Below are 72,089 nucleotides of genomic sequence, written 5' to 3' on the forward strand. Positions count from 1 at the left end.
TGTCATTTTGTTGGCTGGTATAGCATTATGGTACAGTGAAGACTTGATCTACAATGTAAACACTGTTGGACAGTACAGTATCTTGCTGTCCTGCTCAGTTAGATCATTTTACAAATGAATTTACATCCAGACTCTCCTTGTGCAGAAACATCTTCTTGTCTGCTTCATTTAGAACCAGTTCCAGGTAAACTTAATCTTGTTTTTTTCTTTTTTTCAAAGCCCAGCACAATAGCCAAGAGCTGTCTAAAACCATTTTCAGCCATATGGCACATTCATCTGCAAGAGGAGGTGCTCATGGCAGCTTGACATCCTCCTTAGAGCCAAAAACAACAGTCTTTTCCCCTTTGTTCACGTATTGCAGCTCTACTGTCTATGTTTTTATTGTCCAGTTTTGAGAATAAACGTATGGTTCCAGACATTGGATCTTTTTCAAAGAAAGTGTATTTAATGATCGCTGTGAACAAATGGGGGTCAACAGTTAGCAGAAATGAGGAGGCTTAATGGCTGTGTAGTGTTTGTGTTGTGCAACTGTGATCCATTATTCATACTTCCTGCTGGTGTGACTGTTGCTTTCTGCAGGTCAGAGCACTCACATAACTAGAAAGTTAGAAAGTCTCATTTTCAGGAGCAGGTCTCTTCCAAAATATTTGACATAAAGCCTGGGGAAAGCGTGTTCCATTCCAGCATGTGTGTCTCTATACATCTACACTGCTTACCCTTTTCACAAGGCCCCCTGCTGGTTAGGGTTACAAATTACAACTGAATAATGAATGACCATCTGTAAGGTGTGAAGCTTCAGGGTCATACCATGCAAAACATCAACAAATCATACCCAGATGCCTGCTTCACTCTTTCGGCTCAATGTAATAAATCACAATACAGATACTGGCAGCAACTGTGCATACGCAAATCTTCACTACTGGAGCCACATGTGCAAAATTAGATAAGACAGGAGAAGACAAAGGGTGAATTATTTGAAAATGTCCAACACATTTGTTGTTTGTATTATCAGTAATGCAATACAGCACAGACAGTGAGGAGGCAATGTTGTGCAGATGGCAGGGCATTTAATTTAATTGGAATATCATAAAATATTTTATTGACCACAAGGACTGTGGAAAATGGGCTTTTATTTGGAACAGGCTTGTATTAGAGATACACCCTTTAATACAATGATTCCTGAATAAATACAAATTCAAAATTGTTGTAAACCATGCTTACAAGTCAGGTTAAATTCAGTACAATGTAAATTTCCGGAATAGTAATTCCACGAGTACAATAACAGTCTTGTCATACTTGCCATGGGTCAATAAGAATTTGACAGCCACACCAAGAATGCAGCCTTCATTGTGGGATTGCATCTGTAGTGTTAATGACTTGAAAACGTTTCAGAGACTTAAACTCAGTTGAAGTTGCTGTGAACTAATTTTGGCATGTACATTCAAGTACATTCAAGTACTGCAGGATCAGTCACATCTTAAAATGGCACTGTGGTTCATCTAACTAGAAAGCAAGGTATCTGTCTCTCTTTGTGTGTTTGTATGTGTGTCTTTTGCATATCTGCAGAACCGTTCATACGTTTGCCTCCACACTTGGTGCATGTATGGCTGGGGATCCAAGGTCATGCAGTGTTGAAATTGGTGCAATTTGGATACATGATATGTTTAATATTAAACTTTCAATAACCAGCAATCAGTCAGCTGCTCTACTCTGTGCAGGGGCAGGAGAGACATGAGTCAGAGAAAGGTGCTTTAAAGAGAGAAAAGTGAACATGGAAAACTGAGCTTTTAAATCAAGAATGGATACTCTGACCTTGTGTTTATACAGAAAATGTAGTGTTAGCAGCACGATTAGCAGATCAGCAGCCATATGAATGATTACACAGGAGGCGTTCAGGTACATGGTTGAGTGTAGGTCACCAAAGTTTAAAAAGCGCTCAGAGCCCAAGACACAATGAACATACTTACGCACATAAAACAAAGGAAATACTTCAACAGGCAGCTCAAAACAAGTTTGTCTCATATGTTCTGAGACTGTGGCGATTTTGAAGCTCCACCACAGACAAAGCACAAATCTGTGGAGCAAACACACCCACTCAAATCTGAACTGAAGGCACAGAAAATAGAAATGAACCAAGAGCCCTATATCATCAATCCACTTTATTATAGGATGCAAATTATTTGATTTTAGGCTTCTTGAAATAGGAAAAGTACATTTTTTTAAGTGAGTACTTGCTATTTCTATTATCTGTGTATAACAGAATGTTGTTGGTGTATATAGCCTTTCACACCTCACATCAACTGTAATTAATTTTCTATGCACTGAAGTAGCAGCTGGAGGCCAAGCAATCCAGCAGGCACGTTTTGAATGGACATGGCACTAGTGTGCTAAATGTATCACCTCTGGCCCTAGAGAAATTACATGTCATCCCTACTGTGTACTTGTGTATATGAATGGATTGACAATACAGTCCTCTCGAGTCTTGCATCTCTGTGGTAGCTATGCCCATGCAAATATAATTTAGTACAGTCAAATTATGCAGTCTGTTGTTTAGGAGGGGAAAAGAAAAGGCAAGGAAATGATGTGATCAGTGATTTCTGACAACTGCTGTAAGACACATATGAAACTGAGGTTGATATCTTTGAACAGAGATTCATAAACTCAGATTGTGTCTCACTATATCAGTAGAGGAAGCATCATGAGATGGGAGGAACATGTGTTTACATTACCAGTTGATATACTGAAAGACTGATGCTTCCTGTGCTCTTATACAAAGAAATTATCCACTATGAGTGTTGCTGCTAAGCCTGTCTGATTATATTCAAACTCTCTGGGAGTAAAACATAAAACAAAACTCAGTAGTGTGTAGGCAGCCATCCTGCAACGCGAAACTAACAAGATGAGTTGAAACAACTTAATATTCCTGCTGCATTGCAGGAAAGAAATTGCATAATCTATCATACATTAGGTTGTAAACAATTTCCACTGTGAGCCATCGTCAGAATATGAAGAAAACAATGAGGGAAAAAGTCCCCATTGGCCACCCCAGGAGGTCTGTCTGCCACAAATATTTCACTGTCACCAGCTTCACTGCTCACAGACATCACAATCACAAAATGCTAACAGCAAGGAGGAGAGAGGGGATATGATGAAAAACAAGATTTGTCTAGATTTTGGGTGGATTTTTTGCAAGACCTGTTATAGGAGCTGTGAAAACATGAAACTAAGCCTGTCTCTGCTGCCTCTCATAGCAACGTCACACTGGGAGCAAATACTATGAACTCATTTGAATCAGGTTGCTATACTGCCAGATGGACTTGCCTTTGGTTGACCAGTTTGTTTTATTTCTGTCAAGGTGGTTGGCAAGATCAGACCACTAGTACTGCCAGCCAATCAGAGCTCGGTTCACCCACTTTACAAAAAAAAGAAGTCATGTTTTCCCATTACATACTTGTGCCATTTGGCCATGCATAGTTTTGGTTTTGTCTTTCCAGGATTCTGTCAGTTGAGTGTAAATATGTGTATTTTTGGGGTATTTGCATAAAAGATCCTGTCTCAAGCAAAACTACCTGTGTGGGTTGAAAACAGGATACAATGTTAGTAACTCTCTGCTTACTTAAGTGGATCCAGGGTCCAACAGGTGCTTCAACTTCAGCTTTATTTATATAGCACACATAACACAACATAGTGCATCATACAGAGAAAAAACATTTTGCAATTTTTGCATGTGGTGTAATAGGGTGTTGAAGAAGACTGTTTGCTAACAATTTTACAAGTGGATGATATGTCAGTTGTATTTACAGCTTGTTCTGTTGCCAAAAATGTTGTTTTCACAACAAAGAAATAGTTGTACCTTAATATCGAGTTGCACCTCATAGCCTCGTACATGTAGAGCTGCATCAGTCTCATCCACTTGTGCCATTTTTTGTGTTTGTATTTCTGTCAGCATTTGTTAGAGGACCACCTTGCCGTCAAAACTTCAATGCACTCAGTTGTTTTTCCAACTGGGAAGACAGCCGTTAATGAGCACAACACCAGAACAATGTAAGTCGCTGAAACAATCTGAGATGTTAGGAATAATTCACAGTTGTGGAACCAAGGTTGTAATGGCCCCCCAAACTTCTTGTTGTGTTAGAAGTAGATGTGGAGTGCTGGAAACCAATTGAATATATAGGCAGATGGGCTAAAAAATGGTGTCTAAGCCTCTACCTAGTTGAAATCTGCTGATAGCATGGGTTACCTACAGGTGTAACGATTGTGTGCTTGTTCTTGCACTTGAATTAAGGGTAAAACCATAGTAAAACCAGAAGCAGAGGTATGATATTTAACTGAGAATGCAAATTGGCTTCTTGTGCTTCATCCACTTTGGCAACACTGTAAAAAAGCAAGATTATTCAAGTCAGCCTGAGTACTAAAGTGTTCCCCATCTAAAACTCTGGCACCAACTGTCACAACAATACCTTCTGTTCTACTTACAGTTTAGTTATTCCCTGCACACCACTATGACACTTATGGCGTAAGTGGCTAGTTTAATCCCTTTCTTAAGTGACTGAGTGAGCCTGACTCACTTTGAATCTCCCCCAACATCACACTGACACATTCAGCTTGACCACAGACCAACAGCTCTGAGGTCGACCCACCTTTTAGTCAAAGTCTGGCCAACAACCATGAAAATGAGGGGCTTTCATGCAAAATTGGTTCTCAGCTATTCCTTGGCCCTGAAAGCCCTTTGATTTCAGTCATTAAAACTACTTAGTGAAACTATCTTTGGAAAGGAAGACTTTGTTATATTGAGGCCTGAGGCGTAATAAACACTTCACAAATCAGGCACCGAGTCAACGCCATGGGTTCTGTGTTTTATTAAAAGATCAGATTTCTGAGCGACTGGCAAGGTCAGCACATGTGGTTTGGAAAACAATAAGAAGAACTGACAACAGTATTGTGGATTTCCGGATGATGGATAAGCATAAACAGCACTTCTTTGAAACATTTTGCCAGTGAATACATTTCCCATACAGCCTTGGATTGGAAACAAATCCAAACCCTCACATTATGCAAAGTGTGCCAGTAATAGCCGACTTAGTTTAAACACCTGAGCAAACTCTAATATGACTGTCTGATCAGATTTCCGTCAAGATTATGTCGCCTCCCCGTTCTGGAGGTTTGCCCCATTTACTCTGACAGCGCAGCCAGGAGCCCATGGTGTCACATGTAGCTTGGTAATGGTCTTTTTAACGATGTTGCTCAGATCTTCACATGGGAGATTCTTTGTCTATTGATTTTCTTTGGGACTGTTATAAATAATATATAGTATGTGCGGCTGTAGTCTGTAACCACAGGAGATCTGATTATGCTGTTTTGAAAGGAAGCTTCTCCTTGATCACACACTGACTAGACTGAGACTACAGATAATCTCAGAAGATCAGTGTAGGGTCTGAATGATGGATCTATACACTGTGTTGTGGACATAAAAATCTGTTTTGTTGTGTATCTGTCTAAAAACAGCAAGAAAATATAGTGCACAAACCATTTATGCATCCTACCTATCTAAGTCTTAAAGGTGCACTCTAGCAATTGCACTTCCATAATGTTGAGGGGCTCATGAGAGAGTTTAAAACAAGTCTACAGCTGTTACAACAGCTCTGTGAGACTGTACTTGAGGTACAGCATGGTGTGAGACTGAAGCCAGTATGGAAGTAGCCTGCCTTAAAGTGCAATGCCACAACCTGCCACTAGATGCTGGCTCCAACAGACTCACATTCAAAAAGCATCAACCTCTAGAAATTCTAGAAAGTCTTTTTTTTCATTATGGTCTCACTCGTTACTTCAGGCTTTCTAATTAGTGTGCTGTTGTTCATTTTTGAAATGATTGCTCTGAAGACTTATTATTAGATTTGAAAACTTACAGTAGCTTTGATGTCTGTGTGGGCATTGATTGACAGCTGTGATTGACAATTGCCTCACCTCCTGCACTCCCCAGCTCCAGAACTTGCACTCAGTCAGATTTATTTCTTGATATCTGCCTTATTAGCTAAAGTAGTTAATGTTAGCCTAGTGCTCATTATTCCCAGTAAGCTAGCATTAGCTTCTGTCTGTAGTAAGCTCCAACTATGTGCTTCAAATCAGTGGGAGATGTAACACCTTGGAAGTCCATCTTTATATACAGACTATGGGTACAGCTTGACTTTGAGCTAAATACAAATATCAGTTTGCCAATTTGCTCACAATAACATCTATATACTGATGTTTAGCAGGTATATTGTTGACGATAGTGTCTGATGATGGTGCTAAATGTAAAGTTAGGGGACATGAATGTGTGAACCAAATTTCACAGCAATTCATCCAATAGTTGTTGATGCATTTCACTAACACAAATGGTGCTGGAAGAAAAGTTAGAGGATCACCAAAGTCATTCATTCTTCTGAAATTATGAATTACCTTACAAAATTAAATGGATTAGTCATCGCCAAAGAGGTGGACTGACCGACACTGCCATCGATAAACATATACCGCTAACGTGGCTAAAATGAGTCATGAAAATCAAAGCAGCAGCGTACCGACATAGCCTGACTTTTAGTGTATAGTACGGGTCAAGCTCCAAAAACATTCAACTCAGTTAGGTATTTCATCAAACCCTCCAAGCCTCCTATATTCCCACCTTTCTCAAACCCCACAAAATTGTCCTAATCTAAATTCTAAATTGTAATGCAGGCTTTCTGTTAGAAAACTTTGTCCAAGCTGAGATTTTTAATCGCTCCAGGGCCATAGACAACATTATACAACTGTAGTGACTCAGACTTAGTTGTTCTTCTCGTAACTGAACTTCATGTGTGAAATTGGTGGACTGCCCTTTTAATCCAGACAAAGAACATAAAACTCTCATAATCACTGTCCTCTGTGAAAACACAACACTGAATGACTGAGTGAGCAGAGCCTTCATTAACTGCTGAGCAGAGCCTTCATTAACTTGTAATGTTTTCACGCCCGCCTTGTTCAGGGCTGCTTATTGTCGACTGTTTATACCTCACTGGGGATGGTTTGTGTGGAGAGGTGAAAACATCCCAATCGAACCAGCCAGACAGTGAGCACTCGACAGTCTCGGCCTCCGTCCAACTGAACCCTGGTGCAGTTCATTCGAGGTAAGATGCCATGCAGGAGCCAGGCAAGCAGCCAGGGAAATGTTTAATGAAGCTTCCTGCAAGGTTTCTTTGTCCCACCACCACCACAGCACATCGCCTGCATGAAATTATGTTGTCATGATGGGTCCTGTCTGTCTGTGGGGAGACACATTTCTGGGAATACAATAACTGAGTAATAATCCAAGATAACAACTTCACACTCATGCTGCATACTCTCCGCCATTAGTTTTCAGTTTCTCCTTAATCACCTCCAGACTTCATATTAACACCCCTGATGTGTTATGTAAAGACAAGTATAATGTTTCTTAATATGCAGTAATTAATACGCTGGCTAATATTATTAATGAGACCATTAGGATCATTGGTTTTGTGTATTACATCACACATATGGGGCAGCTGTGGCTCAGGAGGCAGAAGGTTGGTGGTTCAATCCCCAGCTCCTCCAGCCTGCTTTTTGAAGGATTCCTCACACTGAACCACAAATTGCTCCTAAAGGCTGCGCCATTAGAGAGTAATTGTGTGTGAGTGTGTGAATGTGTGAGTGAGCATTAGAAACACTGTAAAACATTTTGGAATAAAAGCACTATATTGCTCCTGATGAGCAGGTTTGGTACCTTGCATGTCAAACTCTGCCATCAGTGTATGCAATGCATACATGTGAATGGGTGACTGTTGACATGGGCTATAAGCCATTTCAAGTGGAAAAAGTGCTATATAAGTGCAGTCCATTTACCATTACAGTGATTATAGCTGAGCATTAGGTGGCTAAAGTGACACACCTCAGTACACATGTATAATTTTTGTGTTACATAACTTCAAAACATCATAAAACTGCACTTCATACAGTACATCAGCCTGACAGAAAAAAGCTGCTTACCATGTTGTAAGTAGAAACTACATATTTGGTTAATAGAATATAGTCTTGACTTGAGTTCTGACAATTAGGAATATGGCTAAACCTGGTAATAATCTAAAATGAGCAGCAAGTATCAATATTCATCAGGATTTGCTTGGAGAAGCTAAGTTTATTAGCTGAAAGACTGGTTTTCCATCAGGTTATTTGGCAAATCTTAATTTTTCTAATTTTTTTCAGTGTTGACTTTGCAAACTTAATCTTGATTTGACATTTCACAGCTGTTTTAGTAGTCCACTCATCCAAAGACAGGCTGTTTGATTCCCAATTCCTCCAGTTTGCATGTCAATGTATCCTTGGGCAAGACACTTAACCCCTAATTGCTCCCGATGGCTGTGAGAATGTATGTTTGAATGTTAGTGAGTAGGTTGGCACCCTGAGTAGTAGCCCCTGTCATCAGTGTATGAATGTGAACAGGTGAATATAACATGGAGTGTAAAAGCACTTTGAGTGGTCAAAAAGACTGCAAAAATGCAATAGAAGTATAGTCCATTTACTATTGCAACCAGCAAACTAATTTAACATGCACATTCTTACACTAGTACTTGAGCAATGTACTTATCCTGCTATATATATCTAATGCAATTAAATCCAACACAATACTTTTACAAAGCTAATACAGTTTTTGTTCATTGTCAGAAAAGTAATAATTCTACTTTATCTTTTATCATTGAGGTTGTAGTGGGTGTTGGTGTTGGTGTACTGGAGTGCATTATATTAAAAAGTGTTTTAACATACACATGGGACATACACGTAAAGCAGAATTATCACCTTTCTGACAATGTCAACAAAAACTGAAAATGTATCATCTTTGTAAAAGTAGAATTTATGGGAGAGCTGTTTTGTTGGATTGCATCAGGCTGCACAGGTGTTCTTAATTAAGTGTGTGTGAGTGTATATCATCATGTAGTCTGCAGACAGGGGAGAAAAAAGGACATTTAGTCAGCTGCCAGATGAAAAGAATGACCTGAGAAGAGTCCAAAACAACTGTTTAAAGAATGCGCGGTTTATGGAGTAGTGAAAATCAAATACTTTACATTTTATTAGTTTGGTAACTTTATGTAATTATTCAGGCATAACTTAACAATTGAAACTGAGTAATCACACTAAATGAAAACATCTTTATCAATAGATTTTGACTTGTCATAGCAGCAGCATAGCATAGTTAGATAACTTTAAAATCTCTGTCCCATTCAAATGTTCAAGGAAGCCTCTCTGGTGAACCATCATACACTACACCAGGGTCATGAATTTTGGCAAAACTATATGGAATCCAGTTGTTATTAAATCACACCTGTGCTTTTATTTTTTTTACTGCTTTAAAATGTCAAAATGTCTGTGAAAAAGTACCAGCAGGATCCATCAGTTCAACTAAATGACAGGAGGGGCTTGACTTAGATGTTTACTTACTGAGTCACGGACGTGTGAGCGTGGGATATTCATGACATCATGTGGGGCAGGGCTTTGGGGAACACCCATGTGGGACAGGCAGTGCTCAACGGAAAAATTCAGACAAATACTTCACTGCATAGCAGCTGCATTATAAGCTAGAGTTTTCCAAACACTTGCATTGGCAGTGGAAGCAATTCAAGAAATGTAGAAGAGACTTTTGGGGTTGTTCTCACATTTATTCAGTGTCATTATGAATGCATAGTAGTTTTAATATGAACACAAACACACCTTAATATATATATATGTTTACTACAGCTTTGAAGACGTATGTGTTATTTTTGGCACACAGCATTCAATCAACTCAAATGTCTTCAAATTCTGTTTGACACATAAAGAAGCTGATGAGCTACAATCTAGGATGGCATCAGGTGTTAAGGACAGGGCTGCACACAATAAGTGATATATTTCGAGTCCTAATTAAAGGTAGACTCCACTAAACCTTTCAGCCGCATTCAAAAGCAGCATGCCAGATCAAAGGCTTTGGCTAATTAGCGCTGACACCACTAATATGGCCCTCCTCTCACTTTCATTATGAATGTGTCCAAACAGCTTCCTGGATAAGCACCCTGATGCTGCTGTTCATGCTGTTCAAAGATATGCCTTTTAATCCTTTAAATGATCTAAGGCTGTACTCGGCTCCTAACTTTTTACAACTTTGTTTAAGACAAAGCCAGAGCGGTGGAAGATAATGAATGTGAAAATACATTAGAAAATCATTACAGCGGCACCTGCCAGCTGCTGCTTCTCATCCACTCAGCCGCAAAACAGTCCACGGAGGATGAAGCTTTATTATTGTAAAAACTGCCCGTTCGCTACTGTACATCTGCAGCAACATTAACATCTCTTCTAATTTGGTCAACAGTTTCGTCTTGAACTTGAACTACTCCCTGAGCTTTCTTACTACTCCCAACAGTGGATCAGATCTGTTGTTTCTAGACAACCAGACATGGTAACCAAATCTTCTACAACTACTGTTCTCCCCCAAGTTCTTGCTGTACTTTTGGATGCTGTATTAGCATGGCTAAAGCTGTCTTAACTGTCTCCTAAACAGCAAGAATGTTCTTAATGTGATGACTGGAGAGTTTGAAAGATTGTTCCTTGGGCCTTTTGGTAGTTTTCATTGGTCGTGATAATGCAATTACTGAGATATGGAAATGTGGTACAACACATTGAGGTAAAACACACAAACAGTCAGAAGATCAGAAAAGTCATTAAGCTAACCACTTCATTTGGAAGTAAAACTGAAAAAGAGCACATCCCAAATGTTGTTAATAGTCCCTTATTGCACAGAAAAACTATGGCAGTACAATAGGTCAAAGTTGAGCCATTGAAGTCAGTCGAAACTGTCTCAGATGTGTATCTGATCAAATCTGACAACAAAGACCTACACAGAATAGGGAAAATGGCATTTTAGCTTCTGCTAGCTGATTAGCCAAGTTTAATGGCAATACACACATTGCAGTCAGCTACCAACATGGAACACAATAGCATCTCAAGCTAACTAATTCTGCCTCTTTCTTTTATTCCATGACCGACAACTAGCTCACAAGGCTAATGAAAGGCTTGCATACGTGGTTCCCTATGGGCATCTACCTGCAACTCATGACATGGCATCGATACAGACAATTGGCAGATTCAGAGTATAATGTTCATTAAGAGCAGTTTACTGTTCACACATAAGTCAGAGGTCTGCCTATTTAACAATTATTTCTGTACATTGACCTACAATAATCAGTACAGCTGTGTTAGCCATGTTTGTTGCTATTTTCGTGTGACTATTTTTCATGGATGGAGTTTGGTAGTTAGCTATGCAGCAAGATGATGCTCTCATTCTTAATCTTGCCTACAAAGCTCTGCTAAGTCGATTCCTTTCTTGAACTGCTGAGAACAAAGCACCAGACATAGTGTAGTTGAATTAGTGTTCAGAGGCCTGGATCCAGATTAACTTAGTTTACATGCTTTCTGATGACCTGACTGCTCGTGTTTCTTTCCCTACCTGTCTCCCTTTTTAGTGATGGCATCATGTTCCCTGTTTTCAAAGATTAACTTCATGAGTACAACTTTATAACTTATGGGGAAAATGACCAACACTCCCAAAGTTCTAACAGACTGGAGTTAAACATGAACTCCAGTATCAGCCACCAACGTGCTAAAGTTACAGTATGGATATCAGTATGTTATCTATGAGTAAAGGATGGGAGCACAAAACTTCTGTCACTTAAAACTTTTAAAAAACTTTTTAGATACAAATTCAAACTTAAATGTTTTACTTAAAAGTACACACACCTATAAAGACTGCAGTTTTCTACATATGTGTGATGAAAGTCTGTTGGAAACTGTGATATTCTTCCAGCAGCTGCATTATATCATATTGATCTAATATTTTGTCCCTTTCTTTAAACATCTCCTGTGTGTGTACATCATTAGGGGAGTTCTGTGTGTCTGACGGCACACCGATCAGAAGTGAAAACCCATGAAAAGCTGCAGCGTACCGGCTTGCTCATTAATCACACACATTTCAGTTTTTGGACCTTTGATGTCATGTCCAAAACGCACACTGCAACAACAACATCCATTTTCAAGAGCTTTGGGAACGTTGGTGAACTTTACTTTCACCACACAACAGTTAAAAGTGCTGAAAGTATTTTTAGTGCTTGTGATTTGTTCAAAGATAAGAGACAAAACACATTAAAGTCATATTGGGCTTCCTGTAAACATGACCTGCAGAAATCAGAGCAGATATAAAGCACCAACCGCATTAAAGTACAAAAACCAATCAATGGTCGAACTTGATTAATGACACACTGTTAGCTTCATTATGATTATTATATAATCTGGAGGGAAAAACACCAAAATGTAATACAAGAAATGATACATGAAAATTCTAATGAGGGATGAAAATATCTTCTGTATGATGGTTAAACATCACTTAATTCTTTCATGTGCAATTGTCTTGTGTTTCACCTCCATGACCACAAACTGCGATGGAGGATAATTAATACACTTACAGTGCATCTGTAAGAATATCAAACCTCTGTGTCATTTCACGGACTATTAATGTATCATATCTTTCACAAATTACATTATTACATTTCCTGAGATGAAAGAATACCTCTTTAAAATGCTGCCCCGAACATAAATTAAACATAAAACCCATCACTCCCTTACTGATTAAAGTTTAAACAGCTCTTTTTGTGGCATGTGAGAGCTTATGAAATTAGGAGAAAGCTATTGTTTCAGTATCATTTTTCTCTTTGAATGATTATTCCCTTTGAATAACTGCCGACTTGCGCATAAAAAATGTAAAAAATGTACCATATCTCATTTTTTGTTTGTTTTATATGTGCAAACACGCCTGGTGTAACCCTGCTGTCAGAAATTTCATATAAACACATTTCTGCGTGACAGCGATAACCTGACAATGCCATAGCTGCCTGTCACACGCTAACTGCATGATATAAAGTTACTTCAGTGCCCACAACACCTGTCACAACACCTGTGAGTGTTAAACCATCAGATAGCAGTGAATCTGGATCCAGCTGATCCAGAGGTGGCCATCATGCTGGACACCAGCGGTGATGATCCCTCCCCCTCCATCGCCTCCGCTCCTATCAGCCCCTGCTGCTGCAAGTTGAGGATGGAGTCCGCGATGATGCGTGCTGTTTTCTTCTGGTATCCCCCCGATGTCACCATGAGTATGGGGATGCCCCGTCGCCTCGCGGCCCTGAACACAATCTCGTCTCTCCTAATAATGCCCTGGCCGAGAGGGAGGAAAGAGAAAAGCTGTCAGTCTATCCACAGATGCAGAATCCTGTCAAACTGCTGATTAATGTTTGTGTGTCGTTGCTCCCTTCCTTCCCCTGAGGAGGGAGTGGAGGTGTGGAAGTGTCCCATATCTCTTCTCTCCACTGTGGGGCTCTAAATCTCTCGGGGCAGCATGTAAGGGAGGGACCGGAAAGAAACACATTTCCCTGTTTGTCTAGAGACTGAAAGTGTGAACAGTGTGCGTCAGAAATTTCATTTATAACACAAGGACTGATTTTAAACCAATAAGGCGTGTCTGCAACACAACCAGAACTTTAACAATTAGTAAAGCTGTGTTAAGAGGTTTTTCATGCCAAGCATCCCCACTGACACTTTCTGCAGATTCACCTTATTTGCTCCGATTAGTTTCTAGAATTTGGAGGATCACTGGCAGGAAATCTCTGTGCGCATAGGAAGTCATAAATCCGAATTTGGCTCAGTATGCTTTCAAATTTCCTGACAAATGAGCTACATGACGTAATCACGTGACCTGACCCAGCTGGGCCTGCCAATTTCTACATTCTGATATTTTTCCTGTGATAGCAACACAGCAACAGATGAAGATTTTTCACTTCTAGGAACGGTCTTTATTACTCTTAAAGGAGATTTCTTAAGAGTAGACAGGGATAAAGATTGATGTGCAGATGCTTTTACTAAACACCCAACTAATCAGTGCTTTGGAAGAGACAGATTGGTACAGATTACAGCCACTGCCATGGTGCAGTGATTTGGAACTGCTTCTACAGATTTATATCCTGTGTTTACAGCCAAGTAAAATAAAGACAAAGCAGGATATTTACAAGTTGTGTTGAGGCTTTACGGTATTATATTTATCTAACATCATTGTTGAGTTGTTCCCAAACTTCTGTCATGCCCCCCCCTTTGGTAAACGAATAAAAATTATATTCTCTGCATCTGTCTTTTGTAAATAAATTGAATTATTATCATCTGGTAACAATATTGAGAGCAGAGTTGAATTATACTGAAATGACATTATCAAAAACATGAATGCAAGTTTCTTTTTAAGCATTTTTCTCATTAGATTCTTCAAAGGTTACAACTGACTGACAAACAACAAAAGATTCTCCTACTTCATTTTCATTGAATCCAAAAGAAAGATAGACTGGTTGATATTTTAGATTTGAGTGACGTTTTGATCGAAGAGCAGTTTTTCTGTCTCTTTCTTATTCTTACATTTCACATAATTTCGCGCTGATCCGATAAATCTCACTAACGTGAATCTTGATCGCCTCGCCAGCAGCAGAGCATGCTTCATTTGTTTATTGTTCCCAAATGATTCGACTTTAGTTCCACTCCAAGTCCCCCCCCCCCCCCCCCCTCCGGTTATGTGCTCCTCTGCTGGAATGCATTGTATCCACTGTTACGCTTGATAAAGAAGATGGGAGAGATATTGTTATAGAGTTGTGAAGTGGGGGTGGTTATGTCAGCCATCTAGGGTTTCACAAAAGACTGTCTCGTTCATTTCCTTTGGAAAAACTTTGCAGTGACTATCAGCTGGAGCACTTCCAAGGGTTAGATGGATCTGAAACGCATGAGTTTGATTAATCAGTACAAAAGAAGTCTGGTTCATTCATGAAAAGTCAAAAGTACAAACCTGTTTATGTGAACGGTAAGAAAAAAAGTCAAAGATGCCCTCTAATAGAAAAAAATACACTATGAATAATAATTTGTGCAAAAGAAGTTCAATTACCTGCTTTAAAAGCCTTCAAATCACATTAAATAAGTCAAAATGGGAATTTACAGCCCCTTTTGCTTAATAACTCTTCACACTAGAGACAAGATTCACAACCCCATCCTGAATAATTTAGATGTTGAGTGTCTGACAGAGCAGATATTGTACCAGTGGTGAGACCGAGAGTCCTCCGAGTGGATCCCCGTCCAAGATGTCCGTCCCTGCGTTGTAGACGATGATGTCCGGTCGGACCTCGTTCAGCGCTCCCTCGGAGTGGATCCCTACTTTCTGAAGGTACTCTGAGTCTTCAGTGCCCCAGTCCAGCTCCACCTTCTTCTTTATGGCTCCTGGAGACACACACAAATATACACATAGACATAAAGATAAGAATGATGGATCCAAAATGTGCATCATCAATAATCCAGCCTTTATAAACTGTTAACAGCTATGGTTAGATCTACAGGACTTAGTGTACATGCATGCTGGTAATTACTGCACTATTTCTTTCAACAGAGGAAGCGCAAAGGCTGAAAAAAAAAAAAAATTCTGATAACTGAATTCTACAAAGCTCAGACCTCAGACAGGTAATTGTGCTTCTTTAACCGTACAGTTCATATAATGTAATTCTGCAGCAGTGATTTAATTAATAAGTATATATATTTACAATAATTAATGCAAATGATGTAAAAAGGTTAATTAAGAGACCTTTATGTTTCAAAGTTCAAACAGAATGAAGCGACAAAGGCAGGAAAGAACGCCGCAGTAGCATGTACGGCTAGTTTTTCAAGTCTAGTCTTGCTAGTTTGCTCGACCTGAAAGAAAAAACTGCAAAAATTGTGAGTGATTTTGTCTTTGATGGTAAAAAGGAAATAAATGTCTTGAAGGAAAAATAGGAAGCAGAATGAGACTGTGTGGGTTTTATCTTAAACAAGCCAGAATGTACATTTATTTCACTTATTTAAGAGGAAACACAATTATAAAATGTACATTCAATTAATTCACAGAAAACGAAGATAGCTGAAAGGGGAGGATTTCTTAAGGTGGGAACATTTTTGTCCGTACAACATTGTTTGAATCGGGGGTTAAATGGTAACATGTGGCTGCTGTCAGACCAGCTTTAATGTATTGACAGATTCATTTGTGTAAACGCCATGATTATTGTGCTCCAGCATGACAGATTTCCTGCTGAGTGCTAATAGAGTGAGAGGTAGTGCTGAGGGAAATCACAGCATAATTAAAGTGATACTGAGTGACATCTAGGGGCTGAGACTGGAGGAGGCAGGTCTCTCCACTCCAACCAGGGATCAGGGGAGGAAATGGAGAGCTTATTTCATCCACAAAATACTTCACTTTTAAGCACATAAACAAACATATGTAACTATTAAAACCATGCAGTGTAAATATATATATGTTAGATGGCAGATTTAAAGGTTAAAAAAAGCAAGTTGGAGATGCTTTCACTCACTTTTGGCATATCCATCCCCGGGGTAGATGTAGGGATTATACATATCCATGATGAACACTCGTCCGTCATCTAAGAAGTCACGCTCGTGTCCATTTCCCTAAAACAGAGCGGAACAACAAACTTTAAAAATATATATATATATTGATGCTGTCTCTGCCTCTTTAAAAATCATCCAACACTGGCAAACTGAATCATGTAATTGGATTTACACCCCTGATGGTGCTTTATTAATGTGTAGCACAAAGCAAGCAATTATTCACAGCATTCTGACAGTCCACTACATCATTTTACTGTGTCAAGGTCCACGCAGATGTCACTCAGGCCCGTTTGTTTACCTGAGACACACCGCGGTGACTGACGGGGCCAGATGAGGGATAAATAATCTTGTCGTCTGTAGGCGTTAAATGTTAAAAATACTAAAAAAGCCATTGCTACTCCATCTTTTTTCATTCCCATCCTTCCATTTGTCACCCAAACTGCCCGGCTGCTGTCAGGGAGAGATTAGGCTTCACGCCAAGTTTAGTATTACTGGATGAAAAGGAGGATGTATGCGACAAGCAGGACAACTCAGTGTCAGCTGAAACATCATGCCCGAGTGACTGTATAATCCATTGTTGAATGCTGTGTAAATAAAAAGTTAGCTTTTTTACATTTCTGCTTATGTACGGGTTACGTGAGCAAGACACAACATGCTAATTAGTGAGCTTAAGAGGTGTTGCTGGGGACATCTTTAAACTTTGTAAAAGAGCTTTGTTATGAGACTTTATACTAAACTAAGCCTCTTGGCTCTAGCTACAGTACACACTTTGTGTAAAGAATGAGAGATTGGTATTGATCCTATCCAACTTTCAGCAAGAAAGGGCATAAGCATATTTTCCAAAATGCTGAACTACTCTATCAACTATTTTAAAACTGTAGATAATGGGACTAACCTTTTAAAGCTCTGCATGTGGCTCTGGTATGACCTGTTAAAACTTAAAATGTCTTATAAACTTCCCTCATATGGATCTGAGAATATAAAAGAGTAGAAAACAATACATGACTACGCCAACCTTTATCAGGATTGGCTGAATTTTCTACGACCCAAAGAGTATGTTGTCAGAATAATATGAAAGACGTTATAATCACATACTCACACACACAGGAGCTTTGACGTCTTAATATTAGCCGTTAGCAAAAACCTATCTCAAGTCCACCTGTGGCTGATGAAGTACAGTTCACACTGAAAATGTATGACTAACTCTGTCAAGCTGAGTCTGAGGACCAACATTGGAGATGCTTATGCCATCTCAAGATGAATTCCTTTTTCTTTGCTTCATCAGTCCATGAAACAATGTCAGTCTTCATCGTTCAAGTCATCCGATAGTCACTGTTAAACTCATTAACCGAAGTGTTGGTTAAGGGTAAATTTTAACTTAATCTCTAATCCACTGGCCAAGGGGTTAAAATTCATTCAAACTCATCCCTGGTAGAACATAATAACTAATAAATAGGACCTTTGTTGTACAAAAACATTTTAGGACAAAGATGATCTTGGCCAATAGTTCTACTGTCAAATAATCCAAGATTTCAAGTCTTTCTAGATTGTTTTGGATGAGCATGCTGTTTTTTTGGTTTCATGGAATTTAAATGTAGTCTTCCATTTAAACAAATGTAACAATCCACACCAACTCTGATTTCTGACATAAAGCATAAGCTCGACAGACAGCCATTGAAATCACACCAATCCCTCATTGTCTGTATGTCATTACGTCATTTCAAAGTATCCTCTCATCCATCAGCCATCTACTCAACACAACTTCTCTATATGTAAATTAGAACAGCATGAAACATCAATGAAAAAGAAACCCTATCACTCTATATAAAGAGTATAGAACACTGTAAGTTTTGTGCTAAGTTTAACTTTGTACTGTATGGATAAACTATATTGAAGGCACGTATAGGGCTTACAGCAGGTAATGACTAAATCAACGTGTAAGTGAATGCTCTGCTCCACCTCTAAAACACAGCCTGAGACTATAAATCAGCTCATATGCTGCCAGTGACTGCCGGCTTATTAGTCTTATCCTCTCCCCCTACTGTACTATAAAAGATTGCTGTTTCACTGCCATTTGTTAGTGTCGGCCAGAAGCTTCACTGCTGGCTTCAAGCAGGCCTTTCCCTTCAGTTCTTTATAACAGATATCTTCCCTTACTCAGCTTAAACATCTGTATTAAATGTTAGACCCATCTATCACTAGTAACGTAATCAATACTGCAGCGTGACTGTAGCATCGCAATCTAGATTTTTTTTTTCTTTTTCATCTGAAAGGAAAAGAAGGGATGTTTTCTTCTGTAGTAGATGTCCATGACCAGATAACAGGATATTAATGGGGAGGAGAAAGTGACGATAATCAGCTACGGTTTCTTCTAGTCCTAAAGTATACAGTATTTATTAGCCGTGTCAATAATTTAGTGGTAATAACACATTTCTAAAGACATACTGGATGTGTTGAATAATGATACAGATGATGGATGGATTTTCTCGAAATAAATTTTCTAGGGCTGACAAAGGACAAAGACACTGTCAGACTACCAAATAATGATTGACGAGTAAGAATATACGGTTACATCTTAATACAGCGCAGTACAACAGTGCTGTGGTTCTTTGAAAGGTAACCTAATCTTGATTTGTTGTTGACACAGTGTCAACACTTGCAGATCCAATTCTGTGCTATTTTGAGATTGCAGTTTGTGGTTTTGTTCAACTGGATTCTCATATTTTGTAAGTCTTTAACATTTTGTTTCTCCATATACAGACGGGTGACAAACAGTAGATAGAACTGACATTAAGTAAGGTATTAATCCACTTCAAGCCTCCAGAGAAGCTTTACTAGATTCTGGAGGGAAATTCCCTCATTAAGTTTTATTATAGTGGCGATAATCAATGTCAGTGTTTAACCCGGGAGATATCTGGTAACCTTGAGGACTTTAGTATATTATTCACATAATTGAATACATGTCACTCAACCATATGTAAATGAAATTGGCAAAATACTAGAAACACCTTTTTAAGCAAAGCAGCGCGATACATCAACACCACCTCAGAAAGTAGCAATGGCGTTTGCATTGTTGTGGTCATTCAGTGTCAATAGAGAAGGTCAACTATCACTGTTGGTCTTTATTTAGTAAAGGGTTATAAACAGGTATTCTTCTCATAAAATCATTCTCAGGGTACCGTATCACACACAGACAGTCCACACTGGTATAAACAGTACATAAGAGGCAGATAGGACCGTGTTTCCACAGCAGGGCTCCAGTCAAGCTAGTTATAAAATGAACCTAAAATTGATCATTATTGTTTTGTTGTTGACTGGGTGAATGAGCACAGCTTTCGAGCCGTAAACTCAATTTATGTGGAGGACAAGAGCACTTTATGTGTCATGTTTCAGGGTTGTAATTAGGATTTTACTGCATATCCCCAATATTTCCCTCTTCCTAATTATCTGCTGAGAGGGGCACTTCAGGTCCATCTCCATGCCCTCATGCAGATTTGCTCTTTTGTTCTTCTTCAGCCTTCATGAATTATTTACTCGGCATCTGTATTGATCCCAAGCGGGTAGCTGCTGATTTGCAAAGTGAAGCCAATGCAGAGGTGCCTTAAATCTGCATTCTCGCTAACAGCCAGCAAGGGGCGACTCTACAGGCTACAAATGAAGTCTGATTGTATAGAAGTCAATGAGAAAATGACCCTACTTCTCACTTGATTTATTACCTCAGTTATTTTCCAATTTCCTAATAAGTTAATGGTCTCACTCAAGTCTTCTTCAATACAACATGTTGTTCATTTTGTAAGATGTGGTCCCATTTAGAGTAAAATGGATGATAAAGCAGGATCTACTTTAGGGTATTGATTGACAAGTTGTTACCATGGCGACAAAGTTGATTATGTAGCGTAACCATGGTGTAACCCCAGATTCACAGAGTGTAGATGTAGCTGCCATTATTTCACAGTCTGTTTCCAGTTCATGAAAGTTAATTGCAAGATTTTGGTGGCCTAAAAAAGTCTTGTTCAGTGTTTGATTGTGCTAAACAACCCTCTAAGGAGTCAGCTGGTCAGGACATTTTGTTTTAATGGTTTAGCGAAAATTAGCATTAGCATTTTCAAAGTTAACCATAGACTGTAAATGCACTGTGCTACCCAAGCTAGTACCTAACGCTATGGTCAGCTCCACACTCTTGGCCACTTGTGGCTCCAAAAATCCAACATGGCTATGTCAAATCACCCAACTCAAGGTTTCAAAATGGCTGTTAACAAATCAATGGGTGATTGTGTCCATATTTTTTTTACAGTCTACTGCTTGTGTCCACATGTAAAGTATAGCTACGTTGGACCTCAGGAACCTCAGGACATCATCAATCTTAACACAGTTCTCAGGGCTAATTGGTGGAGGACACAAGTCATTATGTTGAAACACAAAGTACGACTAAACTATGATGAGACACAAAAAAGATGAGTTATTGTTATCTACAGCCGAGATGAGTTCAGTCCACTAATGGTGATCTGATGAACAAGATATGTAAAAACAGGAAGAACATACTGTTCAATACAATTATAGAGAGTAAATGTAAAAGATGGAAATGGGCTACCTAGTTTCAGATGACTGCTTTACTGTAACATCATTTCTAACTACAAAAACAACAACATGTATACTTTTTCCCTTTGTGGTCTGAATTCCCAAACTAAACCAAAGTTACAACCCTCAGCTGAGTAAAGCCTTCCTTCAGAGCCGCTTGCAACTGAGAAAGTCAAAGAGAAAGAGCAAAGAGTTTCCCTAATCAATACAGGAAGAAAGAAATATTGATAACTTTATCAAAGTCAGAGAAAGGACAAAAAGACGTGTTAAGATAATCAACTGGAGTGGGGCTAAAAGTGAGGCTAAAACACTTTTTTTATACTTCCAGTTCAGACAGATTTCAGCTCAGATTTCTTTTTATGAAACCTTTCAGAGAAAAAGAACATGGTTGATATAAAGTATACTTGGTTGAGTCTGGCAGTTTTGTGTTATAGATTTGTCTATTACGACTGCGGGGTACTAAATAAATATATCTGCACATTAAATGAATAGTGACAGCTCGGTTATAAGAATAAAGCAGTTCAGTCTTTATATAAAAAATTCAATAATACTATTTTTTACAGCAAGTCTTGAATCTACAGGCCATATCAAATATGTACAATATAGCAATAAAACACTGAAACATCTATATGGAACTGTTATTAACAGTTATTTTTCAGGTGTTTGCCACTAATACACAGAATGATCATGTATTCCAAAGTCATAAAAAGATAAAATGATTTTTCAAAACATACATACCACAGTGTTAACACATACCAATATACAAGTAACTGAAATTAATGCAGATATCCTACAGATAGTCCAATATTACCCAAAGCTGCTCCACAGCTGGTTTGCACTCAGCTTTTTTTTTTATATGCATTCCACTGAATATGACAATATGGGCCAATTTGGCCCGCAGGGAGCTTCATTGATTGGTGTAATGGTAAAAGGAGGGGTTATGTCATCATCAATGTCATCTCCTAAGCAGCATTGCACATTGACACAGTGAGAGGTAATGGTATCGGCTCACCTGATGAGCATCCAGATCGATGATGGTAGCCCTGCTGATGCCTTCCACTCTCTCAAACAGAAACTGGGACATGAATGGGAATAAATGTCTTTTTAACTGAAGATGACACATTCACAGTTTATATTCATGTGCAACTTTTGCTTTTGAGACTAAACCACAGTATATTTGAGCTGAAGTGCAGAAATGTCCACAGTAATCTGGTTCATACTCCTCTCCTCTTATGAGAGAACTATAGATTTCTTCTTCACTTTTACTTATATTGAACAGTGTATAGCTACATGTAAACATTTTACCATGTGTATCATATTCATGTAAAGCTTTAAAGCAAGACTATGTAACTTTTAATTATGAGGGAGACTCCATTGCCTGTGTTGCATGGGCTTAAAACCACATAAGGAAGCCTTGAGATGCTTTTGGCATATGCACCAAGTAAAACATTTACATAGGAATGAATGTGATACCATATTGGAACATGATATCCAGTTCTCAAGAAATGACAAACATGCATCCTGGTGAGCTATAGTATTAATGTTCATATCTTGTTTTACTTTTTGTGATCAAACAAAAGATAGGGGTCAAAATCCATAGTCCTCATTTAGCTGAAGCTAATCACCATAAGCTACTAGCCATACCATAACAAGTAAGAGATGTAACTTCTCATTTGCACAAAGTAATTTTTTTCATTTAGTTACATAATTTTGCTTTAATCAAATAAGACTAACCTCGAATCTGACCATAAGTCTACTGTCTGCATGTGATAATGACCCATGTTCGAGTGAGTGTTTCCAATGAGCTAAAATTGTTTACATCAGTCTTACCTTGATGGCCAGAGTGATGTCAGCGTAGGCACAAAAGCCCCCTCCCTTGTCGCCGGAGCAGTGGTGGAAGCCTCCTCCTGGGATACAGAAAATCCATTGGCTCAATGTCAGGGCCATTACACAAGTCGAGCAGGTCACTGCACATCTGAGGAGTCTATTACTCAAAACGACCATAATTGCCTATTTTAAATGGGCCGTTATCTAGTTTATTGCTGCTTATAAAAATGGCTGCTGTTTCCCTGTGTTATACAACCATGTGTGTATTGACAGCAGAAGAAGACCGTTCAATGGCTGCTAAAATTCCTGAAGAGCAGCAGTGAGCAGAAATGGAGAGAGAGCTTTTTCTTTTTTTAATGTGGATGATAACCATTCATTCAGGTTAAGAGTTATGATGCCCTCTGCCCTGCTATGCTCATGTTCATTAAACTATCGTGTAGAGTAGAATATTAATAAAGGCAAGTAAGGCGACGGCTGAAATATGATCATCATTTACTGCCTGACTCCCAAAAAGTGTCTGTTATAAAGCCTTTATATCCTCATAGTGCTGAGACACGATATGCAGATGTGGGACGCATCTGAACAGCCTTTATATCTTTATTAAAAATTATGTTTATTTATGCAGAACAATCTTTCCCTGATTCATCAACAGAAGGTGTGAAGTCGCTGAATAAGCAGGAGGTACAAAGTAATGGTCTGATGTGGCTTTTTTTTTGGTTCCCTGCTTTGCTTCATAAAGCAGGGACGAAATAAAGAATAACCCTTAGCTGAAGACCTGGTACTCCCAGGCACCAATGGCAGCAAGCTAGAAAGGAAATGTACTCCACCCCACCTGAGCAAGGATGGTATCAAGAATTTGAACATACTTACTATAAACATGATTTCCCAAAGGGTGCACAACTTTCTATCAAAGTACCACTACTATGAAAGTAACAGATATAGTTGTGTATCGGTGATCAGTGACACTACCAAAGCTCTTCTGGAAAGACCCAGAGAGACATTAAGGTGGTGATATTTACATAAGATACATATTCTGTTTGTGAAGCACTAATAGTATGAAGATTTCAGGTCTGTTGTAAACAGATGAAGGTGGTGTTAGCATGATAGCTTTAGATTAAAGCCTCAGGTCTTTGCTTAGTGGCTTTAACCTCCTGTGACCCTGCGTCCTCATATGGTGACATTACATTTTGGGTTTGCTGGACCTTTTACTTCATTCTGCTGAACTTTTACCTGTTGTACTCGTTCGTACACGACTTTTTGTGCCACCTAGTGGTAACAAAAGCACATTACATTGTAAAAATCAGCGTAAAAACCAGATGGCAGCATCTTGGCCGAGTCAATCAACAGCTGATCCTCAGATAAAAGTGGAGCAGGTACAAAACTATGACTGACATTGACTGCTGTCAAAACTGTCCTGAAACTCAAGTGTGAAATTAAGTGTTATACTAAGATCTGATAAGCAGACTTTAAAATCAGTGTAATAGATTTTTCATCAATGCATGTCATTTAAAGCCCCCCTCTACTCAAAAATGTGTTGCTTTGCTTAATGTTTGTGCTTGTATGTGTAAAGTTTGACACTACAAAACTGTTTTCCCATTAATCTACTGAAAGTGGAAAGTTTCTCGGAACTCATTGAAGATCTGTTTTGAAGGAGTGGGCCTATGAACACGATTTGTGACATCACAGCTAGTTTGGAGCCAATAGTGGTCCAATACGTAACTTACACAAGCGTGATGTAGAAACTTGAAACCTCCAGTGCACAAACACTGAGAATGAACTTTTACAGTGAAGCAGGAGACATCTTGTGTCCAACAGTTAAACTTCTGCAATGAAATATATTTAAATATTTATAGAATTTGGAATTTAAAATGAGGGAGAAGGAATAGATGTAATTTTAAAGATTTTTTGAACTTTTTTTGTGGGGAAAACTCATATCAGAGACAAGTTATTATTCAAAGTAGAGTATTTTACATCTTTAAACATGCCTGGAGGGGATCTTTAATAACATTCAACATGAGATTCATATACAAGTAGATTACTAATTAGCAAACACATTTTGTAATAAATGTAATGTTGCCTGGAGGATACTCTTTACTCACTGGTGGTGAATGTGTGTTAACAGTGACTTTAACCCTGGCAGCAATTACATTTCCTTGAAAACGTACTGTATGTCATAAGGGACAGAGCTGATCACTGATAGTTAATTCACTCACATACTGGAGTCAGATATCATGTAACTGAAATGCATGCTGATTGTGCTGGAAACTCACTTACCTACATTTATAGCCCATCCTCTCTCAACAGCCAGTTTTCCTGCCTGTGGAAGATACGTATTTCAGTTGAACATTTAATATCAGCACAGACAGAAGTATGAATGTGACCTCATTCTGAGTGATACGCAATTTCAATTTATGAAAGAAAATGACCTTTTCCAAATGAATCAGAAAATGGAACAACAATCAAGTGACTTTTCACAATCACCATAAAGTGATTCATGTTTATTGAACCGAAAATAAATATATATATACGTATATATATATACATATATAGAGAGAGAATTTCTTTATGAAATTAAAAATATGTCCCAAGGCAGTTCATTCAAATGCTGATTTTCTGTGCAGAGATCTGGATAAAAAACTTCAAATAGTGTTATATGGTTACCAAACCTATTCTATTAGTTTTTTTCATTTATAAATCTGACACCCCCAAACATGAAGGAGCATTCTAAATGTACATACAGAGATGATACATTATATACAGTATCTCCTCCTGGAGGTCTTTGGGTGTTTCTATAGAGTGAGCTACTCGGTTCAAAGGAATTGTAATCAGACATTTTTTCATTTCCTTCTTGCCCTTTAGTGGCGTGACCTTTACCTCCCTGCTAATGCAACACTGGTGGTGTGCAATTAAATGTTTACAGGTTTTCACCTAACAGCTGACGTGTCCATCAATCCACTATGTCCTGTCAAAGGGAATAGAAACAAAGTTGTGCTTTCACTGTGAGTTTCATTCAGTTTGTTCATTTCTTGACGAACAACAGCCAGGTGCAGTGAGTGTGCAGCTTTCCAAAATGCTCGTCACGGTCAGGTTGCCAAGTTTTGTAGCATTGTGTCAGCACTGAGTTTACAATGATATACTCTCCAACTGCATCAGTGCAGAAGTGCTGGACCAACAAGCAAACTGTTGTTCATCGAGAAACAGTTCCAGCAAGTGATTCCCATAAATCACACATGCATTTCTGTTTTTATACACTGGCAGGAGATTAATATCAATCCTCTCACCTCACTTGTGGAAAGCAAATAAGCATGTTTCCCCCCGAATATTGAATTTTTCCTTTAAATGTAAATGAATGAAATGCTGGAGCGTTCATACACCTAAAGAAAAACAGTGGTAGACGGCATTTTCACTTTTCCTTTGGGACTTCTCTTACAGCCACACTATATGTTCAATCTATTCATAAGAGTACTTTTCCTGAGAAGAGAGAGCAGTGTTTGTCTCACATGCTAATCCTGATGTGCACATGAGGAAGGGGTTATTTAAGGCTGGTTGCTCCTCTGTCTCATCCTCTTAAGAAACCATTGAAGGCTTATCTAATACACCTCACAATAGCCAAAACAGTTGAGACGTGTGAGTTGCATTCAAGAAAAATCCCAAAGAAGCTACTCTGTTTTTCTTCTTTGTTACTAAGATGAATACACGCTTGAAATGAAGGATGTCCCGTTGTCCAGGAGACAATATGAGTACCTGGGACTGTATGGAGAGCCCTTTCATTCAAAACACCGTCCAAACTGCACACAGTCTATCCAGTCTGCCGCCAGACAAAGCATGCTACCAAACAGCATAGAATAGTGTGTAGTCCAGAGAGAGAGAGTGTGTGTGTGTGTGTGTGTGTGTGTGTGTGAGTGTGTGACGGTGAGGCTGCAGCTACCATCTGACAGCCAGGCTGAGCAGTTAGAATTCCTGCTGAAAACAAGCAGCGAGACCCGCAGAGACATGATAGCAGCTGCTTGCGAACAGCTTTGTGTGTTTACAGCAGAGAGCGGGAGAGAGGAAAGACATCTCACTCTAGCTACTCCGTGATGCGACCAAACAATCCCCCAACTTTTCTTGTGGAAAACCCTGTTCATTATTTGTCTATTACGCACGTTATTTAGCCATTTCTAGTAAGGCCTTATATGTACTTTCCAATTCATTTAATTTATCCTGAGTAAAAATATCCACTCACAGTAATACTAATTCATTTCCCGATTCAGAGAAGTGCTTCACACCTAAACAGCTGCTCTGTCCTTACATCTAGACAGTATATTCTACACTCAGACACAGAACAGAAGCTGCTTATTCATTCTGTTTGTTTATTCAAGTTGTATTATTATTATTATTATTATTATTATAATGTCCAAATTGCACCAAATTCGACACTGCACATCCTTCTGTCCCCGGCAGCACAACCACCAAGTGTGAAGTAGATTGGATGAACGGTTCTCAAGATATGCAGAAGACATACATACAGAGAGTCCTGGTTCTATAGTAGGGTTGGACGATTATGGCAAAAATCTAAATCATGATTAATTGAACTTTTAACCTTGATTACGATTAATGAACGATTATCTCCACCCTTGATGAACAATGATGTATTTTCACAGTTTGTTTAGTTTAGTATTTTACACTGCTGCCCTCACACATGAGGATCTATAGGGAGTGATAATAAAGATGTTTTAAGGTGTGACGCTGTGGTTAATGTCTAGTTGACTTGATTAGAACTATGTAAAGATCATGGTTTGGGTTCAAATGATCACTGGAGACAAGTTTTCAAATTCCTTAAAGATATACAACCTTTGCTGTCATGGCAACAGTGAACACCACCATTAATTGACATGAGCAAGATTAAGACAATTAGAGTTTCTAAATGTTGGTTTCGATTATTTTTCGATTAATTGCCCAGCCCTACTTTATAGGTATATATTTATCTTACGTGTCATCCAATACGCAGTGTATGAAAGTGTCTAAATAAAAATTGCACTGTTAAAATTGATTTAAATGTGTATAACCTTGTCTTTAGGAAAGATTTGTTAAAATGAAATAAAAAAAGAACTTCAGTTTGTGACAGTGGTTGTTAAGTGGAGACAGTTGTGACTACTCTTTTACAAGAGCAAAAACAGTTAATTTCGAGTCCTGATGCTATTACATGCACAGCGGCCGGCTGCTCTTTTCAAAAAGGCAGGTCAGGATTTCTCTCTTAAATGACAGAGGGAGCTTCTCTGCCATGTATTCCTGGAGCTCAGCGTGTAGGACGCCTGAGGGGAGGAGATATGAGCTGAGGAGATTGTGTGTAAATACCAATATGGCTCTCTGATGGATGGGTAATAACACACATTAGCATGTATGCACACACACTCTGGCCGTGGCTCTAACACTCCACTCAGTCTGGGGAAAACAAGCACTCAGGATAACAGAAAGTACCAGGCACGCTGCCCTCTAATTTCATCTGCACGAATCCATCAGCCATCAGACCAATAATGCATCTGTTTGGATGAAAAGACTTGTGGCATGACGCTGGGCCTGATGTAATTTGTAATTATATCAAGTTTATGCACTGAAAACCATATCATACATACGCTGATCAGCTCATGAACATTCATGTACGCAGCCATACTTAGCCTATATTTCGTATGAGCTTCCTGTTTCTCATTCCTCCTTTTTTGCATAACAGGACTAATAGAAGAGGCGCCTAGTTTCTCCTCATGCTCCACTGAAAACAAAGTAAGCAACTCCAAGAGGACAACATCAATCAACAGTTTCATTTTCAGTGGGAGGGGAGGAGAAGACTCACAAACAAACCCTCAAGAAATGCTCAACCCAGATAATTTAAAACATAACCTGGAAGAGAATTTATGGAAAGTTAGACAACACAATCACTTTCAGTTTGTTTTTGTTTTTTTAGGAGATCAACTCAAGCTATTTCACTTCATCCCAGACAAGAGCAGTTTGGGCATTTCTGCTCCTCTATAGATATTTGACAGTTTTTAATCAACTTACTGTCACATCACACAACACTCTGCTGGAGAGTGAAGCTGTCAGTATGCTGGTTGGTTTAACAGCTTTTAACGTTAATTGAACAACTTCTGTAACTTTTCAAATCTGACACTTTAAAGAACAAAATATTGAAACCTGTTTTTCTTGCTGTAATCATTCCTCCTGTTCATACTGAAGATCTCTTCATAATGCACTTACAATGGAAATGATGGAGGAATAAATCTACAGTCTGTGCAAAACTGTGTTTTAAAGTTGATCTGAAGCTAGTGTGAAGCTTCAGCTGTCCAAATGAGTCAAATCTTCATCTTCTATGTTTCAACGTTACAGTGTTTTTAGTGCCAAAGTTCCTCTTTTTGTTACTATACTTCCACCACAGCTCAACAGGGAAACACAGAGAGGGAATTTGATGCTAAAAAGACTGTAAATGTGTCAGATATCCAGTTGATATGACTGACACACTGCTGAAGATTCATAGAAGCTCTACTTTTATGACTGTGTGGACACACTGTGGATTTTGCCCTCCATCACCTCCACTGAAAGCACATTTGAATAATAATATCCAGTATGAACAGGAAGAATGATTACAGTGAGGAAAACCTCTTTCTCTGTTCATATAGACGCCTGACTGATGATTTAAAACAGACTTGAAACAGTGTGAACCTGTCCTTCAACATTCATATCCACTTCACACCGAGACTGTCCAGCTGTGCAGAAGCAAGAAAGGGACAAGAATCTCTCTACCTTTTTTATTTTTACTCTTGACACAACTATTTCTGTCTTGTGGTATTTTTCAGGAAAGACTAGGTGTAGGGTATACTTAAACTGATTTGAATTTTTTAGGTTGGCCTTTTTAGATGGCTAAAATGCTTTCTGCTGGCAATCTGACCACCATCTATTGTAGGTAATACACTGTGTATGGATAAGTACCTCATACAATCCCATTTCATTGTGAACTAACCCTTTAAGTCCTTGCAGCAGGAGATTGGGGGGCTACATGGCTACATAGTGTGAGACTCCTGGTTAATGTCTGTGTAGGAATGTCAGTACTGTTTATCCAGGTTAATGTTACAGTTCGTCAACCTCTAATATCTAGTGAAACTATCAATATAGTATCACAGAAGACAAATAAATGTCTTATTCATTTATAATGTTGCCTGTCCTCCATGACTCGGTAATATTATAGCCGCTCTGTGTGAGAGGCACAAACTGAAACCACAGTCAGCCAGTGTTCTGCTATTTATACTTGGCGTGGCAGCTGAAAACTAAATAGCCCTCGGTGCCTTGCCTATTAAATCACGATTAGGGAGGGGCCAAATAATTCTACTGATTGAGTTTCAAGGCTGTTGACTAATTCATCACACCTCACATGGCTGATTAATCTTGCATGTCGTCCCACCATCGCAAGATCAATCTGGATGCTTTCCTTCCTTGTGAATGCTGTATTTGAATGAAGATTTCTCCATCAGCACTTACAAAAACACCACACCAATACTGACCCCATTTGTCAAAAACCATGGGCTGATTCTTGCCAAACCAACTGCTTACAATTTCATATAATATCAGACCTATTAGGATAGGAGACTTGAGAAGATCCTGGTCCTGCTAGTCCAGTTTTAGTCACTATGTGGCGTTGTGGAGCACCAACAAAAATCATTTCTATCTCTTCTATGGAGCAGAATTTTCACAGAGGTAATTTCCCTCCAGCAGATGCCGAGCTGCTCCATCACAGGTGTTCTCTTCACTTGTGCCCCCTCAGGCTTTCTTCTATCAGCAAGGACTAAACAATTACACCATAAGCTGTCCATAACATTATTTCCCATAATGCAACAACAATTGCCTAAAATGTACAATGAAATCCTCTTGAACCATCATGCCTAGAAAACCTTGTTGTTAATGCTGCATCATCAAACACAAAGCTTGAAGGGGATGTAAAGTTTCTAAAGGTTATACAACATAATTGTCTTTGTTCATATTTAGCTGAAAATGTCATCCATAGATAAAAGTCACAGATAAATTGCCTGTCTAAGCCTATTTTTTATAGGGGATAAAGTAGTATACAGAGGACAGCAGCCCAGCAAATCTAAATTCTGTGTAGCTCAACACTTCACTACCAGCATAGTGATCCATGTGCTGGACTGATTGTAGATTTGCAGTGGTGCTATACACCTGTACTCCACAGATCCGGTGGGATGACATTAGGCAACAACAGCCTGATTATAATACTAGTCAGACACAGAGAGAAATGTGCCAAATGTCTGCTTATGTACTTTGAATTTATTTCAGCTATAAAGTTATAATCAATACTTTTTTCACACTATAAATGGGAATTTTATGCTTTCTGAAGAGGATTTCAGAGTCTTGTTCTGGATAATGGATGTTTGAGGGGAAGATATATTGAGTTATACTTCATATCTAATATGCAAGCTGTTTTCGTGGAATTACCTTCAAATTCTCTAATTGATGGTAAATTTAATCTAAAAAAATAATGAAAAGGTGCTGCATGTCTGAGCTGTAAAGCACCTGAAGATGTTGATGAATTTGATGGTGGATCACATCACTATTTGACAAAGCTACTTCACTTCAGAACATGATCTCCTTTTTTTTTTTATTTCTCTGGCAAATGAGAGTGGATAGTCAGCGAAAAAATGGGAGCACAACCAATTAAAAACATGATGAAGACACACGCACAGACAGAACCAGGCAGTCAGATTCCTACCATTATTGTTCCCCCCGTCTGTGTCCGCAGAGGTCTCAACACCTTTCGCTGCACCAGGAAATTAGGCAGAAACACCAGAGGAGGGATTTCTGTAATTGTTGCCACCACCAGAGACCACTGAAGTGAAAAAGAACACATTAGATAGACTGTAGTGTTTGACCTTTTTCCTTCTTTATGACCCTATCACTAAAACTAAAAACACAGATGGACTTCAAATGAAAAGCATAGAAAGCTCATTTTTCCTATTTGTGTCCACCAGGGTTTGGATATTAGGGTGTGTGGAAAAGTTACCAAAAGAAAGACATAACATTGCCAGTGCTTGAGCCTTGTGAAAACAGGACAGCACAAATAAATGCAAATGCGATGCAGAGTATTGAGGTATCTCTCTGGAGCCGTCCAACGTTTGGTTCTGCATGCAGTGACGAAGAGAGAGAGAGTAAATACAAAGTCTTTGATGTGATAGAATTACCGTTATCAGCTCTACTTTTCCTACAGCAGACACTCCTTTATGAGAGATTTACAACCACTTGTCAGTATTGTTGTAACACTGACTGTAGGAAACGACCACACACAATTCAAATGCAGCCTTCTACATCAACTCTGAAAGTCAGAAGGAATGTAGATCATAAGCAGCTGCTGGGGCTGATGAATTAAAAGTGATGAAACTGTTTTGATTGGAAGGACTCAGAGAGGTGCCATCTTCTGAACATGCTTGACATGATCGATGTGAGTGAGAACTATCTCCCCTATGAGATGATCCGCCGCATTTTAATGAGAACTCACTGCTCTCTTATGTCACCTGCATTATAATAAGTGATGGAAAACGACAAATGGTTTGGTGTGAATCACATTAATGAAATATTAAATGTGAACATGCAGTAATGTTTCATTTTAATGACAATTAAATCGATTAAAATGCTGGCTGGGTCTATCAGCTCCTCGGTACCTCTCTCTGCACAGAGAAGATAAAGATAGGAGAAGATGAAGAGCTGCGGTGAGCATGCCGTGCTGTCATAATGAGAGAGAGACACACTAAAAGGTTAGCGATGCTACCTTTAATCGGTTGAGGTAGCGTTTGGTGTGAACCACCAGCAGATCCTCTTCAGTGGCTTCACGGGCTTTCACAATGTTCCCATCAGTGATGAACTGCTCCTCTGTAACCAAGGTTCACAGTCACAGTCAAATGGGTCAAACAGGCAGCAGACTGAAAATATCAAGTGTTGTTACAATGAAAAACACGGACTTCAATACTCATTTTCTAAGTCAAACTTTCACAATGGAGCTAAATATATATATGTATATATATATTCATAGAGTATATACTGTAGATAATTGGTTAATTGATGAGTCAATATATGCATATAAGATAAAGATAGTTTATAATTATAAATACTATAATAAATAAAACTAGTTAATACATTGATATATTTTTTATATGATACAGATAACAGTCAATGTATATACGGGTGCATAGGAATTCATGTATGTACACATAATGCAAAATTGATGGAAAAAGGAAGTCAATACATAGAGAAATGTTATTAATTAATGAATAGTACAGTGCACATGTTCCATAGTAACATGGATTTTTTAAAAATTGTTTAATGTGTTAATTTTATATTTGTTTAATTTATCTATCTATTATTGAGCACTGCTTTTATTCTGTTTTGTGTATGATATTCTGTTGCTTAAATGGTGTATATTGTATTATGTGGAGCACCTTGTAACCTTGGTTTGGAAAGGTGCTATGGAGCTAAAGTTTATTACTACTACTACTACTACTACTACTATTGTTATCACTACTACTACTACTACTACTACTACTACTACTACTACTACTACTACTACTACTACTACTATTACTATTGTTATCATTACTACTACTACTACTACTACTACTAGTACTACTACTATTATTATTATTATCATAATAGTGGAGAAGGAGTAGGATTAAGAGTTGATTTATTGATTTCACTATGTATTATGCTTTCAATTTCATTTTTTTTGAGGGGGGGGGGGTTGTTTGTTTGGGGGGTTATTGTTTTGTCACCTTTGGGCTGCGTCCAACCAAAAGTTCAATCCTGCTAGACACTTAAGCCCCTTTCAGACATGGAATATGTAACTTTACTGGCTTGATCTAGAAGTTAAAGTGATGGCTGTTTGTCATTCAGCCTTTTATATTAATGTTCCTTCTGCTTTATTACAATGATCCTGATATTCATTTTGACCATACTGCCGCCCCCCTTACAAACAGTTTATATCTGACAGCTGCACATGTTACTATGAAACATGTGCAGCTGTCAGATAACATGATTAGGATAAGTTTTAGGTTCATACTATAGTCAATTATTACTACATCAAAACTCATATTTGTGGCTCATGTTTTACTTTAAGTCTCTGACTTTGACTATAACACAGAGGGCTCATTAAAATCTATTACAAAACAAGTTTCATATACATATTTGCAATATCATTCACTTCTTCTCCACATATGGCAAGAGTACATCATTTTTTAAAGGATCAGGTTTTTCACTGTCAGCACAGGCTCAGTTCTTTATTTGCACTCTTAACTTTTTTTGTGAATTCATTAAGCTGCATACGGCGCTTTCTGTAGCAAAGACGATCCAGGGTGAGTTGACAACAAATTCGTGTGAAGTCGTGCCAGTTAGCCAACAACTGTTTATCCTCGGCCTTGACAAACCCGCACTGGGTCTCATCTACTGTACCTGAGCAGGCTCCCACGGGGAGTGTCTTCCAATTATCTGTGCTCTATTGCTCTGCCTTTCCCCTTTCCAGCAACTACACCTCACCTCTCCCCTCTCCATCTCCTCTTTGTTCTCTCCCTCTCTCTCTCTCTGATGTCTTCTGAGTGATTCCATACACATGAGCTCAGGAAGATGTCTGTCACACTGTCTCCCACTCTTACCTTTCAAGAAGTGAATGACTTTCCCCCACTTCCCCGCATCAAACGGATGGAGCTTTTCAAGGCCCATGAAGGTGATGTTGTAGTCTGGGTGGTACACGATCGGCAGGCATTTTGGAGGGATGCTGCCGTACAATTCAGTGCGGTGAGAGCTGAAACAAGGTGCTGCTGCATTACATTTACATGAAGTGATTTCCCCAGTGGCCCAATAAGCACTGTCAGGATTGTCATGCTTGTTTGTGTGTGCTGCTTACCTTCTTTTCCCTTCATTATCTTCTTTGTGTGACATGTTTCTCAGGCATTGCTACCTTCATCTGTGAGGGGGGGGGATAGAATAATTATCAACTGACTGTGAAATTTACTCTACTTCTACTGTTTGGAGAAGTACAGTACCTCTCCAAACTACTAATTCAGGCAAATTAAGATTATACTTGTGTTGTTTTCTTTTTTTTAATGTGTTTATTCATCAATTTAGAGTGAAGAAAAATGTAGAATATTCAGGTTTCTGCATGAGAAACAAAGTGGGAAAATGAATTTATACTGTAGGGTGGATTAGGATAATGTGGGACAACTAGAGTCCAGTGCATTTCTCACTTTTTCTATTCAGTTATTTAAAGCTAACAAGTATATGCAAACTGTGTAAGTTATATTGTTTAACATTACACATGTGAACATACAGGCTACTAATTTTCTAACCTTTCTGATGAGAAAGCAAAAAAACAACATATAGGCCATAGGTTTTGGCAGATAAGGCTGCTTTGTATAAATCAAAGTATTTCTAAGCCTAAAAAATAGTACAATATTGTCTTCTGATTTAACAAGGAAACATCTCAGGGATTTCATAATGATATTATGTGTTGATATAATGTATTGGATTCATATGTAAATATGGTGAACAAGTCAGAATTGCAAAGTGTCCCACATTATCCTAATCCACCCTACATGAACTAAGAGCGTCATTTCTCGCGCATGCGCAGTAGCATGTATACATTTTCAAAGACGCAACGACATGAGGAAGCGTTTCAGCGGACACACACAGCCTCTAAAGTGCAACTACGTGCAGCCTTTTAATGATTTAACCCTGCTAATGCTTACCACTATATAGAAAGGCGTTACCACAGTCGCTGTATGTTATATAGCACAGTTCCAGACGACAGACACTTGCAACAGCCGATGCTGTGACTCACCTGCTGCTGTATGTGGAATAACGCAGGTCAACGTACAGCTGCTGGAAATAAACAGTCGCTAGAGACTGTCAGTGCGAGTCCTCCCCGCCTGGCTTTTTGCTGGGCTTGTTCGTTTGTAGCTCGCAGAAAGAAAACGTCTTTTGTGGACAGTGTTTAGCCTAGCAGTCCCTCTCCTGCTCCACCGCTGCGTAGAATACGTACGTAGAATGCGCGAGAGCTCCGTCACTTACGCTTGGAGCGCACGCGGAAGATTTAAAGCAGAACAAACACGATCAATCAATCAAACCTTATTTGTTTAACAGCTGGGCAATGCAGTACAAAGTGCTGGACATATGACTGACGGGATGATAAGTCAGTACAAATGACACAAGAAATATGGTGAAAATGTATGTTTACACCATTTTTTAGCTGGTGTAAGACCTTTGTTGTCTCTAAATAGAAGATATTGCTGTTTGATTATTTTATAGATACAACACCAGTCAGAAGTTTGGACTTTGGACACAGTGTGTGTGCAGCTGGTGCTTGCTGCATGTAAAATTATCCCTGTTTTCTTTTCATTTCTTTACCTGTCTTTGACTCTTCACCCATACAGAGTGATTTGTTCTGTTATTATGAATGTATTCCTCACTTTGAACTTGACATGTTCTCGATTTCCTGAAAGTTGATTTGCGTTTGTTGGTGATAGAAATATTCAGATAGTAATAAATAATAAAACAACAGTACACAAATACTCAACTACAACTGAATGTCTTGGATTTAATTTAAAGTAAAGATATATTAACAGATGTATTATCAGAGAAATGCACTCAAAAGTAATATTCATTAGGCAAATGGCCTGTTACAGAATCTATTACACTTGTATTATTTGATTATTAGTAATGATCAGGAGTGCCATAAGGGGGTGAGAAGTTAGGATGATTGTCATTGTCATTAATAGATAATAAATCATAACATTTTATTTATAATGTACTCATTATACTAATGCCATAATGTCCTTGTTTATAACAAATTGTCTGTCTCCTGTCTCCTATTTTCACAGCTCAGTCAGTAGATATTGTACAGTTAGTATTGGACTATAAGAGAGTTGCAAGCCTTCACAGGAAGAGGTGAGGTTGGCATTGCCTATGTGTGGTGTTGGAGCCCAATGTTATATCTTTTCATGAGGCCTAAAGTCCCTGGTGGCGCCCCTTGTAATGATGCTAAAAGGATGGGTTCATGGTTTTTACATCTGTCTTAAAACAGCCGTCAGGTGTCCATATGAACAGTGAAAGGTTTTCCTCACTGTAATCATTCCTCCTGTTCATACTGACTATTAAAAGATCTCCACAGTGTGCCCACACAGTCATTTAAAAGTAGATGTGAAGCTTATATGAGGCTTCAGCAGTCTGACTTAGTCATATCATGAGGATATCTTCCACAATTACAGTTTTTTAGCATTAAATTCCCTCTTTGGCACTAAAAAGACTGTAACATTGAAACATATCTACTTGATTTGACTCATTTGGACGACTGAAGCTTCATATATATCAACTTTTTAATACATTTTTTCACAGAAAGCGGACAGTGGATTTTCCCCCCCATCACTGAGCATAATGAAGGTATCTTGTAATGGTCATTATGAACAGAAGGAATTACTCTGTCCGTACATGACCATCCAACCAACAGCTCCTGTTTCTCAATTGTTTCTCCTGAGAAACAGGTGCACACAATCTCAACTTGGACTCCCTGTAAGTTTCAAAGGGGATCTCATCAAGATCTCAATAAAGTCTCAGATTTTCTCAACTTTTGTGTCTCTTTTTGATCTCAGACAGAGACATCAGAGAGGTCTCTTCATGAAACCAATCTACTCTCATCCCAGTCTCCTCAATTCATGTATCTCAGGTTGACCTTAGAGCAAATAAGAGCTCACTGAAGTCTCATCCAGACTTAAAATGTTATACATTTTCCTAACATGCATACCAGTGGATCCCCACTGTATGGCTGCATTATTCAGGTCTGCAATGTTCTCCTGCATGTGTAGCCTATTTTATATCATTGCAACTTTGTTTCATAGATCAAAAAACAAACCCTTTAAAACTGTCATGTATTAGGTCTATTGTACACTGCCAAATCAAACTATTGGTGGTTGGAGCAGAATAAAGACATTATCTCAACGCAGTAAAATATCAAAATAAAACCCTTATATATATTTTAATCATCTCCTGATGACTTTCACTTTGTTTCGTTTCTGACACTCATCATAACAAACATGGCGCAAAAAGATGTGACCTCTGAACCCTGGATGATAGGCGCACATCCATTGGACAGCAGCGTTGACCGTCACACACTCTGCATGGAGACTGCTTGATTAGACAGCTGGGAGCGAGACTACACAGGTGGACCTGGAAAAAGAAGGTGAACTACATTGTTACTTGTAATTTGAGTGAATTGAACATTTAGAGGGCCATTTTTTGGGGGGGTTAACTTAATCACTTGAAACCCGCTGGGAATCCAGTGACCTCAGCCGAAATATCATTAACTTATTTCAGACGGTGTGTAAAGGGCTCAGTTTTAAAGCTAATGCTGCTACCAATTAGCCTCTTAAAAGGAGGACACCAGCTAACTCGGCCTACAGCTAATGCGGTTTGAAGCTGTAGTTAAAACTCTTAATTAATGTAACTACCTGACCTAACCCTTAGCAGACGTGCTCACTTTATGTTAAAGTTATGCAATTTGGGGTAGAAATCATGTCTTTAGCATGCAGTTGTTACAGGGTTGTTATAGATTAATGTTAAATCGTCAAAGTGTATTATTATATTACTTCAGTATTTATTGTATTTTGTTATTTTGCATTCTCATTATGTTCTTGTTTATCCATGCAAGGCTCCTTTTATTTGTTGTAATTACTTATGGCAACATCATGGATTTTAACCGCAGCTGCTACTGTGACAACTCTGTGATTTAATCAGATATTAATCTATCAAACTGACTTTTTATACAAGTTATGTGAGTTGTCCTGTCACGTTTTTTTGACTATCACGTGTCACTGTGTTATTGTTTATTGTCTTTTCTTTCTTTGAGTGAAACTGCGCTAGCTTGCTGAGTCCGTTAGTCATGTCAGCTGTCTGAGATGTAAAATGTAACTCATGTAATATGGCGACCATTACAGCAGATCACCACAGGCCACGTTACTGCGCTGAACATAAGGATAAGTCATTGAGTGGTCTCTTCAGTCTGCTGAGGTTGAGCCCAATAGACAAGGTAACACAGTACTATTGTTACTTTCAACAGTTAGTGTGTTGCATACACTGGGTATGAACAGGAAGCTGTGCCTATTGTGGATCTAAAGAACATCATGTTATTGATCCATGGTGATCTTAGCTCTCAGTAGTAGTCATTTATAGTAAGAAATAACAACCCTGAATTAAAGACCTGTATGTGTTTCTTGGTGAAGTGGCTGTAGTCTCAGAAGTTTCTCTGTAACAAATGATATTAATGTAGGATTTGCTGCAATAACTTAAGAAATACAATGTAAAGTTAAAGTTTACTAAGAACCACATTTAAAAAAGAAAATAATTGTTTTTTAATGTTCTTTAATGTATTTCACAGAAAGAAATGTTCAGCAGGAACATTTAAAAAAGAAAAGGCCAAAGGACTGCGCTAGCCACTGAAGATGATATGAGGCAGACCCTGGCTCACCCAAGGATGACCAAAATGGTAATGCACAGTTTTTAATTTTCAAAACCAGTGTTTCCACTAGTTTGACTGTTTTGGGGTGGTGGTGGGTGGGTAGTGCTTTCACTGTCAACTTAGTATTATTTATACTGCTACTAATATAATTAAGGTGAGGGAGTATAGTTCAAAACACATTAATATATGATATATGCAGGATAGCTTTATAAGCCAGGTGTCACCTGTGTGAGAATGTGCACAAAGAGTGTAGGATTTAACAAGGGGAAAAGAAAAATGGAATCCTTTTAGTTTGACTTCAGTAACACAGACAATGTTCCCACAGGGATCAATAAAATCTCTTCTTATCTGATCTCTGTCTGCAATAATGTGCAGTTCCCCATAATAAATGTCACTGTTGTTACAGTGCAATGTGAATTCATAAGTAGCCATCTTCACTGCTGCAGTGAAGGCACTGATAGGAAAAATACATTATCTGTAATTCCTGTGAATTGGATGACTCTGAAATCCTGTCTATTGGCTGCTGAAGAGGCAGATTTTCTATAAATAGCATAATATGTTAATTTCTGTGTAATGTAATAGAGACGGCCTACCTCTGAAGTGAGAAAAGACGTGATCTCTCCGCTGGCCTGGCTAGGAAAACTCAGTCGTATTACGATCAGTAGTACTTTATTGTGAAATCATAGTCACCTTCATGTGTCCTTTGGTATATTTTTAGCTCTTGTTCATTTCCTACAATATTCCTGAAGGAGACTGCATATAATGTGTTGCTGTGATGCTGTGTGTGTTTGAAGAGACACTTGTTTTCATGAGCACATGCTTCCATTGTCACCAACATCAGAAGACCAAACGATTCACACGAGCTATAAATATCTATAGGGACAACTTATTGGTAATGGATGGATTCAAGAAAAAGCTAACAGACTTAAAACAACTAAACTGTTATATGGATCATTTATTGAGAATCACATGGTACGGTAACCAAAAGATATCTCACTGACGGCCCTTTATTTTATAGCTATGAATACTAAACACATTTATAGTATAAAAATGTATAATATACAATGAATAACAACTGTAGATCAACTTAATTTGCAGCCTTTGTAGTGACATGTATGCTGTAGTGCTGTAATACAGTCAGTGTCTTACTGTTTTACATTCTTTTTTTTAATCTATTCTTATTTATTGGATTTAACTGTTTTAATCAATCTACTATTCCTCATTATTTATACAACTGTTCATTTTACCAGTTGGTTGTTTTAGTTCTTTTTGCTTTTGGATGTTTCCATTTTTATGCTGCAAGTCACATTTCCTGGACTAAATATGCTTTACTTAAATTATTGAGAAATTCTGTGATACGGTTTAGTTAATTTTAGTATATTAGACACATGGACATTTCATAATGATAGGGACTGGGTGACATCATACTGCCAATAAAACCAACACAATAATACTCATTTCATTATCTATAAAACTACTCCAGTCCAACATCCAAAAAAGAACATTTTAAGTGGGATGGTACTGTCAGTCAACTTCCTTCAGCTTTAAATCCTGGCTGGTATATACAGTATCTGAATGGGTAACCACTGAACCTAAAGCGCCAGGTACCTATGTTGATATTAGACCTCTGTAAGCACACATTGGTAAAAATGGCTCTAGTGTGGTGGGCAACCATAGAACTGCTGTTGTATTCAGCTCATGGCTGGAGCTACCATATGGGCAATCTGGGTCCCAAGGGGCCGTTGACCCATTCTTTTGATGTTGATAATCATGGTCACTGTCAGAAACCTATTATGTCCAAACAAAATAAGCAGTTACAAGGTTTCCACCTGACAGCAGCATTATCCAATCAGAATAAAATAAAAGGTGTTTGGGGACATGAGCTTCAGTGCTCAGGGGCCCCTGGGGGTCCTAATGCTGCCTCTGCTCTGAGTGATTTATAGGTTGTTTTTAAATGTCTTTCCCAGAACTTCACTTTCTCCAATGCCATGTTCTCTCTGCCCAGATTAAACATTAAAGTATCTAATAGAAGGAAGTAAAATCTGGACAAGTTTGTATTATCTAGGCTTTGATACACTTACAGATAAATTCTGCATCAAAATCAAGGTTAAGAAAAAGACTAAACTCCATCTGTGAACCAAGGTCTAGAACAGTGGATGAGATTTGTATGAATGGTTTCAGTAGTTCCCTTGTGAATTTATCTTTTCAATTCTTTTCTCTTCCTTATTTTATTGTTTGGTATAAATTTAAAAGATGTCACTATTCTGACTTAACCAGTGGGCCTCAGTGGAGAATCACACTAAAATGGCAAAGATAGGAAGCTGTGTTTTTGATATATCAGTGGTTTAAATAAGAGTTTCCCTAAAACTACAATAAGAGATCAAATGAAATGTGATTTTTACATGACTGATCTCTGCTCAGCTGCATCAACACTTCTTCGGCCCTGCGAGTTGTAATTCTTGTTTTTCGTCTCCAGTAGATGTGATTGACACATCGAGGTCCAGATCTGACATGAATTAGATGGTCTGCTCCGGGCAATAAACACCTCGCCAACAATACTGAGTATCTGTTACCATAGCAACTGTCAAAGTAGATACGACAGCCTCCCATTGTCATCGAGATGAGCGAGAACAAATAATAATAAAAAAAAAAAGGATGCTGCTGCTGAAGCTGAGAGGCTGATGGTATGAATGGACCATCAGTGAGAGCTCAACAGAAATACTGACTAACAACTATCATACATCTTCATTCACTGTACTTTTTAGTGAGATTGTGGTGACTCCAAATGGACAAACCAATCACAAATCATAAAACAATGGCTTATTTCATTTTGAGATTATAAGACAGTTTCTCAGAAGTCTTCAGGGAGGTTTTTGGAGATCCAAATAAGCTGTTTTCCATCTGCATCACTAAAGCCAGGAGAAGCAATTATCTCATGCAGGGATTAAATATTTCACTGATTCATGGGATAATTGTTCAAGGCAATTGTTTAAAGCACATCACATCCACTGGAAAAAAATACCTCAGGCTCTAAATAACACATTCTAAATTATTAGCAGAGATGGGTAGATAGTGTAAATGACCTCAAAGCCTGTTTTGAATGAGCTCAGCTTTCCAATATTGAAGTTTATGCATTCAGATATTGTTGCTTAATGTGATAATGTTCATAAAAGTGCATAGTAGTGTCTCTTTTCCTGGGCACCAGCTGATGCAGGGCAAATCAGACTCACTGTCAATCTGATGAATCAGCATGTGAAACGCATGTGATGTATTGAAGAAATAGTGTCTATCCTAGCATCCTGATGTGCTTTTTAAAAATGTGTACTGTGATAATGCTCATGTCTGATTATCAGCAGTTAAACAGTTAAACTGATGGAGAGGTTATAACATCCGGTGCTGTTTATATTGAAACTGTGTTTTTCATTCCCTAATTTTTAGACCTAAACTGACTTTAAAATGACTTTATAATGAAATAGCTATACATCAAAATTCTCTTTGGGCTAAAGATCATAAAGGAGCATCCCATCGTTTGTCTTTATTGAGCTGTAATAAATAGCAAAACATTTGATATACAGGATGAGTCTTGAGTCTTATCATTTAGTTATGAGCTCATCTATATCCATGATGTATACCAGTCAGAACATAAAGGTTGTTCTATTGAGCCTGTACTCTATGGAGAACACTTACCTCACACCTAATGGCTCTAATTAATCATATTCCTCATCTGGCCACAGTCCCTCTGCTCACTGTTGTTAGGGAATTTCCCAAACTGACATATCATACATTGGCATACACTGGGTCAAAGTACACTTTGAGATCATTGTAACGCAGTACCGAATCTTAACTACTCTTGGGACAGTAGGTCTGCTCCTTTTGGGGAAAACAGGAGGCGCCCTGATAGTGTTGCTATGGCAGCCAAGGTCAGAGATCTGTTTGCCTGTCTCTCTCTGAACAGAGTCGAGGTAACTGTAGTCAGAGGTTGGATATTGTGGACCCTGAGGAATGGAGGACAAGGATGTTGAACTGCGTTTTCAGACATTGTTCTCATCTGTAGACCAATAGACTAAATTCTATATGCTGCAGATGTGTCGGGTCTGCCCATATGTGACCATGGTTCACTTATGGCATTATCTGTGTGGCTTACTATAAGACTATTCTTCAGAATTGAAGCGAGCATCAGGACAGAGTGTGTACTCAAGTCTCAATAAACTTTTTCAGTGTAAGTCATCTTGGACTCCTGACCATTTTCACTGATGTATGAGCTGTAGGTTTAAAATCTACAACTTCCTACAGTCATTTCAGTGCAGTTTGGACCTCTCCTGCTACTCCTCACCTGCACAGCAGAGGCCACATGACTGTATGTACGCAGAAAGCTAGAAATATTAATATGTATCCATCACCAGATTTCCAAAGCTGTGTGTATGCATGATTCTTTTTTATAAAGCTCAGTCATTGGGGAACTGGTTGCATGTGCACGACCCTCATTTCCACCCCGACAATTAGCCATAGATGGATGAAGACATGACTCTTTTTAAATGCTGCCTTCATCCTCTTGGATTTGTTTGCTGATTCTGACTGCATATCTGTCACTCACTGCCAGCACAGCTTGTTTTTCCTCACGCCAAAGATTGTGTTTTTATCCCCGTCTAGTTTATCTCTGCTAATAAGGTCGCCTGCGATCATAAATATTTGCGGAGGAACCTAAAAGCCAAAGGAGACTTACAGTGTTCTGACAAAAATGACAAACCAGCTGGCATCTCCCAGCCATCATTGCCCAGTCACGCTATTGCATGCGATAGCCTATTTAACTGGAATTTAATGTATTCAACATTTCATTTGACACAGGAGGAGATGCTGAGGGTAACTCAGTGTGTTATTATAACTAGACCACTACTTAAGCAAATTGAATGGAATAGGATGGTTTTTCCCTCACTGTAAAAAAGAAGCCTTGAATCCCAATGAGCTATTAGAAGACTACAATGCCATTCAGACCTCTTCTGTTGTTGCATGGGAGTAGTACAGTACATCAATCTCACAGTTTTCAAATCATAAAAAGCAGATATGCTGTTCGCTATGCTTGCATTATTTTGACTGACAATTGAGCTGTAGGGTGTCAGATTTTTGGACTGCTGGCAGGAAGACTCAAGAGAGACAGACTACAATTTATTTCCACTCAAACAATGCCTCTCAGTTTCCCATCTGCTCAGGCTGATGTAAACATCATCTGATTCCCAGAGTCAGGCAGTGATCTCATGAAACACTGCCTCTATAGTTGTTTTCCTTGCTATCCTGCCAGCCCTCTGCTGTGGGTCTTTTAGGTGCCAAACCCAACCTCATACAGTAATACAGATCATCAGAAGATAAGTGCTCTGATAATGAGTATTCTCTTTTATTCTTAAGCTATAAATGGAAAATGTAATGTGATGAAAAAGAAGCATAATGCAGTAGACTTAAGTTGAGCTCAGGGTGTTGCTGTTGTACTTTGGATGCACTGAAGCTGCAGATTAATCTGTGTCGACAGATTTCATAGGATAGCAGGATGAATCAGAAACTAAAAAGGGATTTTCTTTACTGTCTGGTTGGATTAAAGCCACTGTGTGTAGATTTTTTATGCCATCAGTATTTTTAAAATTATTCTGTTGAAATTTATATGTGTTTTTAGTAATCTGAGACAATTTAAGTGAAAATTGGTGCACTCTGTGTTGTTCTGAGACTATTCATCTCTGTGTCCCCAGGTCAGATCCTGGGTCTACCACTAGGGGGTTCCAAAGTCTAAAACTTTCAAAATTACACACAATGACTGTGACGGTAATATGATTTCATTGCAACCTTAAAGCAGCCTTAATAAATCTATTTATATAAAATCAACTCCACAGAGCATGTTAGCATATTTGAACTCAGTTTTACTGTTTGATTCAGTCTCACCATTCTAAACAACTAAACCGGCAACAGGCAGCTGTTTTTAGTGAAAAGGGAAAAACTCACCGTAAGCTCATTATAAACTCACTGTACAGACAAAACTAGCAACTACTGTGGCTGGTGAACATAGGAGTTTGTCCCCACAGGCTGTTTGGGCAATATATTTAGCATTAAGGCATAAATCCTTAAGGGCAACTACAGCAATTTTACACATCAAAGTATGTTGGAAAAAAAGTACCATAAAGCTGTTTGTGTCTCCAGGGGGAGCTGCCTGAAATCTGATGAATTGCCTCTAGTGATGTCATTGGAGCCAGCGTCTGTTGGGGCTGATTTTGAAAAAGAGGGGTGTTAAATTAGAAAGAAGTGAGGTTACCAGACCTCTGTAGCCACTACAAGGCTACATTAGCCAATACTAGCATAACATACCCGAATCTCCTACTGAAGACAACGTAGAATTTTAAAAAACTATCTCTCTGGAGTGCAATGCTAAATTGAGGGGGTACTTTTTCAGGAGTAAGGGTCTGCCAGTTATGAAGAAAAAGTTGCATTTGATTGTTTAGAAGGCTTACACCACTAAGGACACACAGTTTTCCAGGAAAGTCAAAAATAAAGAAATAACAATAGAATAAAACCGCGAGCAACAGTCTTGGTCAAACCAGTTATGGTCTTTGTTATTGTCTATGTTTCAAATTCTGGTAGCTAGCTACATTACCACACAGGTATGTTCTCTTAGACATACATATAATGTTACAAATGCTATTTGAGCTACACAATAGAGGCATTTAATTGGCTGAAACATATAAATTCTTCCTGCACTGTAAGTCACAGTCTTCTTCTGAGTGTCTGATTGGGTTGAGGTGTGACTTTTTGCAACAATTTATTTTTTTATCCTGGTTGATAAGACAGTGGTATTCCTATATGAAAATCTTACCTTGGGCTCTTCAAATAGAGATATGATTCTACAAGGTTCTATCATGAGTGAAAAATCTAAAAGAAAAGGAAGAATACAAAGTTCCATCATAAATAAGATTTTTGGCACAAGGTGCACACTTCCTTGGCTTACCAATGTGCTAATTTGCCTAGTGCAGCTGTAAAAACAACTGACTTTGAATTGTAATGTCTTTTATAGACTCACAACATTCTGTTCAGTATGGCACATTGTCAAAATCCTGGGGTTTAAATTGTGTGCCCAGCATGTTACTGTGACTCCCTTGGGAGCCTTGACCACTGCCACTCACATGGTCCTGACAAAGAATATGCTATAGAGCCATGGGAGAGGAGCAGTAGGCCCACAGCATGGACATCAATGGGCTGTCACAGCGTGCACCCAATTCCTCTTATCCAACCACACATCTGACAGCTGCTCCCGCGTCACCAGAACACTCACACTTGACAGGAGTGTGTAGAAGTGGAGGACAATAAAGAGAGACACCACTCCATAGCCTTTTCTTTGAAGAGGATCTTTAGGAAGTGTGTATCATTGTCCTGTTTCAGACCTGAAGCATTGAATGTAGTGCTGTTATCTTTCTGTGTGAAAGAGAAGAGAAATTCAGGTTCATTGTGTTTTAACAGACATGGAAATTAAGGGAAGATAACTCTTGTGGGTAGAGTGAAGATATTACCCTTTTTTTTACTATGGGGAAAACCCTTTCCTGACCATTTGAAAAAAATCTGTATTGGAGATTGTCATACAAAGACACATACTGTATCTAGTAATGGTGATATCCTTGTTAAATCACATATGAGATCTATATTTGCAATTCATCAGTTGTGTGAAGTTACAGCTGATGCAAACCCTATGTTTCCTGCTTTAATGCTTCAAAATAAAAGTCTTTAGCACCATGTTAAAAGCCATTTACAGGAAGTGAAAGCGGGTACTAATGAGACAGGCTGGTCTACAGAGGATTTCCTATTTGTGTCACCAGCTGTTCCAGCCCGTAACGCTGCATCACACAGCTGTCTCCTAGCAACGTTGACAACTGCAGTTGCCAATCAGGACACAGCTGAAAAAAATAGTACTAGAAATTTTAGCTTTTTATTCATTGTTCGATTGTTTTTTCATTGATTGACGTTGACCAGATGATCATCTCGGGATCACCCAGTCAGCAACTCCACACATCTCCAAAAAGAGATTGAGCGAATTCCCCAAACAGACATGATTTGGATAAACTAACCACATATTGGGAATCTAAACAGTTACTTTCTTGCCTATAACTATTAAAAATTATGAAGTAGAATGTGCAATGTACAAAATGTGTTCTGAGATAGATTACGCCATGTAGGATCCATCCATTGGGTCCTCCATATTTGGGAGATGAAGGCCACATTTATTGGCCACGTTGACACTTTGAAATTGGATAGCCTTGGTTATACCACTTTGGCGCATTTGATCTTCAGGATGCAGCCCCTGAAATGAAACACAGCTTTTGACTTAGATGACAAGGACTTTGCTAGTACTCAATCTTAACATTCTGGTTGCTTCACATAGGCTTGGTATGTATGGATGGGAATGTTGGTTGGTCAGATGTGAGAAGACTCTTGACTTATGAACTTCATTTCCACCAAAAACCTAGCCCTCTGCAGATGTTAGCATCTGTGAAAAAATTATTCACACAATGCCACCAGATGATTAACAAAGTCCACCAACACAAGATCCCTCCACTCCTGATCCACTTAGTCCATAACTTCCTCACCAACAGACCACAGACCACCCTAACACTAACCCTAACCCACCCATCACCACATACTACAAATACTCTGAAACATGCGATTACTAAATGAACAGCGTTGCAGAATGACGCATTAAAAAGTAACTAACTACATTACAAAATTACTGCCACTAAAAAGTAACTTATCATATTGCAGCATTACCTTCTGAGAAAAGTAACTGGTCAGAGTACTTTTGCGTTACCGAAAATGAGAAATCCCTTTGTGATTCCTCACGCATGTTGTTTTCGTTAAGAACTCCTTTTAAATATGAGTACCATCATCACACAGCAACAGGGCAACAGGCTCTTGTTACCTGAACAAACTTGCATCTTACTGTAATTCCCACAAATTCAAATGAATACAAATATTTCCATGAAGTAGAAGCCACGTGTCTGCCTGCCAAAAAAGTAGTAAAGGTGCAGTTGGTGGCAGATTTTCTTTTTCTTGTGGCAAAAAGGTAGCTACAGGAGTAGTTGGTTAAAAAATAATAACAGATTACCTTTTTGAAAATGTAACTAAACAACCGAGTAGTTGAATTGTAGACCGCAAATCAAAAAAGTAATCCAAGAACTCCCCCAACACTGTCAATGACAATAACTTCATCACCAGTTATCAATCACCATTTCTCATTTCACATGGCACACTACCTCCAACTGAACATGAACTGGTCAAGGTGAAAGAACACATTAACACATCAAACACACCCCATACTGGACTGAACCCTGAGACAGTAGAACGGGTCAACAACTTCAGATATCTTGGACTCACTTTAAACAGTAAACTCAGCTTTGATCAGCACATCGCCGATATCCATAAACGATCCCAGCAGAGACTCCACGTCATCCATACACTTAGAAACACTTTCGGTTGACCCCAAGTCTCCTGCTGTACTATTCCCCTATTTCTTTACCATGTAACCCATCTTCTACAGAAACAAACTTACCTCACACATCATTGACTACCCTACACCCAATCTGTCAGACATGAACAACAGATACTTCACATGCCTTGCAATCACAACAGACACTGATCACCTGGTCAATCCACACTTCACACTACTGCCATGAGGCCATAGATACAGGACCCCAACATGGAGAATCATTTACTTTGGCATACATTTTGTCTCTTGCCATAGCAGCACTGAACAAACCTGCCTCATTAACACAATGTACATATACAGACTCCTCTGTGGGTGTGTGTACAGTACACATACTTGTATACAGGTGGGGGATCATCACATGATATGTGATGTGTTTATGTATATCTGTGTGTTTGCGGTGCGGCAATTTGTATTTTTCCATGTGGAAAATGTTCATGCTGTGAAAACAAATTCCCTGAGAGACGATTAAGACTATATCTGTCTATATCCATGCTGTGTACAATATATTTGTCCAGCTTTTTTCATCTTCTGCAATAGATAAGCCTATCAGACAACAATATAGTACAGTACATCTACAGTATGACAGATGTGCCTTCAATCAACAGATGTATTTGTAATATTCGATATATCTTTCTACCAAGTCATCTGTTCATGATCAAATACCATATCACATGCTTATACACCAGTATTTTACATCTTAGTATTCTTTCATTTATTCTGAAATTACTTTGGATATATTCAGTTTAATCATAAGGCTAAATTTAATAAATCTGGATCCTCTCAAATCCCTTTTAAAGCACATTTGAGATGAAAACTGTTAAAGGCAAGTGGTTGGTCTGTGAGTCATGCTGCCAGGCCTGATGTTAGCGCAGTGGGTAGTGGCAATGAAAAGATATATTGTGTGTGTGTGTGTGTGTGTGTGTGTGTGTGTGTGTGTGTGAGAGAGAGAGAGAGACCCAAACAGGATCAGAGAGGATTTGTGTTGAGGAGTATGTATTGAGAATTTACCGAGCTACATAACCTCGGTATGACATACGCCTGAGGGACATTTCACAATGAAAATCGATCAAGCAAACAATAATCAACATGGTCGAAGCTTTCTACTGCAGCTAAGGTGTTCGTGTCGTTCCAAATAATCCATAATGTGGCTCAGCCCCCTGCTAAAAGCCCCCCCCAACCTTCCCTTCATTCATCACTCACTGACCATATTGCGCAGGACCATGCCGCGGTGATTGATTGTGTTTATGTTTTGATACCGCCGTGTGACTGATGAAGTGAAATGTGTGTGTACCATTCTGTGGATGGATGTCATGTTCGCTCTTTGCATGCTGCGTGCACACAGAACGAGCTGTGCCGGTGGAGCCGCACTCAGCCACAATTTCAGACAAATTCGAGGCTTAATCAGCCGCTATCACCGAAATGTCAGATCTACCATTGGCATATCATCTACCACACCCTCTACCTCAATTGCAGTGGCTCCCTGGCCTGCTGCTGCTCTCATAGGAGCTCTCTTTCCATGTGTGTGAATGGAGAGCCACACCAGCTGCACTTCATCTCTTTAAGTCATCCCTTCTCTACCAAGACTCTCTGCCACTTCCATGCTGCCATATAGTAGTGTTACACTTCTAGCCTTTTTGATTCTTGTTACTGTTCCGTCAGTGTTCTGCCTTTGCCTAATACCTGTTTCCCTGTACCTGCTGTTAACCTCAGCCTGTTTCCAGACCTCCTGCCTTGTCTATCTCATCAGCTCCCCAGAACCCCACTGTGTCTGGCTTTCCCCTGCCTTACTTCGCCCCAACTGTCTGCCCAAGCCCTCATCCCAGTTTTCCATCTCCCTGCTCAAGCCTCAGCTCCTGGTTCCCAGGTTGGAGCCCACACCCCAGGCCCAGCGTCTCAGCTTCCCCAGGCCTGTATTCCCTTCCCCCAGCCTTCAGAAATAAATACTTCCTATCATCTCCCTGTCTCCGTGAGTATCAGCACTTGGGTCCAGCTTCATTTTCAATGCTTTCATTGAAAGGCTATGGATTCATCGCATTCATCAGACTGAGTTTCTGTTGTCTGGTCACTGCTCAGCACACAGGAAGTAATTGTTCAAAACTTGAGAAGCCAAACAGTCTTTTGGGAAGCAGTGTGTGAGCTCTCTAGCCAAGAAAACCTCGACTCCATGAGAAAATGGCCAAATCTCTTCCTTGGTGTCTGGTAAATTCTCTGTACTATATTCATATTGAGCAGCTCTGGCAGTCAGAATGGGCAGTGCCAGTGCAGGAGGGAGTGTATCATTATGCAGTGAGGTGAGAAGTGAAAGTGGTGGTGTGGAGGACGGGGTGGCAGACAGACTTTTAAACACATCCAGGTTGTATGCTGGAGACCAGAGACTGTTCCATTACAGACCTGCCATTCATGTTTACTGTCTCTAATCTTTACTAGGTATTATAATCTACCTCTAATCTTAAAACTGCGCTGATCAATATTTTTTTTCAACGATCACTGTATAATGTCAAAGGGGTCGTCATAGTGACAAATACTCAAATAATTACCTCCCAACTTCCTTTGAAGTTCCTTTGAGCTCTTGGGAGTGTTTTAGCATCTTTCAGCTGATTGGTTTAGTTTTATGGTCCAATTTAACTGCTGGATTTAATAATCTGTCATCTCATTTCCAGCTGCAGTTATTTTTCCATGTCTTGTAACATTCCTGCCAATACTTTTATTCTCAGTGGGAAATGCAATATTTTAAGATGGTTTCAGCATTAAAATGCATTTTGATATAATTTCTATCAAGAAATGTCTAATATATTCTCATAATCTTTGTTCAACTAATGTATACAATGTTTAATCTGTCCATTATGATGCAGATGTTTTCAGGCTTGCTGTTGTGGTTGATATGGAAGCTGGTGTTGCTGCTGAAACCACATAGTCACATGTTGTTTGAATTATTGTCTTTGTATTGTGTAGCTATCTGAGCTGTTTGTGTAATTTAATGCAATGTTTGATGTTCTCTCAATAAAAACAGTAGATTTTAGAGCATACGGCACTGCAGCAACCTGTGGAGTTCTTCAAAGTAAATAACACATGATGTAGGTAGTTTATTGAAGCAGGTAGTAAGTCATTTTACACCCAAACTGTGCAGTGGAAGTTTATTGAGAGGATTTAAGGGATTGAGGTATAAAGACTGGTGTTTATACTACAAGTTACTGCATTGGCAGAATCTCTGTATGAAAGCATATTTAATCTTGGGCTCAGTATTTCACCAGACAGACCTTCTTACACCACTGTCACTGATGCAAGTCCAAGTAAACGCACAGAAAAACACAGACACCCAGGGGGAAGGCACTTTGATAGAGAATAGGCCAACAAATCATTTAGAATTTTGTTAAACATTTGTTTTAATTACGAGCACCAGACACTGCTTATGTGATTTATTGCATGAGCCCTGATAACTGCTGTTCTGTTGGTTTTCTACGCCTATTTCCTTCCTCAATGTGAGTGATTAGACTCGCTCAAATCATATAAGACATATACTATCACATATTGCTGTTTTTTTTTTAAATTATCTGTTAAAATAATGTGCAGTGTTACAGTGACAACAGCTTGTAAGTTTGGTAGCTGCAGAAGAAGACATTACTAACCCAAAATGCTGCTAAAAAAAGTGTCAAGCTTGATGTATAGAAATTGCATTTGATGATTTAAACTGTGGTTATAGTATGTGTGTCTTTAGTGTTATTTCCTCCTCAGTAGTGTCTTCTTATTGATTCATTCACCATTCATGCTATGCAAGTGCAAGCTGACTGTACTACTCCTGATTCAGTGGAAAAGACTGCAATCTGGTGGGGCGTGTTTCTCTAACGCCCTGTGGCTTGATGAAGTAGGCTACAACTCTACCTCCCTTAGTGGAATCCATTATACGGAGTGTCAGCTGCTGCCAGGCTAGCCAGTGAGAGTCTTAAAGTAGCTGTAGTCAACACTTTTATGACAGCAATGTATCAAATGATAATGTGTGTTGTGGGAGGCGACACTCATAGTGATGAACCTACAGAGAAGCATCAGCCAATGTCTTAAAACTCCACTGTACACTACCTGCTAAGCATCACATGGCAAGGGGAGCAGATGCAGAGTGAACATAGTAAAACATGTACTACAGCTCAGTGCTGGTTCTAGCTTGTATGGCGGCCTGGGCGAACTCTCCTTGAGTGCCCCCCCCCCCCCTCCAATTTATAACATATTGCTAGTAAAATAGAGGTAAATTGCACAAATGCTATATCACACAAATAGAACAACAAACTCATAAATCACTATTAATTAGGGCTGGGCTACAGGTATATGTCGATATTATATCTGTCATGATATGAGACTAGATATCGTCTTAGATTTTGGATATTGTAATATCATGATACTGTATGTCATCAGCATTGTCTTTTCCTGGTTTTAAATGCTGCATCACTGTAAATTATGTAATTTTCAGGCTGTGCGAGCTGTTCTCTTATTTACTTGGTACCCACTTTGTCACTATAGCCACATTACCGATGATTATTTATTAAAAATGTAATTGTGCAATATTGCAACATTGATATCGAGGTATTTGGTCAAAAATATTGTGATACTTGATTTTGTCCATATCGCCCAGCCCTACTGTCAACCCTCCTGTATGTAGTACATACACTATGAATAGTGGTTTAGTTTACTTTACTTTTTGCATCATTAGGCTACTGTACAAAATCAGGTGCGCTAGATTCCCCTGCTCCTCCTACCTCAGGCCGTCAGTGGAGAGACCTGAGATCAACCTACCCCTACCCCTGCTCCTCTCCTCATCTCCTACTGCTCACTGTGAGATCTCTACTCAGCTGGTAGAAGCTGATTTAATTATAATTGCTACAATTTCCTGTATGTGTTGTCTGCACGTATACTTTTGTTCTGTATTGTTATCCTCTTTCTAAAATAATACATTTATAAAGCGTACTTTGATTTTATGCTCCCGAAATAAACATACTTACCCACTATTTAGCAGACAAAGAGCTATAATTATGATGGCTGTGACTGCAGGATGTGTAATTAAAAAAAAAAAAAAAAAAGTTGATTATAACGTCAATGTTGTGTTTACAACTTGGAAATAATTTAAAATTTTAAAGTAGCAGGGCGACTTTACACATCTGTTCAAGAACAAGCTCAGGCAGAAACCAGCAGAGACTTCCAGAAAAAGACCAAATCATATCAGTATGATTGAGCAATGCAACCCTGTGGAGAACAGATCATTGTAGATATCAACATATTCATTTCTTTTCATTGTATTCCCTCAGGACTTGCTATTCCAAGAATGATGATAGCAATTAGATGTTATGTTGTGCTCGTAAATGCTACATTGATAAATCATCAAGTGTTTGAAGCTCATGAGGTGAAATGCATGAAGAATGAAAGAATTCATATAAGAGATCTGGGCTGACTTATATCTGATATGTGAATATATATGTTTTATAACTTACAGAATATTTGCTTTAGTTTGCCTCAGGGCTGATATGGAAAGCTTTGGGGTATGTTTGCTTGTGTCAGTCAGACAGGTTTTTATCTAGGCCTCCTCTGTTTGAACAAAACTTAATTTTCCTGTTATATACAGTAGCATCTTGTACCATACTGCTTGTGAGGTGTAAATCCTAATTAAAGCTCAAGGGAATAAAATGGTGATGTAGTTTTTTCATGTGTTTTCTCCTCTAGTTTTGTGCTGAAAAATTCCAAATATACTCAGCAAACAGATCGGTCAGAACTGATCGGTCATTTTCCACGTTAAAAACAAACAAACAAAAGACATTTAAACATAAAAACTTAAAATCATAAAAAGAAGAGCAGCTTTTAAAGTAAAGTGCTTAGTGTTTACTTTGTGCAATGAGGTTAAAGGACAGCTAGTGCTGATGTATTAACCCTTACATACTGTTCATGTTCAGGCATTACAAAGTATTCCCTCATTTCGGAACTACAAATCATTCATGAACACTTCTTCAGTCATGAATAAATTGGTGATTAATCCTTAATGAAGCTTTCAGAGAGCAGAGAGAGTGTATTCTTTAGTTCTTACACATTTTATTGATGGAGACAATTAAAGAAAAAAACAAATTAGACCCTGAACAGTATATAAGGGTTAAAGTGCTGGTGCAGTTGCGTCCAGATGTGTCATCTCATGGTGTTGTAGGTAGGGATGTTCAGAGTTCTAATGGTTTGGGGGGAAAAAAACATTGCAAAGTCATGTAGATCTTGCACAGATGCTCTGGAGGCTCCTTCCAGATGACAGGAGTGCAAAGAGGTGGTGGGAGGGATGGGTGGGGTCAGTTATTATGTTGGTGGTCTTTACTGATCCAATAGATGTCCATGGAGGAAAGAGAGACACCTGTGATCTCAGCTGATCGTATAGTTTCCTGCAGGAACTTCTGGTGAGTACCAGATAGTGATGCAGTGAGTTAAGATGATCTCGCAGTGTGTCCAGATCAGTAAATCGTGGCACTGATTCACTGATGTTGAAACACTACACAGAAATTTCAGGAATCAGCGAATTAGATTCAACCTCAGCTTGTGCCTCACTGTTTGATGGTTGTGCTATTTTCACAAACTGCATTATGTAATGTCAAGACTTGCCATTTTCCATCATTATATCTAGACTGAACTGTAGAATATAGTGTAGTAATTTAAACTCTCAGTTTTGACATAATCCATGATCTTTAATTTAAGAATTTACAACTTCAGAGGTTGTTCCCACTTTGTAATAGTGTGTTTAATTTGACTATGTAATGACTGATTTTCAGATAAACCTTATTTAAAAAGATAATGTTATAGACAGTCAACAACTTACATGTGTGTTCTATCAATACCAGGTGCTAGTTTGTACAAATGTGGAACAACTTGAGTATAATTTGACTTTGAACAGTAGTTGTTACTTTTGACCCCATCTGTTGGGACATTTATTATGTTCTTGTTTTTATTTTTATTTTTATTTTTAAAGCTGGCAATGTCCTTATTAAAGTGTAATTGCAACTATATAATGTCCTTTATCTTAATAAAAAATGTATTCAGATTCATTTTGAGTTTCAAACTTTTACAGTATAACTATATGAACATACAGAGCATATAAGTAATATTTATATTTAAATAAGTTAAAATAAATACAGATGAGACAGATGTTAGTCCCCTGTAACCTCAGTACATGCTTCAAACCAGTGCAGACAAAAGAGACACGGACCGTACCCACACTTCCCCAGGCAAGGATGATCTGAATGTCTCCACACACACACACACACACACACTGTAACACACACAGCCCGTATCATCCTGACAGTTTTACCTGACTTGCCTCCATACTGAAAAACTCTGCACTAAGTAAGTACTTTTACTTTTACATACGTGTGCTGTATGTGGTGATGCAGTTAGACATATCATCTAAATTTTATGGGCTTGGAGAAAATTGCCTTGTTACTTTCATACTGGCTTATCCCTTCGTATCGTTTTTATTCTGCCAACCACATACTTTCCTCAACCCAACTACTCTCCCATGATGTGATGTAGTAAACATTCTTAATTGAAGGTGAAATCTAGGCAGCGAAAAAAGTGACAGGATGATAAAAGCTTATGGATGAATGGGTAAGTGACTAAGTAAACTCACATTTAATCAAAACTTCTTAAAGTTCATTGTCATTGTATTTAAATGAGACTCACACAGAGAATGTATGTTTCTTCTGGAAAACAAAAATATTCTCATTAAAGCAGTTGTGTGTTGACTGAAACATATACCCTTCTGTCATTTTTGTATTGCACTGTTACTACCGATATCAGATTGTGTAATGAGACTGGTAGAATAAAAAAATACATTCTGCATTCATGTTTAAGGTATTTTTTTCACATTCAATGGGTTCATAATGGGTTAATAATGACCAAAACTTACATCTATGTCTTGTAGCCAAAGCTCTCACAGGAACACACTTACACCAATTGGAAGGTGCTGGCCTGACCGTCGTGTGAATTTGGGGTTTAGTATTTTGTCCATAGAGAGGGGGACTGAACCGATGAACCTGTGATTATGAGTGGTCCCATGGACAAAAATAGTAAAATCATTTTTCCTTGACATCTTTTTCGCTTGCACAGGTATGATGCACTGTAGGTGCTCCGAAAACAAATGTCTGTCTGAATGTAGCCTATGAAACCACCCGCAGAGGTCATAGGATAGAGTGGAAAGAAGTATTCATGTGGAAATCCATAAAAAAGAATGACTAACCCAAGGGACCGGATTGGTAAACCGTACACGTTTGGCAGCAGAACCTCATATTATTTTGTTTCTGTTGATCGTGCCTCATAAATACTATAGTATGTTGACCTGTAGTTATACCAAGCTGCTGAGCCACGGATAAAATCTTGATTTTATGATTGCAATATTGTCAGCACAAATGTACGGGTTTGTGACAGCAGCTGTGTTGTGAGATCTGCCACACTGACATTTAAAATGAGCAGAGATGGTTAGATGCAACAAAATGTTGTTATATTAAATTTGGTCTCTTACCACATCTAAATGAGCTGAAAATCTAGAAAACCTAGCTTTGAAAAGGGGGGTGATTTTGTTCCGCTGATAGCTTCAATACAATCAAGCAATCTAATATTAGGATCAGACATGCAACGCCTGCAGTGTGCTATCATTCTCTACCTCAGCGTCATGCTCCAACATTAAAAAATGACTAGGCATGCATGAGTGGAAGCATTAGAAGGTTTAAACTCCACTTCTGGAGTTTTAGTAAGCGAGTCATGATGGATTGTCCTCGAGCTGTACAGAACACACATTGCCACAAGTATTACATAACCCAGCATAAAAAATAATGCTGCTCAAGGACTTGGTGAGGTTTGCGGCCTCGAGAATACATGCACGGTGACAGAAGAGTACGACAGAATGCTAATGAGCAGCCAGACACTAGAGCTTAATTAATTCATTGTGCTCTCTACTCTGTGAGAATATTGAACGTTTCCTCTCTCCTGTCTGCTTTTAATTGCTGTATGTCAAGAAACAGTAAAGGCTTTTGGTGTACATTAAAGACAGTGTTCCGATGTCCAGTCAGCCTCCTTGGAGAAGACTTCAGTATCATTAAGTCAGGAAGTCAGGTAATAGACTACTGCATGCAGTCAGCAGTCATTTCCACTGGGGACGAGGGGACATGTACCCTCCAATCTGACTTCTGTCAACAAACTTTTACAGTTTTGGGGAAGCTTTAAAGGTTCTGAAGATACGTGAACAAACTGCAAATTGTGAGCACTTGTGATCCATATGCAGCACCTGCCACAGTATTTCAGTCCATGAAAACAGTTAAGTCCCTGCCAGAGCTCTACTTTGTTGATGTTAACATCTATCTTGTGGAGAATCCCTCCTCTTACACTGCCGCCAGGATGAAAGCATACAAAAGTACAGACAGCTATATGTAATTTTGATCTGGATGGGTCAGTAATGCTGCTGTTTGAGAGGTGAAGAACGAGAACTTCTTTGTTGTCAAAGAAAGGGTGAGAACTAATGAACTATTGCTAGCTAGCTACCCAACATTGATACCAGGTGTTCTACGTTCAGGATCATTGTAGTCAGAGTTTCAGGGTAGTATCTTATGTCTTATGCCTACAGTTTAAATGAGCCACCCTTGATAACCTAGGTTTCTGTAGAGAAGGAGGGATTGGTGTGATTTGGCCACTGCACTTGTATTGCAAAGTTAGGTATTCACATGTAGGTACAATACTCTACGCTTTGCTACTGTAGCAGCTGTGAACAAACTAAGTGGTGCTGCACACACTGAGGAGGCCCTGTACCTGGAATGGGCCCGGTATGAGAGCTATAAAGACGGTAGGGGTCTGTAGAATGGGGCAAGGTAGCTTTCACTAAAGGCCCAGAGAAAGAGATCAGCTGATGGGTGTAGTGACCCTCCCCTCCTCCTACCAAGATTCCACCTTCCAACCCCAGATTAATGCACATCAGAAAAAACTGAAAAGGAACCTGTAAAAAGCTCAATTTTGTTTGTAGTCCCTGGTCATCCAAACAGGTACATACTGTACACCGAGCAGTGCAACTGAGCATCCCTGAATCCCTAAGCAAGATGTACAAGTTAATAAGTGTCATTCAATTACAGCTATAGATAGGTACAGATAGAGGTGTGGTTTGATCATAAACATAAAAGCCAAAGCAGATAACAGCATGGTTTGGTGTGAATATTAATATCTGTATTGTTAAATTACCCCTCAAAACAAATTACTGCATGACTCCCCTGAGTGTACTTCCGACCAATTTTTTTATCTGCCACAAGACCCCTAATTCAAACTGTTTTCCTTGGCAGCTGCAGGAAGTGGCAGTGAATGCTGGCAGTCAGAACATGAATGTATCTGAAGCTTAAAATTGAACAGACTGGTTGTCCTGAATTTAAGCACACATGGTACTTGTGTAGCGCGTTTATGTCTGATTATAATTACATTCAGTGCCTGAATAAGTTGTGTAATTGAATTAACTTTAGTGACATCAAAAGTTGGATGGCTAGCAAATTTCCAGCAACTTCTCCAGATGAATTGAGAAAATAATCATCAGATTAATCACAAAGAAAATAAGTGTTACTGCACCCCTTATTTTGGTAATTAAATCCAATTCTTCCAGTTGAAGACAGCATGCAAAATCAGCTTGTATCTTTTCTACTATTTGGTTTTCCTTTTATATTCCAGTAGACTGGTTTATGCAGATTGGGTTATTACTCTGTCCATTTTATAAGCCTTTCTAAGAAAAAGTGCTGCACTCTGGTCAACATGTTTTATTTTAAATACTTTACAGTGTCAGTCGAATATGTAAATTATATATAGTCCTCTGTGACTGACTGGAGTTCTGTATGCTAATAACATGTTGACCTCTCACACTGTTTAACATACAAATCCATGCTGCATATATTTTTATTGTCTGCTATCTCACTTGTTTATCCCATAGTAAATATTATATCTGGTGCCATTTACTCAGAGTGAACACACTCCTCTCCCAGTTTAATGACAACTGAATGACCCTTTCTTAATGCCACTAAATGCCGTAGGCGTACTGTGTGACTCAGAGTGCCCGTACATTATCCACAAGAGGCCTGCATCTCTACTGAGTACTCTCACTCTCACTGTATTTACTGAACACTTTGGCGCTCGCTTGTAAAGCCATGTTTATGGGTGATGAATCCCTAGGGTGGATCCTATGGATGTTCTATAATGCTGCACTGCACACCACAAACTGCTCCTGCAGGAACAGTTTGTACCAGGGGTTGGATTTTGTTGCTTGACATATATTGCAGTTCCCCATTCAGATCTTTGTAATGATATCATTGCCAACATGACAGCTGAATTCATGTTTTTTATTAAAATTGAGGAAATATGATGCCCTTTAGAGAAATCCCCTGGAAAGTCCCCTGAGGCAAATTGTAAGAAACAGGGGGTTGACATGGGAAAAACATATTTCCTAGAAACTGAAGCAGACTATATAAGTTTCAAGAGTGCATAATAAATATCACCTATCAATATTAAAATTTTTCATCCAAGCAGTGGGAAATCCCCAAGAGTAACACAAAGTGATGTAAGTTTTATAATAATATTTTCCATTTTGGACTGTACTCTAGGTATTTTGATGTTTTACTTGGTGTCTGTAAAACCCAAGCTGTTGTGTTAACTAACTGGACATCTAATGTTTTCTTTAGTCTAGCTATAGATTGCATTTAAGCCACTACTAAAACTCGCATAGGAAATGCTATGGGTCTGGCTTGTTGATAGTTGATGGTAGAAGCACATTTGAAATTTCAAAACTGAATGGAGCTGAAGCTGGTATTGTTATTATTGATATGAGTGATTGCTGCCTTAAAAAATGTACAGCAAAGTGCAAAACCCTATCATTCATTTGCTTGTGAATCAGAGGACAGGGAAGTGACTGTAGATTCCATTGAACCAACTAGTGGATAACAGTGTAGCCAGGTCTGTTCCTTTTCTCCTTCAAGACAAAAATACAACCAAATAGCATTTATAAAAAACAATGGTCACTACTGGAAAAGTTGCATGATGTTAAATATACCATTGTAATGTAATTAGTAATACTCCCCACCACTGCACACAACGTACAGTTTACACGGACAGACGAACAAAGGCACAAAATGCATGTTGGAAAATCTGAATTGGAATATCCTCTCCTGAACAGTGCCTATATTCTATTTGTTGTGGTTTGGGTCAGGTATCAGAACTCTACTATGAAACCAGAGTAAATGCTAGAAGATGAATGTGATAGGTACATCCTTAGTGTCAGATAATTCTATCACATAACTGATCTATTTGAGTGTTTTATGACATGGAATTACTGTGAAACATCAAAACTAGTTGTATTCCCACATATACAGTACATACATGTCAACCCTCAAGTCTCAGGAGTCTGATACATGTTTTGATGTTTTCTTGGCATCTTGTGCCTGTGGAAATGAAGTGTCACAGACAGAATCAAAAGTGTGTAAGTTGTAGACCTGATCAAAAACTGGTGCACTGAGGAGCATCCTTCCTGGCTTACCATCCATTAGAAAATTTAAACTGAAAAGGGAGATAAGTAATTCATCTCAGCCCTTACCACAATTTAGAGCCTTACAACAACTGCGTCTAGTTTTGCATGTATCCATATGAAAATAACTTGTAGGCAGCACCAAACACAGTATATTCTTTTATATTTTAAATTGCATTCATTTTTTTCAACAATAAATCATTTAATAAGAAGAATTGTGCGGGCACGTGGATATAAAATAATTGTTTTATCTTTCTACTGTAGTCAGTCATGTATCCCAACCTTTGCTCATCACAGTCACCTCCTCTATCCTGACTGACAGACTGTTAACCTCGGGCTGACTGGCCATCTGGAGTCAGAGCCAACAAACAAACAAGAGGGTAAATATGGCAGTGAAAGTCAAGATGTGATCTAATCCTCAAGTTGTGGACATGACACATTTGTCAGACAGCATGAAAACTATGTTAACAATGTATTATCTCTCCCATCTTTCAATTCCAAGTGAGGTACCAGTTTCTATAAAAAGTTCTTGGCTGCTTTCGCCACCAATAGCCTTAATCAGAAGGATCTCTTTATAAATGATTTACTAGATAATTTTAATAGAAGATGTCAAACTATCCTTTATGACATTGCCCTTATCAAGATGAAATGAGCAAAACATAACACCCACCCCTGGCTTAATGACTATACAAGGGAGTTAATGAGGCAATGTAGGAGAGCTGAGAAAAATAGAAAAAAGCAATATCAAGGTATCTCTTGATATCCTTAAAAGTTTGATGTTGGCCTGTCAGCATGCATTTAAGGAAGGTGGTTATTCAATTTTTTCCCAATCTGATTGCTGGTAGCTGCTACAACCCCAGGTATTTATTTCAGGCAATCAACTCAGTGGTTTGCCCTCATCCCAGCCAACCTATGGAAGCACCCACTGAGAGATGTGAGCAGTTTCTCGACCATTTCATAAATAAAATAGATGACATTAGACTCCATATTACACCTGTGAAAAGAAAGCTCATCTGTACTGAAGACTGCTGTAGAATAAAGTTTCTAATTTCCTTCCAGCCATGTCAGTACTTTATGCTGTATGATCTACTGTTAAACTTGTCAGATACACCACTTGACAAATAGTCACACATCAGAACAAACATTACCTTGACCGAGGGCTTTCTGTTCTGGGTAGTTTCATTGGCACCCACTGTAAAAAAGAAATGTTTAAATTTAGGCTTTTAGTTCATCCAACTTTGAATTTTTATGTATACATTTCAGGGTAACATAATATCTTACATCTCACATAATCAAGACTCACACAACACGCAACCCCATGAACCAGCCTTTTCATTGTTCATCGTTTCACAGGCCTGTATTTCTCCAGTATTTAGTTTTTTATTCATGAATTATTTTAAGAAATATAGTAGATACATTAAACTTTTTCTTTTAGGACTTTATCAAGCAGCAAATGTCATTTTCCCCACTGTCGAGTAAGGAACAATTAATTTAAGGTAACTAAAATTTGAGATTTGAGATAAACTCTGAAAATGAAAGTTCAGCTTTCTTCAGGGGCCAAATATTTTTGCTGGAGGGCCAGATTTGGCCCTTGCCTACCTCTGCTCCAAGACCAATCTCAGCTGACATTGGGCAAGAAGTGAGATACATCCTGGACAGTTCGCCAGTCAATCCTAGAGCTAATTTGGTGCAATTAAGTCATATGTTATTAAACAATAATTTCTTGGATGTAGTATTTAAGAGCTGTGTTATCAGCTTCATATGTGTTTTATGTTTTTGGGAAGAAGAGTGTTCATTATAGTTAAAATCTAGGGTACAAAGTTATTCACTGCCAGTGTTAGTGTTATGCTAGTAAATCACCAGCAGGTGGCAGTGTCGCTACGCAAGCGGGGTGAGTTACCAGGAAGTCTCGCGTCAACAAGTGACATACACAATCTCTGTGTACAAGATACAAGCGGAAAACGCTGTGTAGCGACTGTGAACCTAAAACTATACTTTTTGCATGTTGCAGGTAAGCTGGTGATGTTATTGAGGGGTCTGGGGTTAAGATAATGTTTACACTGTATGTCGGGGGCACTGTATTATGTCCTGTGAGTAGCATTAGCGACTGTATTTCACTGTGTAATGCTAGCCAGTTAGCAGCTAATGTACGGAGGGCGCCCGCGTTGGCAGTAGTGGCGCGCGGGGCAGTAGACTTCACAATGAGCCCTCTTCACTCATATCTGTTAAGACTTTGCACAGTAACGTGTGTGAGATTGTAATATGAATATTGGGTAAGAGTGTTCCTATTCATAGCCTAGTGAGTGAGCCTGTTTATATTAATGTTTCGTTGCACTGTCACTAAGAAAATGTGGTCTTATACTGAATGCAGATTATTGGTATACAAAGGACATATTGCCCTCAAAAGAGTTTGAGATGGGGTGTAAATCTTTTATTTTGATGTATTGATGGTATCTTGTTATTGTTTATTGTGAACAAGTGAAATAATGAGAATCTCTGTGTACAAGATACGAGCAGAAAACGCTGTGTAGCGACTGAACCTAAAACTATATTTTTTGCATGTTGCAGAAATTCATTAAATGTGTGGCACCAGATTGAGCCAGCGTGATGTCGTTCTGTAGACTAACATATATAGAGGCAGACAAAAAAACGAAAGAAAAAAAAATATAGAGAGGCAGACAACCATTCACACTGAAATATTCACACCAATGGGCAATTTAGAGTCAAGAGATCTAATATACTTTACACAAAATTACCTGTAAATAGTTTCAAGCGGTTGTAATCCACAATACTTTGCTCTGTATAGGACTATTAGAAATGTAGGCTGCAGTCTGCACATCAGACCACTTGATGTAGTTCGCCTTGTGATGCAGCAGAAGGCGCTCTAAAACTTCACCATTACATTGACCTGTTGCATGACCTATTGACCTGTAAGTAAACTATGCTAATGTTAATGTAGTGTTGATTGGTTAAGATGGAGGATAACAGCAAGTGATGACACCAAAACATCTTAGAAGCAGCATGTGGAAGTATTTTGGGTTCCATACCAGGGACGAACAGTGATACGACTTTTGTCGACTTTGTAAAGGCAGCTCAACAACAACAAACTGCGGGCTCACCTGCTACCCCACTTAGCCGGCGGAGGCAATTGACTGGCAATTGTGGAAAAGGAAGTCAATTGTGTTGTGGAAATACACGGAAAGTCAGAAAGGATTACAATTGGTGTTGGGCGCTGCTAGAAGATGCTTTAATTTTGGTAACATTTCTGGAAAGGAGCTGAATGCAACACTACGCCAATTCAAGCAACTGGGTCTGAATTATAAATGGACAATGTTATGAATGGGAGCTGTTAAAGTTTACACTGTGGAACTGATCATTTCCAGTAGTTTGCTGGTAATGCACCCAAAAGCTGTTTGCTGAGTGCCAATAAACAACAAAAGGAGAAAAAGGCTCTGCTTTTGCTGGAGAAATCTCATAATACATAAGGACAAAGAAGCAAGAAGATCTTAACTCATTACTTCTGACATAAATGACTCACATTAACATTACCTAACAGTCTAGGGAGGCCCACCTACATTTCCCAATAATAAACACAACTTAACAAAACACTGTCGCTTTGTATCGAATCACACATTAAAGGACAAGTTCACCATTTTTAAGCCTGTCTGAAAACAGTGGTCACATGCTCATGACAATTGAAGCAGGTTTTAGTTGCTATAATCACTTCTACTATTTAAACTTAATGTGCTTTTACTGCAAGAGTTGTATTCAAAAGTGCATTTGAAGCTAATGTGAGGCTTCAGCCAGCCATGTATCAAACTGAGTATCCAGATTTTAACCAGCATGCATCTTGATCAGAAGGGTACCTGGCCTTGACTACAGACAGACTTGAGAATTTGTGAAGCTGATCTTCAGTATTGAAGACTTTTGTGCAAACATGTATTTAAATGTCTGTATCTTCAAATGAGTGAACTCAATTAAAAATATATCAGAGTTTCAGGCATTTCAGTGGTTACCTGTTCCAGCAGTGGAATGATATCAAAAGAAATATATTTGGAGAAAAAAAATGGGTTAACTGGAAAGGCTTTATACCAGAAGATAACCCACTCAATACTGAAGATTAACATCAATACTACTTCATCAGGACTCTTTTCTGTTGAAGACTGACTTCATTTACTGGCACATTTTTGATGTTTTACTTCACATGCTGATCATTTTTGGTTTCTAAGGGGTAACACCTTCTGATTTTTATCAATGCCAATGAATATAAGCTTTTTGTGAAGGTGCTGCCTGAGAGAGTACAGCTGTATTTGTATTGCACTGCTGATTTTGCTAGAAGCTTCATAGTGTAATGGATTGTTTCATGAACTCTCTTTTATAAAAGGAAAACATACTTTTTTGTGAATCCCATGTTGGATTTTACTAACTGGACTATTTGCCAGCAGCTACTATTGACTTTTTTCTACAAATAATTCAACAGCAAGAGGAAAACTGCTCCCCCAAAACACCTGATGTATACATAACTTAATAGCGTATTGGATTTACATTGGGCAAATCTGAACATTATCCTTGGGCGACCGTTTGTTCCTCGTGCCTCCTGACAAGCAGGCGAGGAATGTCTGCTCTCCTGAGTGGAATCAATAGGCCAGAGAGTGAAATGAGGAGCTCAGACCTGAAACTGCCGGCGAGAGCGGCCCCTGCCTCGCATCCCCGGCTCTCTTTAATTGATTGTATTGCTTTGTCTTGTGGTGTCTCACAGCTCATCAGAGGCCTAATGTGCTGTATGTACGTGTGCAGGGAGAGGCAGACAGCGGGAGGTCAAGGCTGGAGCGAGCAGCCGCTGCAGGACACCAGCAGGTCAGAAACAGCACACTGGGGCCCACAAGCTGAGAAAGGACCGCATCCTAACACCACACTGCAGCTGTCTTAACACACGGGAGGGGGGGCTCTGTTTGTAGTCTACTAAAAACAGTTCTATAGTTTTCTCCATGAAAAAAACAAAGGTGTGGTTAACATCCATGTCTCACTGAGTCCTTAACAATAGCATCTAAGCACGTCACCAACATGTTTGCAACAGGAAATGAGCGTTCTGCAATCAGAATGCGACAGAGGTAGAAATTCAATCTCTCATGTGATCAAACTTTAGCGGACTACATGCTGCTTTAGCCATTATCTGTTTGCACAATGTGCAATGGTTCAGTTCAACACCATTAAACAACAACACCCAATTTGCAAATGCAGAGGCTGTCGTCAACGTAGAGGCTGCGGTAATGAATTCAATGAGCCTGTGTATTTGTGTGTCGCTATCAGCCGGGGGACGTGATGGCAAATCAGAACAACCCTCATCTCCGTTCTCCCCTGGAAATCCACTGTTGACTCGCTACCTTTTATTGGATTACCCCAACTCTAATAATGTCCACTAAAGTGTCTCTTACAACATTAATTGCTCCTCACCAACACAGAATATCTTCTTTTTATTTCATCTGTGTGTACACCAAGAGTAAGACAAACCTTCCCCCCTTTCCTTTAGTGGTCAATATCAAGGTGCTGTTGGGCAAGGCATCTCTGTTTGGTATGGAAGTCCATTTCTGCCAAAAAAAGATCCTGTAATTTATTTTAATGAGAAACTTTCTCAAAATAATGGCTTAGTAACTCAAAATAGTGACTTAGTATTTTAAAATAATGAGTTAGTATCTCAAATGAATGAAGCACTATCTCAAAAGAATCATTATTTTGAGATATTTTCTCATTATTATGATTTACAGATCATACAGATCTTTTTTCATTACATTGGTGGAAATGGACTTTGATAGGTCAGTGGTGAATAGTGGAAGATTGTGATACTGGGAATGACTGTGTTTAACTGTCTGAGTTACTGTGTGAACCAGTGGGCAAATACTAGCCATTCAGATGAGTTTTCATTGTAGAAGTAAAGCCTCAGTGTACATGCTGCCATATCACATATCATGCATCTCCCTTTTGACTGCCATCTGAGATTATATTTGATGCTCCTTGGCTGCATTGCAAGAGGCACAAGAGGAAAAAAGTTTGAATAAGTAAGTAAAGTCTGGTTATTTTTGCTACATCCAGCATGACTTATTTGGGAGGTTAGGTTTGTAATGACATTTTAATCTGATAGGTCTGTTTTCGATGCAATGTATTTGATTGGCGCGTGGTCCAAGACAGAGTTTTTTCTAGTTTGCTATGTTCATTGATCATTTTAAAGCACAAATAAATCATGTACTCAGTAACAGATGAATGTACAAATGTAACTAACTACTTGATTTCATTTAAAATCATACTTAAGTAAAAGTCAAATGACTGTCTTTGAATAATATGATAAAGTAAACACAATAGCTAGTCAATTACAGTAACCTCATTTAGTGTCTATGTGTTAGACTCAATAGTGTTTGCAATTACTGTGAGGTAAAGTGACTGTTATTGATGGAACACAGTAGATAACGACCATATGATGCACTTAACACATACATCTTCCTCCCTAATGTAACGAGCAGCCAATGAGGTGCGTTCAATGTTAGCTAAGTTAATGTGAGTTTCTAGCGTCAGATTGATCTGCATTAACTGCAGTCAGCAGGGATGTTATTGTGTTTTTGTTGTTAATGTCTGACATTAAAGTAACTGCTTCATTAATTATTGTTTCCACTAACAAATCTATTGTCACTTAAGGTGTAATATATGGATATATAATGATATAGGACTGCAGGAATGACTTTTTCTATACATACATTACATACACTGTTACATATATGCAAAAGTGAGGCATTTGGAGGGAACAGTGATTTGCTTATGCTGATGGCTCCATATGGTAATGTTTCCATGCTGTTTCTGCCCTCTGGCTATGATTCCAATGTGTTAAGATTCAAGATTCAAGACAACTTTATTATCCCTTGAAGGGCAATTTATACTTGTACACATAAATAACAAGATAAAAACACAGAGGAAAGAAGAAGAGTTGGCAGCTGTGTGCAAAAGTGTAAATGCAAAAGTGCAAAAATCAGTGTGCAAAGTCAGCAGGCCCTAGTCCAATGAGTAGTTCATTAAGAGGTAGCCTATACAAGCGTCAAATGATAAAAAATGCACCACAGTATCCAACTGCACACTGCAATAACAAACAGATACAACTGGACCTGATAGATTTGTTCAGCAGTCAGACAGCAGAGGGGATAAAGGACTTGGAAAATCGGTTACCCTTACATGTGGGTTGGGCATAGTGACGCCCTGAAGGCAGTAATGAAAATTCACTTTGCATGGAAGTACTCAAAATGTTGTGTGACTTCCTCATGACCTGTAGTTCCCATAAGGAACTTAGGTCTCTCTGCTTAAGTCCGATGATCTTGGAGCAGGTTCTCACAATACTGTTGAGACTGTTTCTGTCCTTGAGTGACATTAAACCAACAGATAGAAGAGTAAGTTAAAAGGCTAATCTGTTACTCTAGATCTCAAATCAGAGGCTTAACCATTTATTAAATCACACAGAACCTTTATAGAATCAGCTGACTGGGAGTAATTGAGCCATTCTATGAACAAAACCAACTCAATTCTGGGTAAACAACTGGTAATTGATTTAAATCGCAGAGATGTGTGAAATCAGCACACTTGTTTATATCTGTTGTCATTTTCAGCCCTAACTGTAACAGTGTCAATTGGTGTAAGCAGTATTTTTTTCATGAAAATCTGATTAAATTATTTAGATTTTTTTTTGTCCTGCTCAATATTGAGAAAATGTTTTACAATTCAAATGTAGAAATACTCCAGAAAATTGTCTTTTTATATGAGGTTTTATTTGTATAAGTGCAATTAAATACACTGTAGGTGGATAAAATATTGAATATGTATCATTCTTTTGTGGTTACACCATTTGACATTTTCAGGAACATTCAGTCTTACTTTTGGTAAAAAAAAATGGAAATGCAAATGTCATTTCAAATGATATAAAACCATCAAAAAAATAGGCAGGTAGGTAGGTAGATAGGTAGATAGATACATTCCAAAAAAATAGGAAGAAGCACCTCCATCTAACCATGTTCCTCTGTCCTCTGCCCCTCTACTGTGTGAATCAGTGCAGGTATGAACCCAGTAAGGAGTCATGTGTGTGCAATGTGCTGTGATTCCCTCCTATCAGCAGCTTATCTGATCCCGCCTCCCCTCCTGCGTAGCCTGACAAGGTGTTAAAAGATTCTCCACAATGGAATTAATTAGCCCCGATTTCAGCTCTGGCAGCTTTCTTAGAAGGCTTAAATACTACTGTGTGGAACTAATTGGCTGCACATCCGCTGTATACGCCAAAAATGGGAAGCATTCAGTCTAAATGTGAGCTGATATTAGGATCTGGGTGCATGCTTCACAAGGTCTCTGTAATGAATAGAGAGGGTGACAATGTAGCTTGTAGCTTCTATTTAAAATTTTGGATGTTTGGCACCAGAATTCAAGCATGCTGTTGCTCAAACGTGCTCAAATAGAATTACTACAACTTTTTTTGGTATGTGTCTAAAATGCCCCCCTCCCTTTTTCATTTTTGGAATTGCCAGTCTGCCTCATGCCTACGGTCTTGTTATGTTAAGCCTGACTTTTGGCCTTGGGGTAAGTGCATTTGCCTCCTTCTATACATGTGGAGTCAAAAGCTGCTGATTTTCACCTAACAGCAGGGAGCTTCATTGCCCATATTCCAACCCCCTAACTGCACAGGTGCAATCAGAAGGAAGCACTCAAGCATCTAAAAGGAAGTGAGCCCACACTGGCTTCCCACAGATAGAGGTTCAGTCTCTATGATTGAAGCATTTAGAGACTGACCTGTGATTGTATAATCTCAGTCTTTATGGTGTATGTAGTAGTAGTGGAGCCCAGGCTTTTACCAGCTTGTTGTGAGTCAGGAGGAGATATTACCCAGTCAGCAGCAGATAGCGACTGTTAGTTTCAGATGGCAAAATCAGTTGTTGACGGTGAGAAAATCTGCCACAGTTTTTCATTTTAAACTGAATTATGTGCTGTGCAACAATGGAACGTTTGAATATAGCAACAGTAAGCATGCAGGAACTACTAGAGTGATACTTAAAGTTTGTTGTACACATGTAAACCCTGTATAAATGCTATGCTAAGATAAGTCCATACATTTCTATTATCAATTAAGAAATGAAAGAAAGTAGCAGGGTGATCTCAGTCTGAACCTTTTACACTTTAAAAAGCACTGCGGGATGCTCTCCTGTAAAACAAGTGTACTCATGTATTGTAGTGGTATGTTAATAAATAGCAGGTTAAACTATGGCTGTCTGTAAAACATATATAGTGAAGCCATGACTTAGTTCCTCATGTTCACATTCATAACTATTAAACACTAATGATTATCATGCTTTGAATGAAAGTAATCATGACTTATGTCAGCCTAAAATGTAAGCTCTGTTCTGAACACAAGGCTGCATTAGTACCTCCAGGGGCCTCTGGGCACTAAAGCTCATGTCCCCCCAAACAGCTTGTATTTTATTCTGATTGGATAACGCTGCTTGCTGTTGGGTGGAAACCTTGTAACTCAACATTTAGTTTTGGTCATACTAGGTTTCTGACAGTGACCATAATAATCAACATCAACAGAAAGGGTCGAGCCTTGTGTCGCATTTCTGTGGAGTGCACGCATTTTTTTTCTCTCATTAACGAGGGCCCCTTTCTGCTCGAGGGCCCCTGAGCACTTGCCTGGATTGGCCGTATGGTAGCCATGTCTGCACATATTTCACTGGAAATATGAATTTTCATGGAGGTGCCTCAACTCTGTGTGATGCATCACAGTCCTGCATTTAATGTGGAGTTGTTTTTTTAAAACTCCAAAATCCATGTGAAAATAATTAAGAAAGCTAGTTTTCATATTTATTAAATAAAGGTAATGGAATACAATTGTTCTAAATATTAAATTGAATCTGGGGAATCATGTCAATCAGGAACTATTTCTTCTTTTTTTTTTATGAAGTAAGAAGTAAATATTTGTATAAGTCCACTTAAATACACTGTAGGTGGATAAAATATAGAAAATGTATCGTTCTTTTGTGGTTACGCCATTTGACATTTTCAGGAGTGTCTTACTTGAATAAAAAATGGTGCAAATGGCATTACAAATGAGGTTTCATATTCATCATGAGAAGGAAAAAAAACGTTTGATGCTGGAGGATGTTTGCTTATAGCATGTAGGGCTGGGTGATAAAATCCATTACTCAGCATATGAATACAAATGTACAGTATTTTTTGCAGTAGCTATATACCCTTATATACCCTTATAAGGTATGCAAAACTCTTCCCATGTGTTAAAATGGGATGTTTGCTTATACCAGGGGTGTCAATTATATGGCCCACCAGCCAGAACTTGCCCACCAAGGGTTCCAATTGGGCCTACTGGGTAACTTCGCAAAGTGTGAAAATTACAGAAAAGTCATTCTAGTTTTTCAATAGAACACATTCTCTCTATGCTCACTTATTTTCACTCCCCAGTCACAGCCAAGGCCTCTGATCTTCCCATGCACATCCAGCCTGATAATTGAATTGCAACATGATTCAGATTTGAAGGACACATTTTTCCTCAGTGGGCATGGACACATTTT

General features: G+C 38.7%; 1 protein-coding gene across 1 annotated transcript; it reads right to left on the bottom strand.

Moving 5' to 3' along the window:
* Nucleotides 1-12,255: 12,255 nt before the first annotated feature.
* On the bottom strand, nucleotides 12,256-35,943 carry hdac11 (histone deacetylase 11). Its single transcript, XM_053316804.1, has 11 exons — nucleotides 35,768-35,943; nucleotides 34,835-34,894; nucleotides 34,584-34,732; nucleotides 32,711-32,811; nucleotides 31,658-31,774; nucleotides 25,183-25,225; nucleotides 22,912-22,988; nucleotides 22,094-22,156; nucleotides 16,467-16,563; nucleotides 15,170-15,348; nucleotides 12,256-13,260 (listed from the first exon to the last, which is right to left on the bottom strand). The coding sequence occupies exons 2-11, from the start codon at nucleotides 34,867-34,869 to the stop codon at nucleotides 13,018-13,020; spliced, it is 1,104 nt and encodes a 367-aa protein (XP_053172779.1). The 5' UTR covers nucleotides 34,870-34,894; nucleotides 35,768-35,943; the 3' UTR covers nucleotides 12,256-13,017.
* Nucleotides 35,944-72,089: the final 36,146 nt, after the last annotated feature.

The sequence above is a fragment of the Scomber japonicus genome, chromosome 3 (assembly GCF_027409825.1).
Source record: "Scomber japonicus isolate fScoJap1 chromosome 3, fScoJap1.pri, whole genome shotgun sequence".
NCBI classification, from domain to species: Eukaryota; Metazoa; Chordata; class Actinopteri; order Scombriformes; family Scombridae; genus Scomber; species Scomber japonicus.

What these genes read in the sequence shown, in the direction of transcription:
- hdac11 (XM_053316804.1), bottom strand. Translation starts at nt 34,869, where the DNA reads ATGTCACACAAAGAAGATAATGAAGGGAAAAGAAG. An exon ending in AGGATGGGCTATAAATGTAG is followed by an intron (nt 22,989 to 25,182) that starts GTAAGTGAGTTT and finishes TCTGTATCCCAG; the next exon opens with GAGGAGGCTTCCACCACTGC. An exon ending in TCGATCTGGATGCTCATCAG is followed by an intron (nt 16,564 to 22,093) that starts GTGAGCCGATAC and finishes GCTCTGTTTTAG; the next exon opens with GGAAATGGACACGAGCGTGA.